Source organism: Nicotiana sylvestris, chromosome 11, assembly GCF_000393655.2.
Source record: "Nicotiana sylvestris chromosome 11, ASM39365v2, whole genome shotgun sequence".
Taxonomy (NCBI): domain Eukaryota; kingdom Viridiplantae; phylum Streptophyta; class Magnoliopsida; order Solanales; family Solanaceae; genus Nicotiana; species Nicotiana sylvestris.
The window spans coordinates 103,041,132-103,113,220 of NC_091067.1; the positions used below are offsets into that span (position 1 = coordinate 103,041,132).

At 38.4% G+C, this 72,089-nt stretch overlaps 2 protein-coding genes and 1 long non-coding RNA gene across 4 annotated transcripts; 1 reads left to right on the forward strand and 2 right to left on the reverse strand.

Moving 5' to 3' along the window:
* Nucleotides 1–22,632: 22,632 nt before the first annotated feature.
* Nucleotides 22,633–30,792, forward strand: LOC104246926 (potassium channel KAT3-like). Its single transcript, XM_009802834.2, has 13 exons — nucleotides 22,633–22,975; nucleotides 25,202–25,417; nucleotides 26,605–26,766; nucleotides 26,857–26,914; nucleotides 27,034–27,351; nucleotides 27,443–27,682; nucleotides 27,942–28,040; nucleotides 28,134–28,166; nucleotides 28,319–28,504; nucleotides 28,749–28,826; nucleotides 29,300–29,360; nucleotides 30,164–30,304; nucleotides 30,493–30,792. The coding sequence occupies exons 1-13, from the start codon at nucleotides 22,764–22,766 to the stop codon at nucleotides 30,594–30,596; spliced, it is 1,908 nt and encodes a 635-aa protein (XP_009801136.1). The 5' UTR covers nucleotides 22,633–22,763; the 3' UTR covers nucleotides 30,597–30,792.
* LOC138882300 (uncharacterized) lies at nucleotides 27,264–32,327 on the reverse strand. 2 transcript variants are annotated; one of them, XR_011403809.1, is made up of 4 exons: nucleotides 32,137–32,314; nucleotides 31,478–31,794; nucleotides 29,253–29,389; nucleotides 27,264–27,368 (listed from the first exon to the last, which is right to left on the reverse strand). It is a non-coding gene; the product is annotated as an uncharacterized lncRNA (long non-coding RNA). The 2 variants fall into 2 exon arrangements; XR_011403808.1 differs by lacking the exons at nucleotides 27,264–27,368; nucleotides 29,253–29,389 and having other exon boundaries at nucleotides 31,342–31,794; nucleotides 32,137–32,327.
* Nucleotides 32,328–36,232: 3,905 nt separating this feature from the next.
* Nucleotides 36,233–40,697, reverse strand: LOC104246931 (S-adenosylmethionine decarboxylase proenzyme-like). Its single transcript, XM_070162278.1, has 4 exons — nucleotides 40,579–40,697; nucleotides 40,415–40,484; nucleotides 37,892–38,032; nucleotides 36,233–37,792 (listed from the first exon to the last, which is right to left on the reverse strand). The coding sequence occupies exon 4, from the start codon at nucleotides 37,562–37,564 to the stop codon at nucleotides 36,476–36,478; it is 1,089 nt and encodes a 362-aa protein (XP_070018379.1). The 5' UTR covers nucleotides 37,565–37,792; nucleotides 37,892–38,032; nucleotides 40,415–40,484; nucleotides 40,579–40,697; the 3' UTR covers nucleotides 36,233–36,475.
* Nucleotides 40,698–72,089: the final 31,392 nt, after the last annotated feature.

Genomic DNA, 72,089 nt, shown 5'->3' on the forward strand with positions numbered 1-72,089 from the left:
CGCTACGTTTCATGCCCACAGGTCCCGATAGACAAGTCGAGAGCCCTCCAAGTAGGCTATCAGCTCAGGGGAAGATGTTGGTGCGCTCCATTTGCTTCGGAGTTGCTTGTTTGGCTAGTATGATTTAGACGTGTATTGTTTGGTATGGCGGGACTCTGTCCCGACCTTTATGACATTTATGTACTCTTAGAGGCTTGTAGACATATGTTGTGTATGTGAAAGATTGTACGGCCTTGTCGGCCTATGTTATGAGTTTATAAATGATCATGTTGGCATATTAGGCCCGTATGTCACGTGTATATGATGATGTAATAAGAAAGATACGTTACGTTGGTACTCGGTTGAGTAAGGTACCGGGTGTCCATCACGGCCCATCGGTTTGGGTCATGACAAAAGTGGTATCAGAGAAGTTCTGTCCTAGGGAGTCTACAAGCCGTGTCTAATAGAGTCTTGTTTATGGGTGTGTCATGCACCACACTTATAAGAAGGAGGCTACAGGACATTTAGGATTGCCGCTCTTTCTTCTTACTCTAGATCGTGTGGTAGAGCTCAGTTGTAAGAATTCAAATTCCAAAACTCTATCTTATTCGTAATACATCGATACCTACATCTGGAAAGACGGTTGGAAAGAGAGATAGCTATGGAAGAGCTGAGTCAGAGAAATTCGATTTTTGTATGATGCCTACGATAAGTAAATGTGAGGTCTTTAGCAGATCATGTGTGTACTAAGACGTGTAAGCCTCTTGATAAGGAGCCTTAAGGAATGAATATCTATCCATCTTTATGGTAAAAGACAATGAGAGATTCAGAAGATAACTACAAGTTTGAACAAGTAAAAGAAGCAATGTGAAAGAGGGTACGAGGTACCCAATTATTGAAGATTATCCCTACTTACCATTCAGGAAGGGAGATATAAGCATTTTGAGTTACCTTCAACAGTGACAGATATACGTACCATCGGCCACACTGATCTCAGTTATGCCTTATGGGTGCTAAAAATGTGGTTTAAGAGAAGGACGAGATATCAGGATCCGGCTAGGGTTAGGTTAACTCAAAATGGTGAATGGATTATTTGTTTTAGTTGATATTTCCGAAGGATATTGTAAATATGCTATAGATCTCCTTGTAAGACACCTAGTTAGTGCACTCTAAAATAGTACAGCTAGGTATGAGTACTACAAATATAGGCACTAGAAGCCTTGAAGGGATAAATATTATCTTAGTATGACTCTCGTCCCTAGTAGAGGAAAAAATGTTAGGCAATTCGAAAAGCCAATGGATGAGCAAGGGGAGGTAAAAGCAAAGGAAGGTCTTGTTTGAATTTTTCGAATATAGTGACAGACATAGATGTTAGCAGGAAATAAGAAAAGAGTTAGTGAAGCATTATAAGTAAGATGTGATACCTAGATGACAACGGTAGAAAAAAAGAAAGATGAAAATGATGACAGTATTATAGAGTCTATAGTCAAGTAAAGGAAAAGACAAAAGGTGACAGGCCATGAGACAACAAAAGAGTATAGGCCATAGAGTCATATCCTTATTTCAAGAAATAATTTTGCGACTCTAACATGATTATCAAAAGGAAAAGTTAGACTCTAAAGTAATAAGAAATTAGTATGGGCTAGTGAACAAGGTAAACTAAACATGAATTGGGGACTGAGTGATTTGATAATAGTCGGCATAATGAGAATTTCAGATTGCGTTCTAGCAATAAAAGAATGAACGATAGAAGAATAACCCTTAAATGTCATTCAGGAAGACACTTTCCTAAAGCAAGCAATGTAAGTAAAGTTAAGCTTAAAGGACTAAGTGTGCCAGTTATACTAAGTGTCACCCTCGTGAGTCAGGAATTTTGTTATCCTTAGTGCAGAAGGATTACCGCAAGGCGGGTATGAGTCATCGATGATGTGAAAAGATGCCAAAGAGATAAAGCATCTATATGTAGATCATCATAGAGCTAAATCTTAAGTACTTCCCTAAAGGGGGGAATATGGAGTGATGTGGCATTAAGTAGGAATTCAGTGGTTGTAGTAACTATGGAATAATAAAGGAAAAATATGATAAGACTGAGAAAGGGATAAGATTACCCCTATCCAAATCCTATAGGTATGCTGTAATTCCAAAACATTATGCAAAGACGACGTCAAGGAAAGGAAGTAAGGGTTCATGCTCGAGATGTTATTGATAAATAAGGAGCCAGTGCGAGACATAAGTTAAGGCAAGGGAAATAACCCCAAGAAAAATAACTTGAAATATTAATATGAGAATGGACGAACGAGTAGTTAGCAGTTGATTTAGGAAGAGCCTAGTTATGGCTAGACAAGAAGGTACAGACAAATAAACAGATTGTGCAAGATAAACATAGTGAACCCCAACATAGTGAATCCAATCTCGCAGATAATGATATCGTGATCCTTGAGAAATATTTAGATAGGAGTTGGGATAGTTAAAGGTATTGTATGAGTGTTATGGAAATAAAAGAGAATGTCACTAGGAAACAGTTAAAATTTAAGTTCAGAAGCAACCCGACGAGCACAAGGGCATGGGGGTAAGTAAGTAAGGATAATTACAAGTGAGCACGAACATCAAAAATTCTATCGGGAATACGATGTAATAAGCTCGCAGCTTTACAAAAGTCAGAGGGTCTTCCCTAAGTTCTACACTGAAAGACTAGCCGAGGAAATAAGGAATAAGGCTTCAACCTAAACACAGTGACCTAAAGAGGAAATGGTCTTGTAACAATAGTCTCACAACAACATTGTAAGTACTCCGAAGGAAAGTGGTACATACCGTGGTTAATGAACGGGAAGTAAAAATTAAAAGTAATATTCGAGATCATATGAGTTTCACGAAAACTCTGGCATGTATGTGCACTAAGATGAGCTAAGTATGGATGCAACAAGGGGGCAGAAGGATAAGGAAAAGTAATAGATTACGTTGAAAGAAAGCTAAAATGGAACGAAAGAAATTATTCGATCAATGATCCAAAGTTGGTTACATTATGAACGCACTTAAGGGTTTAGAGTTTTATACATGCAGCATATACAACTGTAGAAGATGCTGGTATACGTTAAAAGAAAGAATTGAGCCCAGGTCATAAACGAAAGATTAAATTATTAAAAGATTGTATCATGTATGTTCCTCAGTGCCCATGAAAGGCTAAACAGGATAACTAATACCATGAACTACAGATCGGAAGATAGCTTAAGTCTATATAAAGGTTGATCAGAGGAAAAAGGAAACTGAAGAGTTACATCAACCAAGTAATTAGGAGTCTGATTATTGGACCTATAAAATAGAAACATCTTGATCAAGAACATTGCAGGATCTCCCTTAAAATCAGAGTAGAAGAGAGATAGTACAACAACCATAGTCTATAACGGCTTTACGATAAAGCCAGTTAAAAAAGTAACAACCTCATAAAAAGCTCCCACCGGATTGTAGTATTATAATAGAGCTTCAAGTTGTGGTGTGAATCATACCTATGTGGAAGGGAGGTTATGAAAGATAAATAAGATATAATGCGAGATTTTAAGTAAGTAAGGTAAAGGTGAACAACGTACGAGATACTCAAATGCAGAAGGTTGTGAATAGTCCAAACTTCATATAGAAGGCTAGAAGCGTGGGGATTCAATAACCGGGAATAATAGCGGTATCATCAGCGGCACGTCTTCCAGCCTATGGTTTCTAAGTACTGAGAAGTCTAGTAAGAGAGTAGAGAATATTTAGAGATGATGTGATGTCTCACTTGACATTCCAGAATAACATAAGAAAATCTATGGTGCAAGCAAGTTGAAGGAAGGTTGCGAGTAGTATAAATGGATATGTATAGGTCGCAAGCTAAAGTATGGTAGAGAGACAAAGTTTTAAGAAGACATGAGAAGGATAAGTAAAGGCGAGTGAGAAGGTAACGAGAATGGATAAGTCCTCGGGATTAAGCCCACGAAAACAAGAGAGTTAATGGTTTCTCTAAGTTATAGAAAGTTCAGTATAGCCTGAATAAACTCAAAGGAGTCTAATACTAATAGCATTTAGAAGAGATGGAATGTTGCACTGGTAGTAGAATAAGGGTGTAATTGTGAAAGATAAAGGATGGTGTTTGGGCCTTTGTTTGAATAATGATTTGAAAAAGAAAAAAAAGAAGAGAAGGAGAAAAGATTTCACTGATGGTACGAGATTAGGATACCCCATAAGGTGAATCACATTGAGACACTATGAAATACGATTATGAAAATTACTTCAAATATTTCTCGATGCAACATAAGACTTAGTGGCAAGGTATTACGTAAGAAGTTTCAAGTTATCAGTGGTATACTGTAGATCAATATTGAGGGGAATCATAATGGATGGACAAAAGTCACAAAGTACGAGCTGAGATTAGGTCGTCATTCTTAAGATGAACAATAATGAGGAAGCATTAAAGGATTTAGCCTTATGCATATAGTATAAGCAACGAAAGTAACCTGGAGTTTGGTCGCAGACCTCAATAACGATAAATCGAAGTAAGAACTATGGTATAGTATGACCTACGTAGATATAGTAAAGTCATACGAATGGATAACTAGGTCTATGAGATAACATATAGCCATATTCGCAAGTTCGGCAAAGTATCGAGCGAAGAACTTCAGTACACCTATAGATGCCCCGAGAGGCATCCTATTAAGCCTTGTATATGTTTACAAAATAAGGACTAGAGATTGGCTAAAAGCTGGAGGAAAAAGTAGAAAAGAGTTGCATAGGCACACTGACAAGGTCAGTATCGTAGAGGTTGCATGGTAGGAGGTAGCAATAGTTACGAGATTGGAAGGAATTCGATCACAAGTCATAGAGTGTGAAAAAGGGCTAAAAGGTGGAATGCCCTGGACTTTGCATTTATTCACAAAACAGTTGCCTAGATGGCAAAAGGACTACTAAAGTATTCGCAAGAGCTATGGGATATGAGAACGATAAGTGCATCAGTCAACGTTCGAGGACAAATGTTCCAAAGGGGGGAATGATGTTACACCCCATATTTTGGTACATGAAAATACGCCATAAATAAATTAATGAGAGCCCGAAAGTGAGATGTCACGTCCCACAGTACTACATTACGACGATGTTGCACCCTATAATGTTGTACATTGAATTTGTCATAAGGTAACTGACATCAGTCCAAGGAAAAGATTATTTGGAGATTATAAGGACTATGATATTTCAAACAAGTAATAAGTAAATTCGTAAAGGTGAAAGGGGAAGCAAGTCAAAGAAAATGAATTTTCGTCCAAGTTTGGCAATTTGGGATAAAATACGGTCCAAGCTATAATACCCCGTATTTATGGACTAGTGTCACACAACGTACCAAATGACCATGATCGTAAGGTGTATAAGGTATGTTAAAAGTGAGTAGTATTTTAAGTAATTTGAGATAATTTTTAACTATGTGGGTAATTGATAAATTATTGGATTAATGAGGGATTAATAACTTAATTAAGGAAATGGGAGAATTATTGGATAGCCTTGATAAGCTCCACGTGGCAGCACATTATACCCAATATAATGACTCTTAAAATTACATTGCCAGGTGGAAAAAGTTAGTGAAATTCCTTGGCTTAGTCATTCTCAGTGGGGCCCACACCCAAGAGATTAAAAAGACCTATCTAAAGTCATTATGAGTTCTTGCTATTTAAAGGAGTTAGATCATATATAGGAACGTTTTTTCCAATGAAGAGTCTTTCCAGGAGCTTAATAATGAGCAATCCACATTACCATGTCATCTCTTTGTCTATTTTCATTTGTTACTGGAAATTCGGGCATCAAAATTTACACACAATGAAAGTAGGCTTCAGCAAAAATTCATCCAAAGATTATACTACGAGACTTCTTAGAATAATAACAACGAGATTTTGCAATTCTAAGAGAGCCCGAGGGATTGTCAAGAGAATCGGCTCAGGTATGTTAAGGATATCCCTTCTTTATTTTGGTATGATTCGTACGATACGAACGAAACGTGCAAATGCACAAATTCCATAAATGACTCTATTCATAGAAGTATTAGAGATATCTATGTTCTTGAATTTCCATGTGTCATAATTTCCATGTACATTGATCGTGACTAGATGGTGTTATATACGCATATATATGTATGTATGTATATATATATATGGGATATAGGAAAGGCTATGGCGTTATATACGTACCACCACCTGATCAGCTGGTATACGTTGATGATTTTGCCCATAGTGGCCGATATGATACGATGGGATGCCCTCAGAGGCTGATGATATTATGAAACATGTACCTATGCACGACATGACATTCATACGCATATGCATGGCGCTAAAATTATTTCATGATTTACAGAGTTATTCAGACTTACTGGTTGAGTCAAGTACTCTATATTTCTTCCATGTCTGTTATGTTCTTATTTATGTACCTTACATACTCGGTACATTTTTCGTACTGACGTCCCTTTTTGCCTGGGGACACTGCGTTTCATGCCCGTAGGTCCCGATAGACAGTTCGAGAGCCCTCCAAGTAGGCTATCAGCTTAGCGAAAGATGTTGGTGCGCTCCATTTGCTTCATAGTGGCTTGTTTGGCTAGTATAATTTAGACGTGTATTGTTTGGTATGGCGAGACTCTGTCCCGACTTTTATAATATTTATGTACTCTTCTAGGCTTGTACACATATGTCGTGTACGTGAAAGATTGCACGGCCTTGTCGCCCTATGTTTTGAGATTATAAATGATCATGTTGGCCTATTAGGCCCGTATGTCACGTGTATATGATGATGTAATAAGAAAGATACGTTACGTTAGTACTTAGTTGAGTAAGGTACCGGGTGTCCGTCGCAGCCCATCAGTTTGGGTCGTGACAGTATTACATCTCCCTGCTCGTCGTGCCCAACCATTTCTCTTTTTCCTTGGTCTCGAAACTTCACTTGGTCCGGATCTGATGTTTAGCTGTGCCCGATCCTATATGCATTGTTCCCCCCCCCCCCAAAGCTCCATAACGAGAGAGGTTGCACCGGATCATGTTTCCCTCTCGTTCCTCTATTTAGGAATCAGAGAAAACACAATCCCTAATTTTACCCATACACAGATAGTCCCCTCACTTTTCGGAGAGCAAATTTATCGAAGCGACTAGAAGTGATTAATTGACCTCGGTTCCTTCATCCATACGCTACAATTGGGTCAATGGATCATTAAAACGTCCTATCAGTCGCGTCATTCTCACTTCGGACACGTGTCAGCCACCGATTGACCGCCCTCGAATGTGAAACATCACCCATTAATTACTTTTTCTCTATAAAAGCTTCATTCTTTTTTTCACTATTTTACTTGCTTTAACCCTCTTCAAATCTTCATACATTCTTCTTTATATCACCGTACCTTGATCCTCATATCTTCAAATCTTTTTACCTGCCTTTATACATCCATATTTCCTAGAACTCGATGGCAAAGACTTCGAAATCCGTGCCCCAGCAGACCATCCCTTCAACTTTTAACTCGGCCACGGATGCTGAGGTGCCAAACCGAAAGTGGCCCTGGATCCTCCTCTAAAGAATTTCATGCCCGGAGTCTACTCCATAGAAAACAACTTCAAGTTCCAAAAGGCTTCCAGACAAGCGGATCGAGGTGAGGAGGTACATAAGCTCTATTACGAGGACACGCGCCCAATGGTTCAGGAGGACTGCAAGTGGAAGGGCAAAGAAGTAGTCGTCATTGGTCCTAATTAGGACATCACAACACACGTGGAGGGGTATCTAAGTGTTTACACATACCCCTTCACACTTGGCCTGGTGCATACCATAATTGTCGACTTTTACAAAAGGTACGAGGTCTGCCTCAGGCAAATCCACCCATCTTTTAGGAGGATCGTGATAATCCTCCACCATTTTGTCAATAACACTGAGACACCCTGATTTACCATGATCCATCTGCTTCATCTCTACAATCCCCAAATCTTTCGAGGGGGATTAATCAAGCTTGCTCGCCGGGCAAAGAAATCTCCCTTCTCGAGCATTGACGAAGATAGGGATCGGGGCTGGCAAGGGAGATTCGTTCAGGTGAAGACCAAAGATCTCATTCCCCCAGAGTTTTTGTTGTTCCTTGAAAGTGGAACCTAGCCCGTAAGTTCCTCTCCTCTTTTAGTATTTAGAATTTCTTTTGGACTTTAGTTCTTCTTTATTATTGCCCGGTTATACCATTATGCAGCGGATTCCCAAGTCCCCAACATAGTCCTCCACTTCAAAGAGTAGGTCGAAGACATTTGCAAAGAACTGTCATACTTTGAGCGCGAATGGTGAAAACTCTCGAAAGGCAAGTGGGAGGCCCATTCCCATAGTGAGTGCTCTCTCCCCGATTAAATTTCCCTTTATATTCCACTGCCAATTTTGCTAAGTCCCTCTTTTCCATTCATAGTTTTATCCAATATCACTAAGCTTCGGGCAGTGGACAAGGACGGGGCCTCGTCCTCACACGATAAACCCTTCGCTTCAGGAAAGCCTAAGGCCGCTGGGAAGAAGGAGGAGAAAGAGAGGAGAAAGTGGAAGTCTTTGGGTTCTCCGAACGCGGACGCCGAGGACAAAAAGAAAAGGGTAGCAGTCTGAGTTTGAAAGAGTAAAAGAAGAGCATTCGGGTTAGGGTATCAAACCCCAACTCCCTTCACCAGCTTAGGGAATACCCTGAGCATGACGACTTGGAATTCTTCACCCATGGGTCGGCTATTAATAAAGAAGAGTATGCAGCATCAGAGGGAAGTGACCAAGAGGTCGAACCCTCTTTGGCTCGGGAGCCCGAAGGAAGGCCAATGGCCATGGTCTCCCGAGAGAAGCCACCGGAGTCATTGACATCACGGAGTCGCCGTCTCACACAGAGTCTCTATTTGACGAGGCTCAAGTCGTCAAAGAGAAACCAAATGAGACTTATTGAGCTGAAGACAAGGCCCTCAACTGTTTTTTGAGGGCGTGAATATTAGTGCATTGGGGACTACTCCGGGTTTGGTCACCTGGAGATCCCGAAAAAAGATACGACATAGGAGTCAGGTGGGTCGAGCTCGAGCCCGAAGTTGGTGAAGTAGTAGTTCCCTGCACCAAGCGTGGATCTCGACCGCAAATGAACGGTTGTGGTTATGATCCCGATGGATACTGGGGTGTTGTCCGGACCTGTTGGCGTGGCCATCTATCTTCACTGCTTAGTGACCGAAGAGGATCAGGCAAAGATGAACGAGGTGAGTGAATTGAGCCTCTTCAACGAGGCACAACAGGCACTAAACCGGGTATGTTTCTCTTTCTTGGTATCCTACGTGTAGCTCATTTAACCTTATTGCAACTTCATGATCAATTTGTTTTTTAGGCCTTGGTGCTTCATCATGAAAGCTTTCATCAGTCTTGGATGGAAGTCAACCAGCTTAATTTCGACCTCAAGGAGTAGGTCCAGTAGAAGGACATGTACAAGGCTCCCAGCAAGCAAAGATGAGGCTCTCACGGACCTCCCCATTCTTCAAGTTGAGCTAGAAAAAGCTCAAAGAGAGGCCTCGTCAGTGAAATGGGAACATGTCGTACTGGTCGAGAGGGTAATGATATTTGAGATTAAAAATGATAAGTTAAGTGTAGTAGCTAATGCCGCCACCTTGCAGGTCCAAGAGAAAATAGACCTAATCTACCAGCTCCAAGCCGAGATAAATGAGCTCAAAGCTTCGGCCGAGATGTTGAGGAGCAGGATAGAACTTCTTGCCTCGGAAAAGGAGGGTACCAAAGAGTAGTTGGCATCGGTTAAGGACCAACTCAAGGTGATGAAGGATAAGGCCGACAAGTGGTCTCGGCTGAATGATGAGCTCTAAGCACAACTGGGTTCGGCCGTTTTGAAACGGGACGACCTCGGCCGGGAGTATACTTCTTTGAAGTCCAAGTTAGAGGTAGATTCGACCAATTCCTCCGAGGTCCAGGAGATGGTGGCCCAATACAAAAATGACATGGAAATAGTCGAGGCCCACTTAATAACAATGGTCGAGTATATAAAGTGGCTATCCCGGAGGGAGACCCTCGAGGAGATTCACACCCGGGGTTTCGATCTATCGCCCGAGAATGAATAGTCCAAGAGGCTCGAGGCCGAGGCTAAAGATATATACGAGCCCGAGGGTTCCGGCAATAAATTGGGCTCTGGTGAAGATTAGGCGGAGATGCCTTAGTTTATTTTTCGTTTTCCTTCGTACACATTTTTTTGTTTATTTTGAGGCCGTTTTACCGTGCCTTTGTAAATATTTTTTGAATATATATATAAAATTTTCCCTTTGGCTATGCTGTGTCTTTTTGCTTTTCAGTATCCGTTTGCAACTCTTAATTTGAAAAATGTCGGTAATGTCATAGCATAAAAATGGACATAATCTAGGTGCTCGTCCTCCGATACCCAAATGAGGCCTGGTTTCAATAACAACTATGAGTTTCTTAGGCTTCGAAATACCCAATAAAAAACGAAGACTTTAAGATACTTAAATGTTTCAATCGTACACGATAGTGTTTTGCTGATGGTGACCTTTTTAAATAGATTTTAATCATGTGTAAAGACCTTACTTTCTAAGTACAAACTTGGACGTCTCCGAGCTGTTTTGAGTTGGTCGTAGCTTTACATGTTTGGGCCCTGTCTAACAGGCTTTGTGCCTCAGAGATTCGATATCTCGAGCTATCCGGTATTATTATCAGACAATAGTCCCTAACTCGGGGAGGCCCATAGGCTCTAGGATTTAGGATCTGATATTTGTTCTAAATGGCTGAACGAATATATCCATGGTGCAAATGTGAAGTGATAATATATACAGGGCAAATTCCTTCCATTACTTTGTATGTAGAGTACATAATCGGAGGCGCATAAGCTTTCTGCCATGGCAAGAGTGAGCTACACGGGTACGGTTCGCTCCACTTGACCCTTACAATGAATTCTAATACTAGAGCCTTGGCTTTTAATATCAAATAAAAATGCCTTCTAAGGATCCTAACTTAGGGTGTAATGGCTCCCCCAGTATTTGAGACTGAGCGCGTGAGGGCTCAAATACTATTAGTCCAGTACGGGAGGTTAGCAGTTTCAGCCTCGGGCTAGTCTTCAAAACTAAGGTAGCACGTTTTACTATTGCCTAGTTAAAAATCTTGCCGTAAAACCCACTTCGGTAAAAATCGGTCGAAGGGAAAAAGGGTACAACACGTGCTTTCATACCTAATTGTCATCTTTATCCTCGACCGAATACCTGCACAATTTAGTCCAAAGTATAACAAATTTCAAAGGAAATTGTGTTCGTATCTTAGCAGTAGTACCGCTTTAAGTGTGCTACATTCCTGTTGTTTGGTAGTTGTACATTGTTCCCTGACTTGAGCTTATATGAACCTTTCTCGGTTATTCCGGCAACTCTATACAGACCTTTCCAGTTCGGCCTAGTTTCCCGTCATTTGGGCTCTTGGTGTGTAGCGTAACTTTTCTTAATACGAAGTCCCCGACTTGGAAATGTCGAAGGTTAGCCCTTCGGTTTTAGTACCTCCTCATTCGATGTTTTTGGGCAACTAATCGGACCAGGGCGTCTTCTCGCCGTATGATAAGTCCAAACTCGTGGCCATGGCCTTGCTGTTTGACATCTCAGTATCATACTAGAACCTTAGGCTTGGTTCTCCCACCTCGACAGGGGTTAGAGCTGTCGTGTCGTAGACTAAAGAGAATGGGGTTGCACCGGTACTTGACTTCAAAGTCATTCGGTATGCTCACAAGACTTCTTGCAAGATCTCTTTCCACTTTCCCTTCGAATCGGTCAATCTCTTTTTCAAGTTTTGGAATATAGTTTTGCTTGTTGACTCCACTTGTCTATTCCCATAAGGGTGGTAAGGTGTTAACAATATCTTTTAATTATGTGGTCTTCGACAAACTTACCTACCTTACTGTCGACGAACTACTTTTCGTTGTAGCAAGCGATCTCGGCCGGTATCCCGAATCGGCATATTATATGATCCCAGATGAAGTCGATGACCTCTTTATCTGGAACCTTCTCGAATTTCTGAGCTTTGTCCCACATGGAGAAATAATCGGTCATGCGTAGTATATATTAGGCTTTACCGGGCGCCCATGTCAAAGGACCAACGATGTCCATCCCCTATTTCATAAACGGCCATGATGATAGGATCGAGTGAAGAATTTCCCCTGGTTGATAAATCATCGGGGCGTGTCTTTGGCACTTGTTACATTTTTTGTATGAAATCTTTCGCATCCTTCTCCATCTCTTTCAAGTAATATTCAGCTCTGATCAATTTCTGAACCAGGGATTCTTCTCCTGAGTGGTTTCCACAAGTGCCCTCATGTACTTCTCTAATGGCGTAGTCGGTCTCCCCCTGACCCAAGCACCTAGCTAGTGGCCTAAAAAAGGATCTTCTGAACAATTTTCCCTCGACCAAGCTGAACCTGCCAGCTTTAGTACGTAGGGTTCTTGACTTCTTAGGATCCGATGGCAATTTTCCTTTCTCCAGGTAGTCTATGTATTTGTTTCTCCAGTCCCAAGTCAAGCTTGTCGAGTTCACCTCGGCATGAACTTAATTTACCACCGAGTTCATCAACTGTACCACTACTTCGGAGTCGAACGAGGATTCCAAATTGGCCAGTGCATCAGTCTTGTTGTTTTGATCCCGAGGTACGTATTTTAGAGTCCATTCCTTGAATTAGTGTAAGGTCACCTGCAACTTATCCAAGTATCTCCGCATCCGCTCCTCTTTTAATTCAAACGTCCCGTTGACTTGGTCCACAACAATGAGGGAGTCACATTTGGCCTCGATCACTTCGGCCCCTAGGCTCTTAGCGAGTTCTAGACCTGCAATCATAGCCTCATATTCAGCTTCATTGTTAGTCAATTTTACAGTTCTAATAGACTGCCTTATTATGTTACACCTAGGTGGTTTTAATACGATGCCCAGCCCTAACTCCTTCGCATTGGAAGCGTCGTCTTGAATAGGATATAGATCCCCGAGCTAATCCCCGAAATGAGCAGTAATTCCTTCTCAACCTTCGGGATCAAGGCCAGCCGAAAGTTGGCCACAAAGTCCGCTAAAATCTGAGATTTATGGTGGTCTAGGGTTTGTACTCGATATTGTACCCGCTAATTTCTATGGTCCATTTGTCCAACCGGCCCGAGAGCTCGAGTTATGCATGACATTCCTCAGCGGGTACGAGGTCATGACACATATAGGGTGGCATTGAAAGTACGATTTTAATTTCCTAGAAGCGCTTAATAAGGCAAGCGCTAATTTTTCTAAGTGTGAATACCTTGTTTCGCCATCGCCTAGGGTCCTACTAACATAATAAATAGGAAATTGCATACCTTCTTTTTCCTGGACCAGGACACCACTTACCGCCACCTCAAAAATTTCCAAGTAGAGGTATAGCTATTCGTCCGCCTTCGGAGTGTCCAGCAATGGAGGGCTCGATAGGTATCACTCGAGTTCTTCTAAAACTCGCTGGCACTTTGGGGTCCAAGAGAAGTCGTTCTTCTTTCTCAATAATGAGAAAAATCGGTGGCTCTTATCTAATGATCTCGAAATAAACCCACCCAACACGGCTATTCGCCCGGTCAGTCTTTACACTACCTTAACGTTGTTAACGACGATAATATCTTCTATAGCTTTTATTTTATTCGGGTTTATCTCTATTCCCCCGTTAGATACCATAAACCCGAGGAACTTGCCCAAGCTGACCCCGAATGCACACTTCTCCTGGTTTAGCTTTATGTTGTACTTCCTCAATATGTCAACGGTTTCCTGCAAATGTTTCAAATGGTCCTCTACTCGCAGGGACTTAACCAACATATCGCCAATCTAGACCTCCATTGATTTCTCTATTTGTTCTTCGAACATCTGATTAACTAGGTGTTAGTACGTGGCACCAGCGTTCTTTAGCCCAAACGGCATCACGTAATAACAGTAGGTGTCAAATTTGGTTATAAAGAAATCTTTTCTTGATCGCCCGGATCCATCTGAATTTGGTGTACCCAAAATAAGTGTCGAGAAAACTCAGTTTCTCGTGTTTGGCTGTCGCGTTGATCATTGTATCGATGTTAGGAAAAGGAAATGAATCTTTCAGACACGTCTTGTTTAGATCCTTATAATCTACACACATTCTAAGTTTGTTTCCTATTTTAGGTACGACTACTACGTTAGCTAAAAAATCGGGGTACTTAAATTCCCGGATGGGACCTATTTTCAAAAGTTTAGATACCTCGTCTTTGATGAACGTCTTTTTGATCTCGAACTAGGGCCTTCTCTTTTGTTTGACTAGATAGAACTTTGGGTCCATGCTCAATTTGTGAGTTGTTACCTCCGGAAGGATCTCTGACATATCTAAATGGGACCAGGCAAAACAATCGGCATTAGCTTTAAGAAAATAAGTTTTTTCTTGAGCTCTTGAGTTAGTCTCGTGCCCGAGTATACCCTTCGATCCAGTATATGCTCTATCAATATAACTTGCTCCAATTCCTCGATTTTGATTTAGTGTCATCAATGTCATCGAGTGCTATGAAAAATCTCGGGACACTATAATCATCCTCTTCGCCCGCTACGTGCTCCTCCTATTTTTTCGACCCGGTTGAGGTCAGGATTGTTGATTGCTATTTGGTTTCCTTTTCTTCGATCTGTTTCCTCCTTTTTCGTCCCAAAACCACGGGCACTGGTATTACTTCATCGACAACGAACATTTCCTTTGTGGCCGGTTGTTCCCCGTAGACTGTTTTGACTCATCCGCAGTAAGAAATTTCAACGCCTAATATAACATTGAAGGCATCACTCTCATGTTGTGAACCCATGGCCTTCCGAACAATGCATTGTACCTCAAACCCTCCTCGATCATGTAGAACTTTGTTTCATGGGTGGTCCCGGTAGTGTTTACCGGTAAAGTTATCTCACCCTTCGTTGTCTCGCAAGCCATGTTGAATCTGTTCAACACCCGAACTATAGGTATGATTTGGTACAGCAATCTTAGTTGTTCTACGACCATCCATTAGATGATGTTGGCCGAGATACCCGGATCAATCAATATATGTTTAACTTGAGATTTATTGATAAGTACGGATATTACTAGTGCATCGTTGTGACGCTGGATGATTCCCTTGTCGTCTTCGTCGCTGAATGAGATGGCCCCTTTTGGGACATAGTACCAGGTGAATTTTTCCCTTGTAAAAGAAACTTTGGTGCGTTTTATCATTTGCCCTTGGGGGAAATCCACTCCCCCAATGATCATGTTGATTACGTGTTGGGGCTTCTCTTGTTCGACCTGTTTGTTCGCTGAATTCTCGAAGGTGCCCATTATTGAATAATGAGCTACTTTTTCTTACCTGTCGACAATCTTTGGCCATGTGACTGTGAGTACCATGGTACTGACACACCAAGATCTAATCCCTCTGGGCGGTATCGGACTTCAGTGGACTAGGCCACTTGGTCTCTTTGATACACCCTATAGCCGACACTACACTTGTAGCATCCACATTGAAATCGTATTCTGATAATGTCAGTGCTTCCCTACCTCCTAGCAACCTGTCAAAATCGTTTTTGCTCTTCAGGCCTCGGTTTCTCGGTCCTTGATCATTTCTCTTATTGTTCCTAGTATGGTGGTGCCCGGATCTGTTTCCCATCCATCCGAGTCGTACGGCTGGTATCGATCTCAGACCAGCCTTGTTTCCTGGTCGATGATTCCTCTTAGACCTGTCATTCATTCTCTTAGGGTAAACAAAACCCGAGGGGCCCCTAGTTAGTCGTCCTCAACTCTGATCTTCAATGGATACATGTTATGGACGTCGGCCCAGGTGACCACCCGGTACTTTTTATTCAATTCTTGAGAAGCCACGGAACTTCGAGGGTTGAGCCCTTGAGTAAATGCCTGAACAACCCAATCATCCGCGACCGGGAGAGGTCTATTCGTTCCATCTGGAACCTCGATACGAAGTCCCTAAGCATCTCGTTATCCCTTTGCTTGACTTTGAAAAGCTCCGGCTTCCTCGTCTCGACCTTGATGGCACCGGCATGGGCCTTTATGAAAGAATTTGCGAGCATAGCAAACGAATCAATGGAATTTAGAGGCAAGTTGTGATACCATATCATCGCTCCTTTAGACAAGGTTTCCCCAAATTTCTTCAACAACACCGACTCGATCTCGTCGTCTTCCAGGTCATTCCCCTTGATTGCGCATGTATAAGAGGTTACATGCTCGTTTGTAACTATGGTCCCATTACACTTGGGAATGTCGGGCATTCGAAACCTCTTCGGGATCGGCTTCGGTTTCGCGCTTGGGGGGAAAGGCTTCTGAATGAATTTTTGGAATCCGGCCCCTTCAATATTGGAGGTGCTCCCGATATATGATCGACCCTGGAATTATAAGTTTACACCTTCTTGTCGTTAGCCTCTATCTTTTTCTCGCCAGACTCCACCCGCTTTGTCAATGCTTCGAGCATCTTCATCATCTCGTAAGTTTTCCGAGACCGAATTCATCCGGTTCCACGGCAACTTGGTCATCCCTTCGAGTATTTTCCCTGATCCACTCGGGATCAATCCTGTTAGGGGCGTGGCTTTGGGTCTGCAACTGCGCTATTGCCACTTGCTGAGCTTGCAACATTTCGAAAATCAACCGCAAGCTAACCCCATCATCTTCACTTTCGGGCGCTTCTCGAGCCGATGGCCGAGGTGTCCCGAGAATGCTGTTTTCGGCATCAGTTGGCAGATTGATGTTTATGGCAAACTGTGATTTAGCATCGAAGGGGTCGGCGACTGGGACACTATTGGGATCAGCAGGGGGCACGTCATTGCTAAGTACTACGTTATTGTTTTCACCGTGGTGGCCTAACTCAGCGTCAACGTTCAAGTGAGCATCCTTAGGTTAACCTGAAATCGAACTTCAAAGAACAAATGTAAAATAGGGTGTGTTATGGAGATTCGTATCAAATTACCACTATTATCCTTGGACCTACGATGGACGCCAAACTGTCTACTCTTAAAAATGAGTAACAATTAAATTTGTACGCGGTATAAAGGATACGTGATCTAATTTAATACGAATGATCTAAGAACATCAAATAATTAAATTAAATATAGAATGAACTATCACACCAAACGTGATGGAATAATCAAGCCTGGTTTTAAGTTGAACACTAAAAAATGGCCTCGATCAAGCCCTCAATGTGAGCTCTGCAGCAATTAAAGAACAGAATAACTGAAGAACACTTCTAATAATATCTAGAATACAAAAATAAACTTTTATTGCTTTGATATGTGTGTCAATAGTGGTCTCTAATGAATAAATTCTCTCATTTATATAATAGAGGAATTTCAATCCTGGTACAAGTCTAAATAAGGTAAAAATCTTCTTTTTTCAATAATTGCCGATCCACAGTTGATATTGGACGGAATTGCACCGTAGTATCCTGTTAAGGGCGGGTATTATGGCTCCCCGCTCGTCGTTCCCAACAGTTTCTCTTTTTTTTTGTCTCGAAACTTCACTTGGTCTGAATCTATTGTTTAGCCGTGCCCTATCCCAGATGCACCGTTCATCCCCCGAGCTCAGGAACGAGGGACCCTTCGACTTCGCTCGAGGTTGCGCCAGATCATGCTTCCTGCTTGTTCCTCTATTGGGGAATCAGGGGTAACATGATCCTGTTTTACCCGTATACAAAGTTAAATGTGCTTCCTCCAAGGATTAAATTAAACATAGTTCCTTCAAGGATAGAGTAGACGACTAACCTTGTACAGAACGAGATGAATCATTAAGTTCAGGACTATGCGGTGGTGCTAGTTGTAATATCTGTATAGAGTAGTAAGTGGTAAGCCATAAGGACTCAAGCAAGTATTATCGGCCCATCGCCCGCGACTGTATGCTACAAAATGCAAATGCATGTAAATATCACATACATTAAACATGAATATATACACGTCTCATATCAGTACCAAATATATGAAAACTTTTATTTTGTGTCTAATACAACTGACACTAGTTATATGAGGTATCTTTTTTGTCTCATAGTTTTGTAGACCTAGATTTTGTGAACCCAAAAATATAAGATTGGAATTCACAAATCTGTGAGAGAAAAAGGAGCCTCACACGCAATAAAACTTCTCCCGATGTATATATAAGCACATGTAGTGCCCAATTAATCTCATTGCAAGTGTAATGAACACTCATAACCACGATGTCTAACAAGCATTATGTAAAGACTCGAACCACATGTCTTACTATCGCAAGGTGTTAGATACTCTCTCACGTCATCATCATATCAATCATAATGCGATGCATATGAAATCCGGTTATCATACATCATCAAACACATTGCACAGGGCACAATCTTGGACCCTTGTCATCGCCACGTGATGCATCATGTAATGCAGCTAATATGCTCATGCTATGTGCATAAAATACACGTATGTCCAAGATTATGAACATAACATCATAAATTCATAATCATGCGATCATAGTTGTTAAGCAACTGAAACTACCATCCCGTCTTAGATTCATAACATTTTCCTAAAAATATAAAGTAAACTTATGTGGTTGTAAGCTGAACTATCTTACAGTTATCAGGCCAGATATATCTTTCCTTGTGAGTGTTATAAGTCAGTTTCTAGATTCACCAATTGAGACTGAATGGAACGCAGTGATTCGAATTGTAAAATATCGTAAACGAGCTCCTGGGAGGGGGTTACTATATCAAGATAGAGGCCATACAGAAGTAGTTGGATATACTGATGCTGATTGGGCTGGTTCGATATCAGATAGAAAATCCACTACACGGTACTGTGTGTTGTTAGGGGGAAATGTGATTTCTTGAAAAAATAAGAAACAAAATGTTGTTGCTCGATCAAGTGCGGAAGCGGAGTATAGGGCCATGGCCTTGGCTACTTGTGAATTGTTGTGGTTGAAACAATTACTTGAGGAGTTAGGAGTATCACAATCTCTAACAATGAAGCTATATTGTGATAATCAGGCAGCTCTACGTAATGCGTCAAATTCAGTTTTTCATGAAAGAACTAAGCATATTAAGGTAGGTTGTCACTTTGTTCGAAAAAAGGTGTAGACTCAAGATATTGTGACTGCATTTGTTAGCTCAAACGATCAACTAGCAGATATTTTCACTAAAGCTCTTCGAAGTCCTCAGGTAGATTATATTTGTAGCAAGTTGAGTATACACGACATATATTCTTCAGCTTGATGGGGAGTGTTAAATATAGAGAATATAAATATATATTAGGGGTCTAATTGTACATAATATTTTCTTTTATTACCTTGTGTAAATACTCTCTTATATATATACACAGAGATCTGAAGACGAGATTACACACTTGTTCCCCAATGTCTCTTGTTTCGCATAATCTTTAGAAGGTTGTAATTCATTTCATCTTTGAAAAATGTTTGGCTTTGTGTAGGAGGCGATAAATATCCTCAAGATAATATCTTATAGCCCGTTTGGCCAAGTTGCAAAAATCAGCTTATTTTGAGAAGTGTTTTTTTCAAAAATGCTTTTCTCAAAAGTACTTTTAGTGAGAAGCAGTTTGTGTTTGGCTAGTTAGTTTGAAAAGCATTTCTGAGCAGCAATTAGTATTTGGCAAAGCTTTAAAAAATTGCTTCTAAGTGTATTTTTCTCAAAAGTGTTTTTCCAAAAAGTACTTTTGGAGAGAAGCTACTTTTTTCTGCTTCTCCAAAACTGCTTATGTTTCTCCTCAAAAGCACTTTTTTTCCTTCCAAAAGCTTGGCCAAACACCTCAATAATTTTTGGCCAAAAATGTTTTTGGCCCAAAAAAAACACTTTTGACCAAAAAGAAGCTTGGCCAAACAGGCTATTAGTCGCCAAATGATGCTCATGTTACGCTAGATTCTTTATATAATCAAGTATTTAACTCAAGATGCATCTAGGAGCCTTCTCATCCAAATTGCCCCAAATCCCGTGAGTTCTTTCCATTAAGGATTGAAATTCTAAGACACTGCTCATTATATAAATGGTTATTACCATGGCTCGAGACTTTCCCCACACTGATGTGAAATTCACTTAAAGTGTCACATAATTAAACCCTCTTTAGAAGCTAATCAACTTAAAATCTTGTCAACTCATGACGCCTGCAATAACAACAACAACAACAACGACCCAGTATAATCCCACAAGTGGGGTCTGGGGAGGGTAATATGTATGCAAACCTTACCCCTACCCCGAAGGGTAGAGAGGCTGTTTCCAGGAGAACCTCGGCTCAAAAAAGCAACAGGAGACGATATATTAGTACCATAAAAATGCATAATAAAATAACAACAATATAAGAGATATGAAATACAGAATACGAAATACGAAATACGAAATAGATGGCTGGTATATTAAAAACTAGCAGGTAAAGCCCTGCATCAATAGACGACCAATGGCATTCTTAGTCTAACTCCTAACTGGCTAGTCTCACTCTATTGTGCTGTAGAAATATTCACAATTTTTTCCTAACCTACAACTTTAATGCTCGACCTCCATAATTCCCTATCAAGGGTCATGTCTTCAGTAATCCTAAGTCGCGCCATGTCCTGTCTGATCACCTCTCCCCAATACTTCTTAGGTTGTCCTCTACCTCTCCGCATGCCCACTACAGCCAGTCGCTCACACCTCCTCACCGGTGCATCAGTGCTCCTCCTCTGAATGTGCCCGAACCATCTGAGTCTTACTTCCCGCATCTTGTCCTCCATGGGGGCCACACCCACCTTCTCTCGAATATCTTCATTCCTAATCTTATCCATCCTTGTATGCCCGCACATCCACCTCAACATCCTCATCTCTGCTACTTTCATCTTCTGGATGTGTGAGTTCTTTACCGGCCAACATTTAGTTCCATATAACATGGCAGGCCTAACCACTGCTCTATAAAACTTACCTTTTAGTAACGGTGACACTTTCTTGTCACACAAGACTCCCGACGCTAACCTCCACTTCATCCACCCTACCCCTATACGGTGTGTGACATCCTCGTCAATCTCCTCGATCCCCTGAATAACCGATCCAAGGTACTTGAACTACCCCTCTTAGGAATGACTTGAGAGTCAAGCCTTACTTTAACTCCCGCTTCCGTCGGCTCAACCCCAAATTTGCACTAGAGGTATTCCGTCTTCGTCCTGCTCAACTTGAAACCTTTAGACTCAAGAGCATGTCTCCAAATCTCTAGCCTCTCATTGACGCCGCCTCGTGTCTCATCAATTAGAATAATGTCATCAGCAAATAGCATGCACCATGGCACCTCCCCTTAAATATGATGAGTCAGTGCATCCATCACCAGGGCAAATAGGAATGGGCTGAGCGCAGACCCTTAGTGCAACCCCGTAATAACTGGAAATTATTCAAAGTCGCCTCCTACTGTCCTAACCCGAGTCTTAGCTCCAGAATACATGTCTTTAATCACCCTAATATAGTCAACCGGGACCCCTTTATCCTCTAAGTAGCTCCATAAGACCTTATTAACTCATGACACCTGCGTCCTTATTAATTATTCGCCCGCCCTTTGTTAATTATCTGCAAGATCAAGTGGACATCATTTGACATGGGCAGCGGTCAAATAGTCTGAAGTCCATATGACAAAATGGTTGAAAGAAAACAGCTATCCATCCATATTATTTATTAAAAAACTGGTTGGATAATGAATTTTTTAAAACGAGTCAAATATCGATAAGAATCATATTATCCACATAGAAAATGGATAACCAATGAATAATTAATGATTTTAACCTTTACATTTGTAAAGCCTCAAATTAGGGGTTCCTCAAGTTTGAAATACTAAGAATTCTCCTGATCATATTCAAGAAGTCATGGATAATATGGGTATTCATATTATCCACTGATTAATCTATTTTTTATCTGTATTAAGTATGAGCCGGATAATTTATTTGTTCTGTATATTATCGATTTTCTACCGTCCATATCCGACCGGATCCATGTGTTTGATACCCCTAGTCTAAAGGGAAGCTTAGGGGACATCCAGTTAAAAATATAAGTCTTAAAGGGTGCATTAATTTCTCACCACATGATTCCACGTGAATTCATCGACTCTGCCCTAATCTTTGATTAAAGAATTCGGAGGCATAGCGAACTACTCTTCGATACATGAATTCATGTGTTTTTAAAGTTACGCCTTAGTACGAGGATTTCACTTTCTAATTTTTTTATGTAGAATTCTACGTTTTCCTTACTACGTGCTCATCTTTTCAAAGTTTAATTGTATAAAGTACTTAACAAGTTTCGCTTTGGTACGAGGACTTCGCTATTCTATTTTCCTAATATATAATTGTACTACTTTTTTTTGTTGGATTTCTCAAATTTCCAAAGTTTTTAATAATATAATATAATATAAGTCTATATGGCTTTTCGACTTTTCAAAGTTTAATTGGTACTCTTTAATTCAATATCATTGTAATATACTTTCTTTTATTTGTTCATAAAAGAATGATATATTTTTCAGTCTTTTCGATCATTTAATCTTAATCTTAGCATCTTCATTTGATCCTTAATCGCATGGCTTGTTATGACCAACTTGATATTAAAGTTCAACCATTGTATATCTCTCTTTGTCTCCTCGACCTTATACTATAAATAAAACTGAATTATTTCCATCTAAAATAATACTCCCTAGAGTTTGACTTATTGATATGATAATGCTTAAGATGACTATACCCTCCCTTAGAAAAGAAAAGGAATAAAAAGAACTAAGTCTCCAGCAACGCTTCACCCAATCCACCTCTCAAATTTTCCTGTCTAACCTCAGCCAACAAAATGCCGTTGCCAGAGACACCGACGAGGTCGCCGGCGCCATTAACGGAGACTAGATCTCCGACGCCGTTGTTGTTCCGGCGGCATTCAAGCAGGGAAATACGTAACATAGCCTCAGTTTCGAGCAGCATATTGCCAGCTTTTGGAACTGTGATGGGTGAAGGCTCTGTTAAGCTTAAAAGATTTGTTATTGCTCCTTATGACCGTAGATACAGGTATGTCCTTCCTTCAACACCTTTTGTCATGAAAGGCTGAGTACTTTGACTTTATTACACATGTTGATTAAAGACCGTTTTCAATGGATCTTATAGTCTTTTACCACTTCTTGCTTGAAGAGACAAAACTTACTTCTCTTGTTGAAGTTTCCATTTTCACAACGAGTAGCGACGCCAGAATTTTTATTTAAGGGATGTCAAAATATATAAAAGTAAACATATGAAAAAATCTAGGAGAGTCAACATATAATATATATATATATATATATATATATATATGCATATAAAAAAAATCTTGCTACAAGGTGGCTCCGCCACGGTTCACAAGTAGAGATCATCAAAAGAAGGATGAGAAAAGTGATGTACGCATACTCTTAATCGTGTGCGGTATTTTCAGAAAATTGTGCAAACTTGATCCAAAGCAGACACTATCAATCGTGTTAAAGAATATTTTTGGGCTAGGTTAGCTTAACAAACTCGTACCATAGTTGTGGTTTGACAAGCAAGTATGAGGAGAGTAACTTTCTAGTTGCAGTGATGGTTTAGAACGAGTTGATTATTGTCTTTCCCTGCAGTATAGATAAAACATTATTATTTTGATGGCATGGGTGGCATACAATTTTCTCCAAATAAGCCCATGAATTTGGTGATATGCGTCATGTGTTACTTGGTTTGAAGGAAAAAATGTTGGGTGGCGAACAAAGTATCATATTGGAAAGGGAGAATTATATCTCGTATCACTTGGCCCAACAACCATTAGAAAATGGCCCCTATTTGAAGTCCTTACCCAGTGTAACTCAGGTTGTACATAACCTGAAATTTACTTTTCACCCGTTAGCCCACCCTTTTTTTCTTCGTTCTTCTTCTTCTTCCCGTGTCAGTCTTTGCACCCAAAATTTCTCTACTATTGGTATTCTCCTTCAATTACTTTCCGGGTTCTAATGATTAACAAAGGATTTGAAAAATAAAAGTCACCATTAAAGGTGGTTCAAAGATTCAATTTCAGAAATTGAGTTTTCCGATTTGTTAGTTGTTTGGAATGAGTATTGTTCTCACAAAATCATAATCGAAATTTAACAAGATTAGCATTTAAGAAGATGAGATTTTAGGTTTCTCGCGTCTGTTTTTGCGTTTTGTAGTTGTGATAGGTATGTATAAACCTGAAGATATACAAAATAAAAAAAAACACAATTCGGAGAAGTATTGGTTATGGAAGAAGGCACGAATGAGTGTTGATTGAGTGTCTCGATCAATGGTTATACTAAAAAGGGGAACTCATGATTTTTGTTTTCATTTTTGTTTCTTTTTTATTAATTAAATTAAATATTTATGGGTGAAAAATGAGAAGAGAACTACAATAGGGGTAAGTAGGTGCCGAAAAAATAAATGTGGTTGTTATAATTAGAGGGAATGGGGAAAGGAAAGATCTTATTGATATTTGGCTACATATTTACAAACTTATAACTGAGCTAAAATAGTGCAAGGTCAACTTATGGAGTGCATTATTGTGTAATTTTGTCTATTGGTGGAAATTATCAAGAAAAAATATTACTATAAAGTGTAGGATATTCTATACTTCTTGATACATATTTGGAAGTTTTGAATTCCATGGACTGCATTAAAAAATTATTGTGCCAAATTTGGTATAAAAGTGTTTATTGTCAGCCCCTTAGACGTAGCAAAGTATGGAAAACGAAAATAAATTAAAGGGATTCTTTTTATCATGTCCAGGCCCCTGAAAAATGAAGATGTCGGAACTACCTCATTTTACTTGATATATCACAATTGGAAAAGACGATGTTGGTTTCACAAAGGAAAGAATTGCTAAATTCTATCACTAATACATAGGGGGAAAGACTTGACATGCAAGGACTCAATGAGAATAGAGACTTGAACAGGGGAATAGAAAACCAACAAAAGAAAATAGAGGACCATTATATATACTCTTAAGACATATATCAAGATTGCGAGTTTAAAGTTAAAATGCTTTTAAATATAAATTATTTTTTTTTAGAACGAACTGATAAAACGAGTATGTCACATAAATTAAAGCGGAGGGAATATATAAATTGTGACAGAAAGAATATTCCACAACACTCTACAAAACTCAGGAAATTAAAAAGAAGCAAACCTATACATGCATCTTATCATAACTATTCAGCCTGAAATATAAAGGAGAATTTTTCACTCTTCTTTTTAATAAAAATAACCTAACGGCAAATGCAGATTGTGGCAAACATTTCTGGTGGTACTGGTGGTGTACTCAGCTTGGGCATCTCCCTTTGAGCTGGCATTCAAAAAGGCAGCAACTGGAGGACTTTTGCCAGTTGATTTAGTGGTGGACGCCTTCTTTGCTATTGACATTATTCTCACTTTCTTCGTTGCATATTTGGACAAATCCACTTACTTGCTCGTTGAAGAACATAAGAAAATAGCTTTCAGGTACCCCCTTATATACGTTCATTTTGTTTCAGGCTGGGGCATTTCTGAGTGGTTACTTGCTGTCAAGGGGTTAAATGGAAATATTTTTTTGTACATGCATTTTAATTAATAACTTCATGTTGACGAGATTGTATCGCGATAAGCCTTGATAAATGGTACTCTTGTGATGTCACGTGAAATAAAAACTAGTAGGTAACAATGCAGAGAAAGCTTTAAGAGAAGGCACTTATTGTTAGTGCAGCAAAAGTTTGAAGGGACTTGAGTAGAGAAGTGTAGTTGTATTGGAAGAAACTTCTATTGATGCAAAAAAGAAAACTAAAAAGAAAAGAAAGAGAGAATTCTTATATTTGTATTTCTTGATATAAGAGAAGGTGCGTACATGACACCTCAAGGGAATCTCACGTCGAAATGAGATAGCTAGATAGGAAAGCGAGAGACCTTTATAAGGCATAATATAGGTTCACATAGTATTACACGTTTTTGGGCTCGATAATGGTGTAGCCATTATAAATCCATGAGGCTGAAAATACATGTCATCAGTGGCCGACCCAGGAATTTGTGCAAGTGGGTTCAATCTTAGAAGTAAATAACTTAAGTCGTAAAATAGTAGCTGTCAAGTGGGTTCAAATAAAATATTTGTACAAAATTTATACAGCTTTAATCTTAATTTATACATATACACATTATTATTTTTTAATGAAGCGCGTCCAATTGAACCCCGCTTGCCACCACATGTGTCCGCATATGGCAGTAGAGTTGTAAACTTATTCCTCAAGTACGGTGGGGGCAAACCTCAACGATGAACCGAGTCCCTTCGGAGGGGTATATGTGTTCCATGACAGAGGGCAGGTCGACAAGGACATGTAAAATAAAAGGACCGGAAAACTTAGGTTGACAAAGAAGGGTGCACATAATACTTCAGGCAAATTCCACATAAGAATGGGTGAGAAAAGTGAAAGAGCTTTATATATAAGACATAGCACAAGTTCCCATTGTATGCGCACTTTTGGACTCGATAATAGTGTAGCACAAGAGACAAATTTGTGAGGCATGTTAGCCTAAAGGGGACAATACGTGCCATGGACCTAGGCCCTGGACAAATCTTTTAGGTTTCTTTTAATTAATTTTTTTTCTCTCAGTTTTGCCTATGAAGATTACAATTTCAGTATTTTCTTCTGTTTGAAAAGGTACGTCACACATCTATGGTTTCCAATGGATGTAGCTTCAACTCTACCATTTCAAACCATAAATCGGATCGTCACTGGAAAAATGAACCGAGGACCAGTCTTTGGCTTCCTCAACTTGCTAAGACTCTGGCGTTTGCGCCGTGTTAGTGAATTCTTCTCAAGGTATACTTACAATGCTTAAACATGGAGTCAATTCTGAAATGTACCATGAAATTCTATTATGTATGATCTCTTCCCCTTAATTCCTTCCAGGCTGGAGAAGGACACTCGATTCAGCTACTTCTGGACAAGATACTGTAAACTTATTTGTGTAAATACTTGTCATCTTAGCTATACATTACATCTGTTTTACCTGATCATATATTATAGGCATGAATATATATCTACTTGAAATGGCTTTGATTTTCTTAGTACTGTATTACATGACAGGTGACATTATTTTCAGTACATTCAGCAGGGTGTTTCTATTTCTGGCTGGCAACACGTTATCATAATTCAGAGGATACCTGGATTGGGAAAAATATTCCTGATTTCAAAACAAAAAGCATCTGGCAAGGATACACGTACTCCATGTATTGGTCTATTACAACCCTCACAACAGTCGGATATGGTGATCTCTATGCTGTGAATACTGAAGAGAAGATTTTCACCATCTTTTACATGCTTCTCAACATTGGCCTTACTGCCTACTTCATTGGCAACATGACTAACCTTATTGTTCATCATGCTGTTCGAACATTTGCCATGGTGGACCGATCATTTTCCTGCATTAATTTTCTCGATTTTTTTCAAGATCATTCATAGTTCCATAAACCAAATTACTTGTGAATGTATGCAGAGGGATGCCATCAATCAGATTTTGAGATATGCGAGCAAGAATAGACTTCCAGAAGGACTAAAAGAGCAAATGCTAGCACATTTGACACTGAAATTCAAGACAACAGAACTACAGCAAGAACAAGTTTTAGAAGACTTGCCAAAGGCTATAAGATCTAGCATTTCACAGCAGCTCTTTCGTACAACCTTACAAAATACCTACCTTTTCAAAGGAGTCCCCGAAGATTTTATAGTCCAGTTGGTAATTTTTTCATCCCTAGTGCAGCTAATTTATTTAATCTGTTATTAACAGGGAAGAGGGCTTGTTTTGTAATCATCAAAACTACAACAAGCCACCCCCTTTTGTTTTTCTTTAATAAGCAATCTACCTTCAAGCTCAAATCAATATTCTTCAATAAGCTAGCTACCTTCCAGAGATCATGTTGTTCTTGTTTTAAACTGTGCGCTTTAGCAATCCACAGATCTAAGCTATATATGTCGTTTCACTTTTAATACTACAGGTCTCAGAGATAAAGGCAGAGTATTTTCCACCAAACGTGGATATCATTATTCAAAATGAGATACCAACAGATTTCTACATTATTGTATCTGGTGCCATGGTATGTGCCATTTCACTCAACTACTCAAGTTTTAATTAGCTCTCTTGGTATTCCCAGACAGTTACCAATTTACTGATTAACTGACCGCTGCAGGATGTTGTAACATACAAGAACGGAACGGAACAGGTCCGAACGTATTTCACTTTTCTCTTATGAAGATATTAACAGTATAGAGCTACAATGATTCGACATAAAATTCTCTATGCAAACAACTTTTAATTGGGATATATATGACTATTAATTCTTCTGATAAAAAGTTCAAATGTTGCTGCTGACAGTTTCTTTCGAAGTTGGGGTCTCAAGAAATGTTTGGGGAAATAGGTGTGATGTTTAATATCCCTCAACCTTTCACAGTGAGAAGTAAGAGGCTTTCTCAAGTTGTCCGTATTAGTCATCATCATTTCAAGCAACTGGTCCAGCCCCTTAAAGAAGACGGACAGATAATTCTCTCCAATTTTCTTCAGGTGCATGCTCTGGTACCTTCTATTTAGTTGCTACTAATATTCTTGAATATCATAATATTCCCAGTAAAAAGTGAGTTATCCATTTTCCCTGTACCTCACTCTATCCTTGTTAGACTATCAGACATCAGAAAATACTACATTCCCATTAGATCAACATTCAGCTCTTCCCTGGGTTATATCTCTGTTTTATACTTAATTATGTCACCCTTATTGCTGATCTTAATTTGTGGCACTATATTATCAGCATCTGAAGGGATTGAAAAAGGAGGAGCTAGCAGAGATGCCGGTCATATCAGAATTTCTAGATGACTTAAACAGTGAGGTAATTTTTTGTCATTAACTTGCAAAACCTAATGCATTAAATTGAATACGAACTTAAGTCTGACTTGTTTTTCATTACTGTTGAACATTACCGACAAATTTAATACACCTGCTTTCTTTTGCAAACTTACCGGAGTTATGGACCTAATAATGATGAGCATGGAAAAATATTTACAAGAAACTATCTCATGCTAAGTAGCAAACTCAAACAATATCCCCAACTTCCCCAAGAAATTGGAAAGAACAAAAAAAAAGGTGCAATTGGTAAGTTTCTAAGCACTCTTAGACATTTTCCATTGACAGAAACAAAACGTACTCCAAATGACAACTGCAATGATCTCTTAGTTGACATGCAGAATGAGCAAAATTTAAAAGTGCAACAAATGCAGAAGTAAGAAGCAGAGTCCGACAAATGGAAACTTCCAACCTTTTCACTAAGAATAAATTTTATGTTGTTTCATTGATCTCTTGCAGGAAGCCACAGTGATTGAGGCTGGAACAGAAGATCATGCCGGACAAGTTCAACAAGAAAACAGTAAGCTTTCCCTTCACTTTGAATCAACGCTGATGATAGAAAAGTATGCAGTTCATATCAAAATTTACCAAAGATAAAATATATATCATATAACCTATTTCTTTGATAAGGAAACTCAGCCCAATAAGAGACCGTACGAATGTAGCTCATTCTCAGAGAGTTTAGTCGAACCCATTTTGTCTCAGGCCTTCTATACTCATGTGAAAATAATAAAATGTGGAAACAGAAGGAGTTATTTTATGCTAGCTGCATCTTTATCATGAAACAGCAGCTAGGTTTGGAGCTCAAGTGCTCTTATACTATCCTTTGTACTTCTGGAGATACAAGACATAGAGAGGTGGAATGTGCATACCAGTTCTATCTGGTTAAGATACTATTATCAGTTCTGCAGAACTTGATGTAATCTTGATACTTATAACCATTTAACTGAAAGCCAAGTTATGTTCTTTTATCTTGTTGTTGACTTAAGGTTAATGTGAACATTAGGAGAACTCTGAACCCACTGACTCAAAATTCTGGATCATAGAGAATAATCAGAAGTGATGGACATAAATGAGAAAAGGGCTGGTTCTGAACAGGCTAAATCATCAATAGATAAATTATATGTTGATTAGTATCTGCTATACCCTTTCTCAATGTTCCTTTCTTTCTGTTCCATTTCAACCATGAATGGGTGTGACTACTACTTTTAACTTTATTTTTCTGTATCCATGCATATGACAAAAATTTGCTTCAGATGTTCCTATGGTATTCTCATTGATTCAATTAACTTGACGGATTCTAAGCCCTCATTTTGGATGCAGTAATACCCACAGCTCCTGCCCTGTCAAAGACGCTTCCTACAAGGGTGATAATTCATGGATATCATCCGGATGGTACATCAAATGAAAGAGGAAAACTAATCCATCTACCTGATTCAGTTGAACATCTTCTAAGTATAGCAGGTGAGCAAATTTTGAAAGATCGTAAATCTTCTCGTACTTTTTGAATTCAGCAATTCCCTTCAACAATTTTATTTCTACTCATCCGCTCATATGAGATTTACGATCCTTTTGAATCAACAAAAGATTACCAGAAAGGAATTATGACGATATTCAGAATCCTGTCTAACTATATTATTTGGTGGATGCAGAAAGAAAGTTTGGGAAAAGAGGAACCACTATTGTCATGGCAGATGGTTCACAAATGGAGGATTTGGCTGCTCTGCGAGAGAGTGATCGCTTGTATATCTTTTGAGAATGAACTCTTATACTATATAGAGGAAACAATGAAACAAATGTACAGAAGATAATGTGTTGATAAGCCAAATCACTAGATGCATAAAAGTTGAAGCTGGCAGAAAATATCTTAAGCAACTCTCTGGAAATATCTTAAGCAACTTCTGTATCTCAACAGCATATATTGTATTTGCACTTTTCTGTTTCTTATTTAATTCAGCAGAGCTCTTGTCAATTTTGATCTGTGTGTGAGAGAGAGATTCCTCATGACATCATAAATTCAAAAAGTATAGCCATACTTCCCATCTAATCATGGGACGCTCACATATATCAACACCGCAGAATACAAACTGTTAGTTTTCAGATAAAACAAGAATGAATGTGAATATGCAGAAAAGTAAAGAGATAGAAACCTTTATTCTGGTTTGGATCATGTGCCTAGTTCAGTCCCCTTCGTTTACATATATTGTGAGCACTTTGATGATATTTTTTCTAGTACAACTGGGATGATTTTTCCGTGTTCATCACAAACATAACTAGGTTGGTTTTCACTTTATCACCAATAATGAATGTCACAAGTTGGTTTTCGCTCTGATCACCAACAATGAACATTCCTTTTGGTTTTTGATTCGATCATCAAAGGTACGTACCCATATAACTCTCTCTTTTCTCACTAATTTACTTCACTACACTGAGATACTGTTATAATGCTTTCTGGAAGTACGGGAAAGCAATTTAGAGTACGATGGCTTTCTTCTTATACCTTTTGTCTGAATCTTTCCCAAGTAAAATTATGACCATTGGTTAGTCTCATTAAAGCTGCAGTTTTTTAGCAAGACATACAAAATAAAAATTTCTGCATCTCATTAAAAAGTGAACACAAATTAAAACTCAACCTACATGTAAGATTGAAAAGGTGAGGATTTCTCAATTTCATATCATCGTCAGCTTCAAACGTTGCTTCTTCACTGGAGTGATTATGCCGTAGTACTAATTTAACCGAAGCTATCTCCTTGGAATGATGTTTCCTTACTTGTTGGTGTACTATAGTCATTACTGTCTACCTTCCGCACAGGATTTCGAACTGCATTGGCTTGCTTTTAATCTTGAATAAGTAAATTGGACCTTGTTCACTGTGTCCCATACTAGGTTTGATCCCAAAAGCTTGTCATTACCGGGCTCGACCACCCTGACGAATATAATATTCATGTATTTTCCTAATTCAAAAAATAAGATTTTAATAAACTTTCAAGAATATTACTTTCAATTCTCACATATTTTTAACATTTCTTGCAAGAAAGGAAAATTCAATGGAGTTCGAACTTTTTAACAAAGAGAAAAAAGTATGTGCATAAGATGTCATTTTATCGTAATCACCAAATAGCAATACATGCTGCACTTGAGCAGATTTTAAAGGCTGTAACACTACAAAATCATGTAAAAGTACCTAAAATTCAATGACCTAAAAAGATAAGACGATTCCAAAGTTTTCATTGCAATTGGAGAAAAGACTGAATAAGTTTCAAGCATAAGCTAATGGAGAGAGATAGAGAGAGTACCATTGACGGAGATATTAGGGTTACTGTTCTCATCGTCAATTTCAATGGCGGAAGTTTCCTTCTGCTTTGCCATTGTTGAGAAATTAGCTTACAACGGAGCAACCTTAAAGTTTTGACGAGACCCTGTCGGAGTAATGTCAGCGTTTTTTCAATTTGGTTTAATTTTTAGATCAAATTAATCCAATTTTCACTTTTTGGACATGATATGTACGATATTAGGAAGGGAAAGTTTTACCAGAATTAATACTCACTCCGTTTTAATTTAGGTAAATTAATTTAACTCGGCATGGAATTTAAGAAAAAAAATATTTTTAAAATTTATGGTATTAAAAACTTAGGGGTAAAAAATTTATGGGAGCATTAATATTTATGTGATTATAAAAATTTCTCATTAAGAATAAAATGGATAAAATGAAGAGTTTAAAGTTGAATTATTTTTAATTATAAAACTGCGTCGTTTTTTTTTAACGAACTAATAAGAAAAGTGTGTCATACAAGCAAAGCGGAGTATGTTTTTTTTACTTCATTTCTTATTTGAGAGAAGAGAATGATTTAAATAAATTTATTCATTTAGCCAATGCTAATTGAAAGAGGTTTTTGCTCATTTGGTGGATTCGGCCTTTTTCTTATCTCCAAATTGTACCAAACTCATTTGAACCCTTCGAGTTTATTCCAGACCTCACAAACAACTGTATCAACATAATATTCAAACTGAAATGGAAATACACTAAATGAGAAGTTGTGGTGTTGTAACAAATTTAATTTTTTCATGAGATTTAGAGCGTAAAAACTAGTTTTTACAAAAGAAAAAAAAAATGTTTTTAATTTTGTTCAATTAACAACACTCCTTATCAAAATGTCACAAATGTTGCACAAAAATCGACATAAACTAGTTGTTTTATATGCGACTTCTAAGCGCAAAACTATAAAATAAATATCTCATGTCTACCTGTAAAACTATAAATTCAGAATGCGTAAATTTCAAATGTTGTATTTCTTACGTCCCAATTTATTTGTAATTTTTTTCTTCTTTAGACATTTTATAATATAAGACACTATTTTATTTCAGTATAACTTTTACAGTTTGAACAATTCAAGTTCATCATGTTCTTCAATTTTAAAGTTTAACGTGATATTTAATTCTACGTCAAATAAACGTGTTAACAATTATTTTAATATTTTCCTACTATCAAATACTTGTTTTTCAACTACTATAAGAAAATATTGTCCCAACCCCCAAGCGCAAAATTTTAACTAAAACTTAAACATTTTGTGAAGTCAATTACTACGTCATATAATAAAGGGGTTTATGGATAGAACTATCACCAAGGGTTGATGGATGGACTCCATTTTTAATCAGAGATCATAGTTCAAGCCTTGAGAAATGAGAAGAGAAAAAAAAGTTGGTATGGACCGCTATTCCCATTGATAGACTGGGAATTGAAATAATTGGTGGGGATAGTGAATTCTGGATACCAAAATAATTATAGGAAGACAAACAATAATAGAACTATGTACTACTTCTTTTGACTTAGGGTTGGGCATATATCGGGTAAAACCAATAACCCGAACCGTTAATTTTTTATTGGGTTATCGATATTGGGTTAACGGTTCGATAACGATTTAGAATTTTTTTACTATTGGGTTATCGGTTCGGACTTCAGTTTGCCAATTTTGTTAATGGGTTAACCGATAACCCAATAAAAATTAATAAAATTACGACTTTATCCTTAAGTATATACAAATGCTAGGGCTTCAGTGCATTCTCTCATATTCTTTCTCAACCCCACTCTTCAGTTGCTTCATCTTCATTCTTGATAGACTTTACTAGTTACTCCTAGCATAAGTTTTTAGTATGCTTTATGTGAATTCTTCTCTTTTTTGCTTAACTCCGGTGAATTGTCTTTTCTTTTTTGCTTAACTCTAAATTGAGTTATCTTATCGGGTAAACCGATAACCGAACCGATAATGATCAATAACAGATTAACCAATACCTGATAACCGATATCTTATCGGTGTATCAAATTTATAAACCGATAACCAATATGTTAAACCAATAATATTCATAACCGAACCGAACAGACCGATGCTCACCCCTATTTTGATGGAAAATTTCCCTGAAATTTCCAAGCGTTGAATTAAGTTATCACTTTTAAGATGTGACAGAGAAATTACCGAGAAACACCCCATTCTTTTCTCGGGGCCTCCCTGGCCTATTTACGCGTTTTTCACTTTTCGTTCTTGATTTCCCAATATATAAGATCAATGCAGTTTTCCCCTCAATGAAAGTGCAACAGGCAGCATAAGTCATAATACACCAATTCCTAACAAAACTTGTTCACAGTAAGTTGTTATGAACGTAACAAGTGATCATGATTCAAGAAAGCGACCATTTAGTGGCAAAGATGAATTTTCCACAGCCACAAAAGATGCCATATTCAGAATTGCTTATCTGACTCTTATTGCACTTCTACAACTTCCATCGGAGAGAATAGATGGAAACCTAGTACCAACTATAATATTCACCAGAAAGCCTGCTATCTTTCATGCATTTATGTTGTCACTGATATTTGCATTCACAGGGTCTATGATGTCGGAATCTATGCGAGAAAAACAGCCCAAAGCAGCCTTGTATTGTCGAAAGCTGGCTGTATTTTCAATAGCAGTGGCTATGGGAGTATTTGCATTCTCGAGTTTGCTGTCCTTTTACAATATTGAGATGGTGGCTGCACCAAATACCCAACTCTCTGGTGCCTGATTTACTCAATGGATTAGGCGAATCTAAAGTGCAAATTGCTCTCACTGGTTGCTAGCTTGTGCTTATTTTCCTATATTTTGATCTGAAATTATGGAAGTAAACAAGGGGGAATTTTTGTGATGGACTATTTAATAAGCATTATTATACATGCTAAAATCCGCGGTGAATGAACAAATAAATGATTCCTATACACTAATATAAATATTGAATTGGACTGCTTGAAGGGATGTTTAGGGTCAATTGTGGGATGTTGAAATCGGTTTTATATTTGCCTTTAAAGCGTTAAGCTTAGTGCTACTGATGAATAAAAAGAATATAGTAAATGGTTAAACGTGCGTAAAAGAGGAATTATATATTTAGCATCTAAGATATGTTAAATTTACTGAGTTTAGAGTAAAACCACATTCATGAAGGTAACAACAACAAACCCATTGTAAGTGTAATCCCACAAAGTAGGGTATCAGATAGCATTTACGCAGACCTTACCCCTACCTTTGAAGGTAGAGAGGCTATTTTTGATAGATCCCCGGCTCATGAAGGTAAATGTCATATAATACAAGTCACATTATTAAAGAAAATGTTTGCGTTGTGTCTATTTATACGAAACTAATCAAGGGGTGGAATTTATACATCGAGGCAGTTAGAAATAGCTTAGACCCACGACTGCTATAGAAATACACAGTTTCTTGGGTTTAGCCAGGTATCCAAAGATGTTTCATGGAGGGGTCCATTCTTTGTCATCAAGGCAAAGCCAAAGTGGCGGCAGATGTGTTCAGCTGAAAAATTAAGCAGTCTAGCTCATCTTTCTCTTACGTCTTACCAGGAGGGCATTTGCTATATAAGTTCTAAGTCTAGGAGGTAGTGGGGTGCGACTTACACGTTGAGGAAATAGGAAAGCTGTTAGCTTGGGTGATCTTAGTCTTACTTGTAGGAGTGTATCAAGGCTAGCCATGCAAAGACAGATTTTATGCGAGCTTTACAAAGAGGTTATAGAGGGAAATAACAGACTTTCACAATAATGGTATGTTGCAGCTTTAACCATCACCTTTGTGTGCTAGACATAGATGACCTGAAGAAAACCATTCAAGGAGTGCACTGTTCTTGGTGTACAGTACATCCAAGTTCCATGAAAATGTATCGGGGTCTTAAGCAGTTGTATTGGTGTTGGGATGAAGCTAGATGTTGTACAACTTAATACATCTTTTCTTTGCGTGTAGTTGCTTTAGGCACTACTTGACATCTCTTTTATACAGCAAATCTGTGGTAGCTAATGGCCAGCACTAGAAAAAAAAGGTAAAACAAGGTAGGTTGCAAATCCAGGAAGAAAAAATGACAACGTAAGAGAAAAAATCAAATTTTAAAGTTGGTGGACTGAGAACAATCAAATGCTGTATTAATCCAAAATACAAGCAATGGGGCTTCTAGTAGAGAACCAAAGAGCCAAACTTAGCACAATTTTCATCACGGATTCAAAAAAAAACAGAAAACCAGGACATGAAGTCCATTATTCGGAGAAACAAGGAGCAACACCACAACTAGACACCAGAAACATCCAGAAACAACACTTGAACTAAACGACCCTCAACACCACTCCTTTTCTTCTTTCTCTTCCTCTTTCCAGCAGTCCTGCAGAACAGATTTTGGAGACCCACAGAAGGAACTCCTAGCAAACTTCTGGTAGACAATAGAATCACCCTTACCAAGTTCTTCTGGGCTCCACTCAGCAAGAGAGTAGCCCTTAACATCGAGAGAGCATGTATTCTCGAGTAGCTCAAGATCAACATCAGCATGCAAAGCAATAGAAAATTCATCAGGCTGGAAACATGCCAGTACCCTCTTAACCAGTGCCCCCAGACTCAAGAATTTAAAATCATATCCAACTGCTTCAAAGCTAGCATAACTAAAACCATCTTCAGGTGTAACATGAATAGTAGAAAGTGCAGCTCCTTCAATAGAATTCATGGAGTAACCACAAGGATCAAACTCGAAATCGCATATATCAGAGTTGGGAAGGATCTTCCTAATGCCGGATCTAATAGTCATTTGAGCTGCCAAGCTAGATTCAGTCTTGTAAAATATAGAAGCTTTCTCTCTATCCAAACTAGTCATGCACATCTCAAGAGTGTACACAGGGTTCATAGACTGAGTAGGTCCAGCCGAGGCAGAGTAAACATGCCATTTTTGAAGTTTGTCAGGACTGCCCAAAATCACAGCTTTGCTGCCTGAAGTAAGCTTTCCAAAGTAGCTATCAAGAACAGCAACTTCTTCAGAGAAGTGACGATGAGGAAACGACTGAGCACCAGGGAAAATGAAACTCCCACGGGTATACTTCACAGCTTGTACTTCGAGTGAAAGGGTATCAGCCAACTTCAGGATGGCAGGAATTGAGAGAAGCAACTTTGTGGTACCACAGGTCTTGATGATTATCTTGTAAGAATAAATGAAAAGGCTCGACTCAGAGAGGACATAGGAGTCAACACACTCATTAGAAAGAGAATCAACTATGGTGCACTCAGCAGGTCCTAGAATCTCATCCAATTGTGCTTTTGACAGAGATCGAAGTCCTTTTCCTTCAGGATCAGCGAAAAGGCCAGGTTCAAAAAAAGAAATTTCAAGCCTCTTCTCATAACCTTCAAAGCCTATGGCAGAAACTGGTAATGCCACTTCCATGATGAAAATATGTTCACAGCAACAAATGATCTTTTAAAGAAAATTGTTCACAGCCAAGGAGAGCAAGAGCAGAAAGCAGCAGAAGGAAGAAATTGAGGAAAAGGAGTGAGGGTTTAACAACAAAAACAATTGACAGAAGGAACTTTTTTTGGGGATTTTTTCTTTTTTGTGTCAGGAGACACGTGCAGGAGAGAAGCTTAAGGAATGTCAGGATGGTTTGCGAGCGCACTGCACATATACAAAAATAAGAAAGTTGCAAGTGATCAGAATTCTTAAAGCTCATTTTCTAAGGTTCATATCCAAAACAAATGAAATCCAGATACTTACGTTGGAGTAAGCAGCTGATCTGAACTTCTTGATTCCACCGTTTGGCCGAACGTCTTCAATACTGTAGCCGAGGGGTGCTTCGTAGGGTAAGGATTTACTACTAGAGTTTTTACCACCTTTCGACTCCATTAGATCATTCACCTGGATTTGCCAATAAGATAACTAAAACTTAAGATAGCATTGAAACAAAGTAACATAATAAGAGCAACTTAAACAATCACAATGGCAAAGTGCAAACAACAACAGAAGTAACAAAAGGAGTCCAAAATGACAGAAAGGGTCAGATGACCTAAAATCAAATGCATTCCAAACATCACAAATGCAAATGGCATATCTGTAAGTAGGATTTTCATCTGTAGTTTATGACATCATACAGTCAGATGCCAAATGGAACTAGAGATAAAGTGGATTCTAGACTGGTGATATCCAAGAGCTTAAACGAAAAGAAGAGTAAATATTATCAGAAACCAAAACGAAATACTAACCAAGATTAAAAAGTAAAAACGTAGATAATAACTTAAAGGCTCAAAATGTACTTATAAATGGACAGTTTAACTAGCATTTGTGATCAACTATCCTAAAAGGAATTCTAAGATAACGTTAATGATATTACTGGAGCAATACGTATTAAGCGGACATATACTTAATGTCAACAACAATACAACCAATATTAAATGGACAGTTTAACCAGCATTTGTGATTAACTATCCTAAAAGGAATTCTAAGACCTGATAACGTTAATGATATTACTGGAGCAATACGTATTAAGTGGACAGATACTTCATGTCAACAACAATACAACCATAGATCCCCATGAACAATGAACTGCAGAGTAGTATGACAAATGGTTCACTAGTTAATAACAGTAATAACAATAATAATAGATGAAGAAACAGGAAAAAGAAGCAATAATTTGGAGCTTAGCAGCACTTAAAGCTGAACAAAATTGCTGAGCGAGATAGTTGGCCAAGATAGGATTTACAGAAATTGCATCAGCTTACAACTACTTACTAGAGGGGATCAAAAGAGAGCAAGTATGCACATATTTCTATGACACCCTACATACATTTTTCTTTCAAGTCCTAAGACATGCAAACTTATAAATGAGAAAAATTGCCAATTAAGCTCAAGGTTAAGCAAAACTCCTATCACTGTGTACCATGTACTTCAACCAGAAACCACGCATTGAGATTAGGACACTGATCAGCAAAGGCTGCAAATAGTACTCGTAGCAACCACTGATACTTCAGTAAAAATTTAACAAACTTGGTAATCTATAAACATCCTTATACATGGCACACGTCTTATTTTCATTATGACATAGACACAATAATTCCAATAATGCAAGTAGAAAGAATTTTACTTATAGTTTTCCATGCATCGGCCAAAAGAAACAACACAGCTTGTTCAAAAAAACTATTTGAATAGAAAATCTTACTCAAAATCTATTTAACTGAAGAGGAAAACTTATTTTTTCAATAAGTAATTATTGATTCCTTCTGTATTTCTACAATGTAACGGCTTCTATTTCATTTTACTTTCCCTATATTTCCTGAATAAATCAATCTTGGTTTGAGAATTTTTAATCAAAAAAATACAAAACAGAATTTTGATTTTTGGGAAATACGAGGAAAGTTATATTGAGAACTGATACAAGCACAACAAGACACTTAGGGTAGAGGGAATGAAAACTACAGTAAAATCCTAATATGTTAGATCAATAACTTGATATCTACACTCCATTCCTTATTATGTAGCCCATTATCATTTCTTATTCCAACTCTATATTATTTTTTCAGCAAAAGCTTTTAGAAAGTCTACTTGGAAATATTGAAGTTATTTAAGCAATATGTACATCGTGATCTCTAGTTTTTTACAGCCTCTATCAAAAGCACTACTCCTTCCATTTCAATTTATGTGGCATAGTTTGACTAGCCATGGAGTTTAAAAAAGAAAAGAAGACTTTAAAACATGCCATAACATTTAAAATTACTTCCCTAAACTGTCTTCAGTTTAAAAAAGAAATGCAACATAAACTGGAATGGAGAGAGTACATAATAGCGTCACTTGGAATTTCAAAACATTAGAAATGAAGGAAATTCAAGCCATAAAGGGAACCAGTTGTTGATCCTTAAAAACCAAAAACTGTTGTATCAATCAAAAATATAGTCATTCATTATGTAGAAGTGAAAAAATAATCCAGTTAAGAGTATATACTCAAACCATATATACACACCCCCACCCAACAATTTCTTTTAATCAATTATATGCATATTCTCTACATGAATATTAAAATCTATAACAGCAAAAGGATCAAATAAATGTTGCAGATCTCAAATTATTTAAATCATCCATTCTATCTAAAAATACACACGCAGGGCCTAACAAATACAACATTATAGCCTATCGTTCCAGAAAAATCGCTATGGTAAATAAAAGACAAAGAAAAAGAATGAAAATAACAGATTGCTTACAATTGAGAAACAAGAGGAATGATTAAATAAGAATAAATAGAATACTTACGATATCAAACTTTTTGAATTGGTTTAAATCTGTCTATCACCGAATAAATTAATATCAACCTCCAATAATCCTACATCAACGAAACAAACGAATCAGAAAACAAACTCAACAAAAAATAATTACACAACAGATATTAGAGAAGATAATCTTTTGAGAATACTTACAGAGAATATATGATTGTTAAATCAGAAAAAGAGAGAAACCCTAGAAAACTGTGGCGCAAGAACCAAATTCGCGTGAGACGAGAAGATTTCACAGGATTCTCGTGAGAGGGAGTAGGAAGAAAGAGGAAACGATGGGGGTATTTATACAAGATGCACTGACATATTTGCCCCCGTAATCTTACGATATTACAGTCGAGCCATCCAGGAAATTTCATCCAACTGATAAAATAGTTGACTATATTGCCCTGTAAAGTGGGTACCAATGGGAGGTGGGTATTAGATTCTTTAAAGATTGTAAGATAGTCCTTATCTTACATGTATATATTCATATTATTACATTCGTTATATAGAAACAGGAGTGGCCCTTCCTTAAAGCAAGTAAAGCAACCGTTTTAAGCTTCATATTTGTGAAGGATCGATTTTTTGTTATACCTAATAGATTATGTATATGTTTAAAAAAGAGTTCTGTAAAGTGAAAAGGTTTGATTTCTTTCTTTAACAAACATAGAGAAGAAGGATTTGCAGTTGTTATGATTCTACCAAGAAAATTGCACTTGAAATGAATATTGAACCCGAATTTCGTAAGAAACGTGTGATATATAGGAAGTAACAATTTGATGCGAATGTTGATAATGAAATCTCAAAATCTTTCGAAGAGTCCTTTAGAGTTGGTTACTTTTATACATAATAGACAAGACTATTTTTTTAGTTCAAAATAGATTTGAACAATTCGAAGCATATAAAAATATTTTTGGTTTTCTATTTGGCTGTAAAAACTAAGATCACTAGATGTTGAAAATTTGAAAAAATATTACCTTAATCTTGAATGTTCCTTAAAGCATAATAATCAATTCGATATTGATGGTTCAGATTTACTTTCTGAATTAAAAGTATTAAGAAAAATAGTACAATTAAGATAACATTTTAATGATACACCTAATCAAATAAAAATATATAATTCTTTCCCAAATGCCTAAATTGCTTATGGAATAATGTTAATAACTCATGTTACTGTTGCTTCAAAGGAAAGAAGTTTTCAAAATTAAAATTGATAAAATTTTACCTTTAGAACAAAAATGTCACAAGAAAGGTTAAATGGATTAATTATATTGTCAATTGAGAAATACATATTAGGAGTTATTGATTATAAGAAAATTATTAATAATTCTGTATCTAAGAAAAACTAAAAAAAAAAGACTTCAAATAAATAATTAAAAAAAATTAAAAAGTTAAGGCCCCTCATAAAGTTTGGCTTTAGGCCACAAAATTTGTCGGGTCGTCACGGTATAGAAAGCACTGTGTTGGCTTGTATTTTTTTTTTTCAAAAGAAATGCAACTTCTACTTTCGATCTTCGATAATGTAGCCAAAATCCTCTAAAAGAATATTGAATATACTCGTATAAGAAACCCACTCGATTATGTACCGCATAAGGTCCATTAAAGAAGAAAATACTTCCTATTAGAATTTTGGTTTACATAGCTCGAACTTAAGACTGGAAAATTATTTATATTCATTACAAGGTCCACAACCCTCGGTGATGTTCTCCCACATGATATATTTTTTAATTTCAGTTCCAACTGATTGGCTGATAATTGATATGTTGTATGAGAAGGCGATGATGGAAATGGATGGGATGGAGACAAAAAATCAGATTTTCTTTTATAGATAAGTGGCTTTCAGGATTCTTTAATTAAGGGCTAAAAATTAAAATGATAAGGTTCTTTAAATTGGGTCAAATGGAAGGAAATGTAAGATCCAATTTGTCTTTTTACATGAATGACCTTGTGGCCTTTTGTTTTCTCATGACTCCAAAGGTTGGCTACTTGTCTTTCATATTCTTGTTCTCCTTCAACATCATTGATTCACGCCATCACGAGTGTGTTTGGGCACCATCTATACATATATATATACAACAACAACATACCCAATATTATTCCACAATGTGGGGTCTAGGGAAGATAGTGTGTATGCAGACCTTACCCTTATCTTGTGAAGATAGAGATGTTGTTTCCAATAGACCTTCGGCTCAGGAAAGTATAACAACCACATTAATGAAAAATATAAACACGAAGGGGCAGCCCTATTTGGACAGCTTTCATATTTATCTTTTTTTCCTGGTTTTTTTTATTTTTTTCCCTCTATTTTATTAGTTTAGTTTATATTAAAAAGCCTTTTACATTAAATTCTCTAAACGTTATAGTTCTTCTCCCATTCCCTTTACTTAATTTTTATTAATGTGTTTTATTAATGCACCAAAGATGGGAAATAAAAAGATAATAACCTAAGCCTCGTGTGCTATCAAAATATGATCCATCTGTTTGTAACGACCCGACCGGTTATTTGAGCAATTGCACTTCGCTCGGTTGTTTGAGAGCATGAGTATCTCCGTAGGAAGTATTATGACTTATGTGAATCGTCAGTTTTGGATTTCAGGTTATTCGGAATTGATCTGGAAGAATAATTCTCAGCTAGAAGCTTAAAATTTGAAAGTTTTGACCAAGTTTTGACTATTTAGAATTTGACCTCGGATTGGATTTCTGATGGTTCTGTTAGCTCCGTTGGGTGATTTTAGACTTAGGAGCTAGTTCGGATTGTGATTTGGAGGTCCGTAGTAGAATTTGGCTTGAAATAGCGGAAGTTGGAATTTTGGAAAGTTTGACCGGAAGTGGACTTTTTGATATCAGGATCGGATTTCGATTCCGGAAGTTGGAGCAGGTCCATAATGTCAAATGTGACTTGCGTGCAAAATTTGAGGTCAATCGGACAAGATTTGATAGGTTTCAGCATCGGTTGTGGAAGTTTGAAATTTCAAGTTCATTGATTTTGAATTGAGGTGTAATTCGTCGTTTCGATGTTGTTATGTGTGTTTTGAGATATTAAGTATGTCTGTGTCATGATATGAGACTTGTTGGTATGTTCGAACAGGGTCCCGAAGGGCTCGGGTGAGTTTCGGACAGGTTTGGATTGTGTTGCGCTCGTTTTTGATGTTTCGACGTCGTTTTTCAAGCATAAATGGTACTACACTAAGAAAATGAGCTCCGATTTCTGTTATTATTGAAGCATTAGATCCGTATCATAATTAAGGAGATATAGCAAAAAGAATCATCGAATTTGTACATCGTATGAGGATTTTATGATCATTTTACTAAGAATTGGGTTACCAAATTTTTCAGATTAATTACGAAATTGCCACTGAATTCGTATTTAAAAATTTGCACTATTTTCAAATATTGAAACCAATATATCTCCTTTAATGTAAGGTCAAATGGAGTGATTTTAGAGACTAACTTGACTAAAATTTCACAAAGAATCCATTGGAGGCATTAAAATCGAGTTTCGAGATCATTTGGCACAAGAATTGAGACAGAATAGCTGGCAGAAAAATATATAAAATAAGAGTTTGTTCATTTGGTCATATTTTTGAGTTGGGAAGCTCGGATTTGGGTGATTTTGGAGGCAGTTTTCACCATATTTATTGGGGTAAGTGTTCTCTACTCGGTTTTGGTTAGATTTCATGAATCCATCTTCATTTTTGGCATTTGATTAATAATTTCAAAGTGAAATTTGGGGGGTTTTGCCTAAAGTTTCATAAAGTGAATTTTTAAGCTTTGAACATCGATTCAGAGTTGGAATTGGACGAAACTAGTATGGTTGGACTCATAATTTAATGGGTTGTTGGATTTTATAAGTTTTATCGGGTTCCGAGATGCGGGCCTGAGTTGGGCTTTTTGGTCGATTTTGGGCTTTTGATTAAAGATTCGGCCTTTTTCAATTGGGATTGGTTGTTTTGGCATTGTTTGATGTATTTGAGTTATTTTTGGTTAGTTTCAAGCCATTCAGAGGTCTGAACGCGCGAGATGGCATTTTTGGAGCATCGTTTGGCTTGCTCGGTATTGGAATTGGCTTGTTTGAGGTAAGTAATAATTGTAAATCTAGTCCTGAGGGTATGAAACCCCGAATTTCACATTGCTTTACTATTTTGACATGACGCACATGCTAGGTGACGGGCGTGTGGGCGTGCACCGTTGGGGATTGTGACTTGGTCCATCTCGTAGCAACTATAAAGTTGCGTATTTGACTTAAATTATATGATACTTATGTGTTTTAGAAAAAAATTCCTATAAATTGGGTTGAATGCCATATTTGGGCCTTGTGCCAGAGCTGTTTGGACCCTTAGGGCCTTTTTCTTATTCTCCTCTCACTGTTTTGATTTAAGATCTATGTTCAGTCATGGTGTGTTTACTGATTTCATAACTTAGTCTTTATTACTCCGATTTGATGCATAAAATGATATTTTGGGCTGAACACCCTGTTTTACTGATAGCCCGAGTGGCTTGAGAGATTTCTGACTGAGTGAGGCCGATGGGCTGTGTTGTGAGGATATTATGGGATTGGGTTACACGCCGCAGAATGTTGCTATTGATTTATGATTTTTGTGAGGTTGCGGGCCTGATTGATTTATGCCACGAGATGGCTTGTTATGAGGCCGAGGACCTGATTGATTTATGTCATGAGGTGGCTTGTTATAGCGCTTGGACCTTATTGGTTTTGGTAGTGTGTTGGCTTGCCTAGTACCACGTTTGGTGACATCATGACAGAGTTAGTTTTAGGTCATAACAAGTTGGTATCAAAGCCTAGGTTACATAGGTCTCACGAGTCATGAGCAGATTTAGTAGAGTTTCACGGATCGGTACGGAGACATCTGTACTTATCTTCGAGAGGCTGCAGAACCTTTAGAAAATCCCACATTCTTGAATTCTTATCGTGCGACATTGATTCAGCTTGAAATGTAACTCTTAAAATTCCTTCCATGCGTTCGTATGCGCGCATGAGCGCTCGGTATCAGTTGTGCATCGACAGCTTGTTATTCCCTGAACGAGAGGCGAGATGTGATTTCTGTGTGTTGATGTTGGGTCAGTCTGGAGGACTTAGGGCCGGACTTTGCATGTAGCTTGAGCATTAAGGTGTTGATTGTGTGAGCGCGTGCTTTTGGATTTATATGTTCGGCAGTGTCCTTATTAGTGGAAGTGGTGGCTGGATGGCTACGTGATGAGTATGATGTGTCAGTTTAATGCTATGCCACTTGTCATCATAATATTTCTTTACCTCTCCTATTATATATAAATAGATGGGTACATTTAAATTAAGCACCCACCAAATCAAATATGACAAGGAGGTGCAATAAAACTATCAATGGAATAGACTATCTCAATTGATGATGGAAGTTCACTCTGTAAGGAAAATGAGTAGATAATATTGACTAAGAACAAGAAGGAAAGAAGAACAACTTATCAAAAATAATGTGTCATGGCAAGCCACTACCTTGAAAGCGATTTTCACCTGACTGGGTACAAATCGTTAAGATCGATCGCTCCCCAAGATTCCATAGCACCTCCAAACACGTGCACTCGTGGCTGGAAGTTTAGAATTTGCACAAAATAGTTGCCCAGAAAGAAGAGAAGATGAAGGTTTTTCTGTAGTTGTTACAGAAATTAAAATGTTGTAGGAAGAAAGTGATGATTAGCAAGATGAATTATTGGTTAAGGATCGAGTGAATATGATGGCTAATAGTCATCTTATTTATAAGCAATTAGGGAAGTTGCATGTATGACAAGTGTGGAGAGTCTTTTAACACTTGTCCAAATATATTAGTCCATTTGACAAGTGTACCTAGTCTTCTATGGATGAAGCCACATGGTAGATTTGTATAGCCATTTGTCAAAGTCATTCAACACTTGGCTTTAAGGCTTCATGCAAGAAGTCACCTGGAAATAGATTGAAAAATAAAAAGACTCATGGCTATTGGTTGTAAATGGATGTTCAAAAAGAATTTTTGACTTTGCATTATAAATAATACCAACACACTCAAAGCGAAAAAAATTGATTAGTGAGAAAAATCTTATGTACATAATATTAGTATCATATCAATAAATATATCGAATGTGTTTTGCACATTTAACTCTTACTATTAGTTAGTAGCCACTGTTATTGTGCAAGTTTTTTCAATCATCCAATTGGCCACCAAGGCACCAAGTTGAAGCTGGCTTTTGTATTAGTAACGTTCATCGTCCCTCCCACCGACAAAGGCATACGAAGGACATACTACGGTCAAGGACAAAAGAAAAGAGAAACATAAATAAATGATAAAAATGAAAAGAAAAAAGGAAGTGGGTATGGAAGAAGTCGGGAACGCTTATGTGGGTCTTGTATTCCTCAAATTCCACAAAACTGTAAATACCTTATTCTTCTACTTCACCTCTACTGCCCATTCTCAGTTAATAGTACAGAAATCTTTCCAATAAAACTGGCAAAAGAGACAATTCAAGGATCCATAAAAAAATTTGTTAGTCAGTTCTCTTCTTACATCTTGTTTTGTAAGAGAAAACCTGTACTAATTGGGTTGAGTTGAGAGTCTAAATGGATATTGCTCATTGAATTAGCTCTATTGAGTTGGTTAAGCAATGAAGAGTACAATGAATTGGAAAAGCAAAAGAGCAGAATCAGCTTTAAAAGGCGTTGCTTCTCGAAATTTGGCCATCTTTCTCTGTATTGGCTGCTTCGGTGCTGGAATGCTCTTCACCCACAGGTTCTTTCTTTCATCTTTATATGCATTTCATTTCTATTTTTTTCAGAAAAATTTCTTCTTTTGATTGGATTATGATGGTCTTCCTATCTCAATCTTGCAGTTTATTACTCCATGTCTCATTTGTGTGGCTATGATTCAATAGGATAAATAAGTTGTATGATATTGTAGTTGTATATAACTAGATAGAAATAATGTATGAAAGTTGCAGATAAGTTGTATAATATATAATTAGTTGTATGAAATTTATTTTTACTATTTATAAATCAGATACAAATTAAAATATACAAAAGACATATTGTATAAAAATTGTATAAAAATTTGGCATCCATTTGAGTATTGGATGTTTGTTGTTGGATCAGCTTGACAATGTAGCGGATGAGTGTTCTTTATTGCATGGACCAACAAACTGGGATGATGACAAATTGAATGAGGAAATGTCGCTAGAGGACTATCGAATTTGTCTAACTTGATGTTGCCTTCAATTTCACTTTCTTTACCTTTTTTTCTCGTTTCGGATGTTGTTCAGATTGATGTACATATGAATAAAGCATACCCAGTTGTTTCACAGCAAAAACCAATACCCTATAATCACGCAATCAAATCGTCAGTCGCAGACTCCCCCACTTGGCTCAAGGCCATAGATCAAAACACTCTGTAACACACAATGCCCATATTTTATTATAGCCATAATACTGCAGTGAGATTCAACCAACTCCTTCATAAAATCATGTCACATAAACCACATAATACTTCAAATCATTCACTTAAGCTCACATTACTCCTCGTGACAGTCAGGTCAACTATTACAATCGATCCAAACTCAAATCGCATAGATATAACCCACTGCTAGAAAATAAAGCCTCCATACAACATCAGAAAAATCACATATCTGCAGATTGCCTCGTAAGTTATAGCCCACCTACTTAGCTCCAAACTAAAATCTCTTTATACCTTTTCACAGCCACAACTACTATGCACCTACTTAATCTTCCTGAGTCTGAACTCACCAACAAGGCATGAAAACCTAATTCGTTCAACAGTTAAATAACATGAAAGATCCTCCAATACACTCATAAATCGAGACTATACGTCACATCAAGACAGAAATCAAGCACCCAATAGTCCTTTTTACATCTCAAGCAAACCTTTCTCGTCACATTCAATCCATCTGACACATCCCCTAGTCAATTCATACTCATCATATAGCCATTCGACTACTCATCGAGCCATAAATTCTGCTAATAAGGATACTACCGCACTTATAGTCCAAAGCACATGCTCACACAACTGAAATCCCCGTACTCAAGCTACAGTAAAAACCCAGCCTCAAGTCCTCTAGACTGGCCCATCATCAGCACACAGAAATCACATCTCGCACATCATCCATGGAATCACAAACCGTCGATACACAGCTGATACCGAGCACTCACATGCGCATATGAATGCGTGGAAGGAATTCAAAAAGTTACACTTCAAGCTGAATCAATATCGCACGATAAGGAAAAAAAGATGGGAAGTTTATCCTAAATGTCCTATAGCCTCTCGAAGATAGGTATGGACGTCATCTTACCAATCCGCAAGACTCTACTAGACACTTGCTCATGACTTGTAGAACCTATGAACCTAGAGCTCTAATACCAACTTGTCAGAACACAAAATTCAACTAGTCATGATAGAACCTAACCCAACCCGCTAGGTAAGCCAATTAACAACTATAACATAATATAATAGTACTGATGTGAGTCAAGAGAGATGGCTGGATTTTTATACAACTCCCCAAAAACTGGTAATACAAATCATGAGCTTCTAAGATATAGAGTTTACAAAGCTGGTTCGAAATAAAATACACCATATGTTTGAAATATACATGAACAGATCTGAGATACTAAAGCTACCAAGATCAAGTGGCAGTTATGAATAGAACGCAGGTACATCTTCAGGTCCAGCTCCCCCCGTACGCAGCTACATCAGCATCCAGCATTTGCGCTCAAGGTGTAGAAGTGTACTATGAGTACAACCGACCCCATATACTCAATAAGTAACAAACTTAGCCTTAGGTTGAAAGTAGTAATCAAATGCAACTTCGAATCGATGTTCAAAACTCAAGAATTCGCTCTATGAAGTTTTAGTCAAAAAAAACCCAATTTTCTCTTTTGGAATCATCAACCAATTGCCAAAGAATATGGATAGATTCATGAAATATAATCAAAATCGAGTAGAGAAAACTTACCCCAATCCGCGTGGTTAAAATCACCTCAAAACTCGCTTCAATTCGAGTTCCATAGCTCCAAATATGATAAAAGAACCAATAGCCTCGATTTTATAGCTTCTGCCCAGCAAATTCCGCATATGCGATCACATTGTCGCATCTGCGACCTCCGCTTCTGCGAAAAAAATTTCGCTTTTGTGAAGCCTCTCTGAAGACCAGCCTTCCGCACCTGCGGGACTTCACCTGCTTCTACGCACTCGTAGGTGTGCTTCAAAATCCTGCTTCTGCGTGACTGCAGATGCGCCTCAAACTCCGTATCTGCGATGACTCCAAACTCAGACCCTTACCACAAGTGAGATCACATCTCTGCTTCTGTGGCCGTCTCACCTGCACAAAATCCATCGCATGTGTGCAACATGAGAACTAGCAGCTGCCAGCCACAACATATGAATGGAAAATGGTCCGAGACATGTCCGTAACTCACCCAGGCCACTCGAGACCCCATCTAAATATACCAACAAGTCTCATAATATAACACAGACCTAATCAAGGCCTCAAATAACACATAACAGCATCGAAACGACGAATCACGCCTCAATTTGAACTTAAATGAACTTTGAACTTTTAACTTCCACAACTCACGCCGAAACATATCAAATCAACAAGGAATGAACTCAAATTTTGCACACAAGTCTCAAATGACATAACGAAGTTGTCCCAATTTTTGGAATCACAATCCGAACCCAATATTCTTAAAGTCAACTCTCGGTCAAACTTATGAACTTTCCAAACCTTCAAATTTTTAATTTTCGCCAATTTGAGCAGAAACCTTCTAGAAACATCCAAATGCAAATCTGGGCATACGCCTGAGTCCAAAATCACCATCTGGACCTAACGGAACCATCAAAATTCTAATCCGAGGTCAAATACTAAAAAGTCAAACTTGGTCAACTCTTCCAACTTAAAGCTTCAATCATGAAGTTCATTCTTCCAAATCCATTTCGAATAACCTGAAAACCAAAACCGATGATTCACACAAGTAATAATGCATCATACGGAGCTACTCGTATCCTCAAACTACCGAGTGAAGTGCAAATGCTCAAAACGACTGGTCAGGTCATTATAGATTTTCACCTACAAATTTTGGGTAAGTGATACTAGTCTATTTCTAATCAAATTCCATCAACATATCTTAAATTGTAACATCAAAATCATGTGAATCAAAGTGAAAATTTGTGAAACTTTGTCAAGTTTTTGAAAAATAAGAAATTGAGTTTTGAGAGTCGATTAGGACTCGGATTTTGAAACTAATCACATATATGAACGCGTGGGGTCATGGGTAGACGGAATCTACTATTGGACCCGGGTATTGATCGGGCGAGCCTCAGGTTAACTTCTGTTGACTTTTGGTAAAAATATAAAGTTTTTAGCTTTATCCATTGCAATTGATTTTTCTAGAATTATTTGATGATATTAAGTCGATTTTGGCTATATTTGAGCCATGTGGAGATGAATTTTAAGGAAAAAGCTATTTTCGAGTGTTGAATTGGCCTAGTTTGAGGTAAGTGTCTTGCATAACTTTGTGGTGGGGGGGGGGGGAATAGGAACTACCAACCCTTAGGATTGGTATTATTTGATTCAATTGTGCTAAGTAAAATCTATGTACTCAAGGTGACGAGTGGGTACACGGGTTGTACGTGGCATTTGATCGATTTAGGCTACTTAGACTATTTTCATGCTTTAATTAAAATGCCATATCATGTTCTAAGTTCTCCTAGTCAATCTATTCTTACTTGTGTTAGTCTATCCTTACATGCCTTAGATGATTCGTTAATACTTGTTCTACCTCCTAATTGATAAATTGCTCTCATCCTTCAGTTGAACTTGTTGCTTCTTTTATTGTTACATGATATCTCTTCATTGTTGATTATCATTATTTGAAGTCATTATACATTTTATCTCTTTTATTGTTGATTATCATTAAATAAATTTATTATTAATGTTACCTCTTTCATTGTTGATTACCATTATTTGAAGTTGTTGTTCATGTTATCTCTTTTATTATTGATTTTTATTATTTGAAGTCATTGCTACACATTATCTCTTCCATTGTGAGTTATTCTTATTTAACATCGTGGTTATACATTTTCTCTCACTGTTGGTTATTGGTGTAGAAGTTGTGAAAGTCATTATCATGTTGAGGCGGAATTGTTATTGTTGAAACATCTTCCTTTTTGCGAATTTTACATTTATTGTTGTTGTTGATATTCTTGTACCCGTTGTGGTGGAGCCGTGGGCTATTGTCGTGGAACATTGATATTGTGGATTGTTGGCAAATTGTGATATATGGGCACTTGTGGTGCGAGTTATTATTGTAATGTGATATTGATGCGCATGCAGCGGTTTAAGGTTTGGTATTGATGTCCATGCGACGGTATAAGGTGGAACTTATATGTGTGTTGCTTGTAAGAGAACTACGTGAAGCCATGCAGTGTCATAAGGTGGGCTAAAGTGTATGTATCTATTTCGGAAAAAAACTATATTCAAAATCTATTTCAAAATATAAGGCTCGCGTGGCGGTATATGGAAAAATTGTGATTGAGATTGTGTAATGTGAATACAAAGCGGTAACTCGCTTGTAATTCTTGATTATACGGGGCGGTACCTCGGTTGTGATTTTGCTATACACAAGGCGGTACCTCGTTATGATTCTTGCTATTTATTTCATGTTGCAAAGAGTTTTGATGGGAACATTTCTTGTTGTTTCATTCTTTATGTTCTAGCAGTTGTTGTCCGTATACGATCATTGTAGTTCTATTTAGTTGCTTCTTTTATGCTATTTCTATGTTTAAATTCTGGTATTAGTTCATGCTATTATCTTGGTTCATATCGTTATTACTCCGCTTTCCATTATTTATCTTTATAACATTTTTATACTATTTATTTATATCATAGTAAGTGTCTTGACCTGGTCTCGCCAATACTCTACTGAGGTTAGACTTGATATTTACTGGATACCGTTGTGGCATACTCATACTATGTTTCTGCATATTTTTGTGCAAATCCAAGTACGTCTGCTCGTGCTAGTCGTTAGAGATCATTTGTAGTTGCCTTACGGAGACTACAAGGTATGCCTGCTCGGCGCCCACAGGCCTCGGAGTCCCCTTCTCTTATTCTAATTTACTGTTGTATTTTCTTTCAAACAGTGATGTAGTAGTCACTCTAGTTGTACTCTGTAGAGCTTATGACTAAGTTCCACGGGTTTTGGGGGAGTGTATTGATGAGATTCTATTTTCGGAAGGTTATATCAGTTATTCAGCTTTGCCTTAGTATTTTGATAATTATTGCTACCAATTATTATTATCTATTAGGCTTACCTAGTCGTAGAGACTACGTGTCATCACGACATCCTACGGAGTTAAATTGGGGTCCTAACATTCCTCTTCTTCTTCTTTTTTCCAACCATCACCTTTAAGGTAACTTTCTTGTTCTAACCCCCCTCCCCCCACTTAGGCATAAAGACAAATCTTAAGCTTGAACCTGACACTCGAAGACTTCATTAAATTCTTACCTCGTAGGTAAACTTTTACCTGACCATATACATGCTCATTGCTACTACAAGTTGTTTATTCCTAAACTCGAAATATTATTTTGCCATTTTAAATTTTCATTAAGCTTTGACTTCTATTTTTTCGGTTAATTGTATACTTATATATATATATATATATACACACACACACATCATTATGGGGGACGAGCTCTCTTGATTGCTTTCATCAATGTCTAGTATTGCATTAATATTACATACAATAGTTTTTCTTTCAAATACAGTTCATAGGATGTCTGCTGTCGTGCCCCCCTTTTTCCCTCCGCAGAGAAAAGTTCCGGTTTCGACAATAATGGGGGTAATAACTCATTTCCTTTTGGGAATTTGGGTTTTGAAGAGTCGCCACCTAACGGATTATGGTGCGTTAGGGCACCCAGAGCGATTAACTCTTGGATTGGTTTGCATTACTAGAGATTTAGGGTAAGGGCTCGAAATAACCTTGAGGGGAAGGTGTTAGGCACCCCTCTTGGTCCACAAAGGTGGGTCCCGGCGGATCTTATACTTATGAACTAGTCCATTAACAAATAAATAGTTTAAAACACATAATTACAAATAAGAGCAGGTTTGGACATTACATGACTCAAATAATGAGACAAAGGAAAAGCTTAAACAAATTGTATACACATAGGAAAATTTTAAGCAAAGGAATTTTTTGGGAAGGAGGGGTCCTAGGTTGGTTAGCCTACAGGATTACCCCACGCAATTTACGGTAAACACTCTTCAATGAGGGGATACACGTGACATTAGCGCATAGTCATCATATCCATAGCTACCTTTCCCACCTCTTAGTGATTATTAAAGCGAGTGTTGGTTAGTGATCTCTATTGCGTGCTGTTATCCGTCCTTTCTTAATGGTCCCGGGGGAGATTAGGACCTCTACCTATGGCAGTTCTAGACAGACCCCTAAGGTTTAAAGGAGAAAATATTAAGGCGACAAGCAAGAACACATAGGACTTCAACAAATAAAAACATGAAATAGCATATAAAAGGCTCAGGGTCACCTCCACAGATAATGCATGTAAACAACACGACTCAAACACAAACAAGGGCAACATTATTAGACAGGATCCTAAAATATGATGTCTAGGTGAGTATCAGAACATAAGATATATGCAGATTGGTTTATAACTCAGAACCAGGGGCCCCATCAGTTTGCCTACTAATTTTAAGCCTATTGAACACCAAGAGGCAGTTTTTAGACTTATAAGAATTGGTTACCTAAGACTTGCCTAGGCGTGGGACAGTGCACAGTTGTTACCAGAATTATTAAAGAAAACTGTTATAAATTGTTTTACCTAATCATGACGTTCTAGGTGTCACAAAATACAGGATCACTACCAATTTGTTTAAAAATAGGGTGAGACTGTTTATATCCCTTTTCATGCATCAGTAGTTTAACTGGGTATAGTCTGAGCAGGTGTGAACGATATCCTAAAACAGGGTATCTAATATGCACACAAAGTGATTTATCTGTAGGATTCCTAAAGCAAGATTTCTAAATGCATAGCATGATTGCAAACTTTCCTAAAACAGGATTTCTAAATGCATAGAAGGTTACAACATCGTAGAGCATGATTTCAAGTGTGCAGGAGCAACAGTTTATTTAGTGTCGTTTATCCTAGAAACAGGATTTCTAAGTGATAACAAGAATGTCAAAGTGAGATGCTGAAAACAGTATACATGAAACCTAGTAGCACGGTATCTAATGCATGATATGCTTTGCATGTATTGGTTCTAAACATGAATTCTAATGCACATACAGAAAATATAAACCTAAAGCATGTTTTCTACCCTTCGATAACATGTATAGCTACCCTCCCCTTTTCACTAGCCAACCCCTATATTCGTTTACAATAATTATTACAAACCAGCTGAATAAATTACATAAATAGATAAGGAAAAATAAGAAGTTACACTATAGGAAGCCTGAAGCAGGCCAAGATTTCATAACCTCACATGCCCAAGTGTTTCATAGCCTTTTCATGTCCTGGTGCGTCAGAGTTCTCTAAGGACCTCAAGGATCCGGGGTAGTGCTCCCACCCAGATTTCATAACCAGAACTGAGTAAGTACAGTGTGGAAGAGCCAACTCCAGTGCATCAGAGTTCAAGGGGATCTCACAGGAATCCCAAAGCAGTCACATACTGGAGAGGCAGAACTTAAGGACCTAGGAGTAGAGTGAGAGTGCTTGACATAGTTTTGAAAAGGTTTTAATAGGAAAGCAGTATTTGAAAAAGACTCAGTTGAAATAGTTTTATAAAACAGGAGATTTTTTCAGTAAAAATAGTTTTGACAAGAGTTGTGTAATCAAACATATAGCCAAGACAGATTCAACAACACTCAAATAACAGTCATTCACACAGGGGTGATGGGTATTGGGGACACATAGAGCACATAGTATACAGGATCATAGCAGTTCTTGTGGGGGTTTATGGGATAGGGGATAGCTAGTGGTACCGACACAGTATGAATTTCAGAACCAATCATAGAATCAAACATTTAAAGTAACAGATTAGTTTGCAAAGTAAATGCATATCAAAACTGGATAGCAAGTAGACAAGCATTCAAAACAGGGTAGAGTCACATTGAGACAAACTACCAGGGGAGTAGAACATGTTCTGAAATGCCATAAGAGGGTTAGACTAGCACTCTAGATGAAGCAGTAATGTAAACATGTCAATTACATGTTGAACATCAGAACCATAGATAGAAACAAATTAAAAACATGATAAACTGAAGCAGTAAAAGAAACATATTGGTTTTGGGACTTGAATTGAAATCAGAACATACCAGTAAAGAGATAGCAAACACAAAGTGAAGAATAGGATAGCACAATAATTATCCTGCTAACTCAGAATAATAGCAAGTAACCAAAGAAAGAGAGCAGAAAAGTTTTGAGTGTGAGAGAGTTTGAACTAATGTGTTCGTCTGTGTTAACTGTTAATGAGAGAGCATATATATAGTAGTTTGAAACTAGGTAAAATAAGGTAAGAATCACAATTGTATAGTAATTATGGAACTCAGAACCAATTAGAGCAAAATCAGTACAAGTACTCCCTTAATTAAGGGAAACAATTCAAATGGTAAAAACATGTAGCAAATAAGGAAAGAAATCAATATGTAACTGGAGCATAATAGACAAGGAAATAATTCAAACATAGTAGGCACAGAGTAAACAATTAGGGCTAGGTTCATAAGGTTCTAATTAAGGAAATAATATAAGGATCAATTAACAGTATAGTCAGCCATGTAATAAGGCAAAAAGTAAACTAAAGATCAGAAATTAATAAAGAATATTACCATAGGAAATCAGTAAAGGGTATCAATCACAGAAAATTAGGGATTCAACTAGAAATAGTACTAATTAGGGGAAATTATCACAAATTTCTGTCAATAAACAAAGTAAACATAATATAGGCGGGAGAAGCAAAATCAGAAACCTTAATAAGCATAAAGGGGGTAGAAAATCACAGAGACTCAGAACATATGCATGAGAAACAGACATATGCACAAATCAGACGAGCAAATAAGCAAAGACAGTCTTAGAACCCAGGATTAAAACCAAAAAATTAGGGTTCTTAACATAGTTAGTCATGTAAAAGGTAAAACTTAAATAAATTGTTTAAACACAGTAAAAATGTAGAATAACACTTAAAATCAGAGAAAAAATCATTTTGAAGAGGGTTAAGAAAACCTAGCTATGAAGATGAAGAGACGTTTTGAAAAAAAATCGAAAAGATTCTCATGGAAAACAGTAAAATAATTCAAAATACTCTGCGATCTGTTACAGATCTAAAGAGTCAAGATATGAAATTAGGGATTCAGAGAGAGATAACCTAGATATAGAGATATTCCGGCTTAGAAGCCATAGATCCAGCCGGAAAATAGAAAGATCTTACTTAGACGGGCCAAGGTAGCCTGAGAAACGGTGAGCACAGGCCCGGGGGGGGGGACAGAACAACCACTGGTCCCTTGAGGACCTCAGAGATAGCAAGAATCCGGGCATGGAGGAGCCATAGTGGCTAGGGGGTGGTAGAGAACCACCATTAATACCGGCAAGCCAACGGTCGGCGAGTAGGAGCCATGGTTTAGCAGAGAGAGTTTGAGAGAGAATGAGAGGGTGTGACGGGGAGAGTGAGGAGAGAATGAGGGTTTGGGGGGGGGTATGGTCTTAGGTTAATTTAGGAAAGAGTGAATCTGGGCCGTTGATAAAAATTGATCAACGACCAAGATTAAATCAAGTCTAGGCCGAGTAGATTTAGGAATTGGGCTTTGGGGTATTGGACTGATTTAATTGAGGTTTGGGGCTGGTTTAATTAGGCTAAAATTAAAATAGGATGGGTTATTTGTTAAATACCCAATTTAAATTAATTAAAATAGTTTGTAAAATAACTAATAATTATAAAAATGAATTTCGTGCATAGAAAATAGTTTAAAATATTTATTTAGTATTTTAAAATATAAATGACTAATTTCTGGTAAAAAATAGTACAAAATTATATGCTTGAACTATAATTGTAAAGTTATTGCAATTATAGCCAAAAGATGCCAATTTGGCTAATTATGGAATAATTTGGTCTTAATAGGACCATAAGTAATAAATTAAATCAAGAAACACTTTTGAAATCATTTGTGATGCAATTTTGTAATTATTTATTGGAAAATAAAATGATGGATAAATTAATAAAAATATAGGAAAATTATGGAAAAATATCAATTAATACTAATGCATGATTTTGAAGCTATATATGCAAATTTAAAATATTTTTAGGAAAAATTAGGTATCAACAGTTTCCCCTCTTTACCCGGAAAGGATGAAAGAGTTTGTCGGGTAAAGATATAATGGCCAATTTTGATCGAGCGAAACGGTTAGAGAGATTCAGGCCGTATCCTGGTTTCTGAGCTGCTTACATATCCCTAGTTTTACAGGAATCAGGCCATATGTAGTTCCGGAGTCATCGACAAAGTATACCGGTGAAGTCATTACAATAACGGATGCAATGTCTAGGACTGGATGAGTGAACGGTTTACAGAAGAGGTTAGGTTTGATATGACTGGGAGAACCAGAGCGGGATCTCTCCTGCTGGGATAGCCATCGCTCGCCGGGCTACCTGCAAATAAAAGTAATGCAAGTGTATAGTGTGCGTAAATTTAAACATGATGCAAGTTCTCGTTGGACTATGAATATTGTCTTCGGATGGTTAGGGATGACGTCCTCTGACCATGATGTCCTGGGCCATGAATTTCTTGATGAGAGATTCGCAGGCCATGAAATGACGTTCTCGGGCCATGACAAATGGTGTCCGAACCATGACGCCTTTGAATAATGATATGCAAATCTGAGGGATCCTCAGGCCATGGCATAGTGTCTTCTGGCTATGAGGATGATGCATTTTAGACTATGACGCCTTTGGATAGATTAGCGATATTTCAGCCTATGATATGCAATAGTCATGATGTTAACAAGACAAGGCTTAGTCTTGTGAAATGGAGGGCAGAGCTTAGCCCGATTAAAAAGCAAATAAATAGTACTAAAATAGAGCAATATTTGTGCAAAGAGGGAAATTGCTTAGTCCCATGCATATGGGGAGGCAAGGATTAGCCTCATGCAAATATGGAGGCAATGATTAGCCTCATGCAAGTAGGGAGGTAGGGATTATCCTCATGCAAGTAGGGAGGCAAGGATTAGCCTCATGTAAGTATGGAGGCAGGGATTAGCCTCATCTAAATAGGGAGGCAAGAATTAGCCTCATGCAGGTAGGGAGGCAAGGATTAGCCTCATGCAAGTATGGAGGCAAGGATTAGCCTCATACAAGTATGGAGGAAAGGATTAGCCTCATGCAAGTGTGGAGGCAGGGATTAGCCTCATGCAAATATAGAGGCAAGGATTAGCCTCGTGCAGATGTGGAAGCAAGGATTAGCCTAATGCAAATATGGTGGCATGGATTATCCTCATGCAGGTAGGGAGGCAAGGATTAGCCGCATGCAGGTAGGGAGGCAAGGATTAGCCTCATGCAGGTATGGAGGCAAGGATTAGCCTCATGCAAGTGTGGAGGCAGGGATTAGCCTCATGCAAGTATGGAGGCAGAGATTAGCCTCATGCAGGTAGGGGGCAAGGATTAGCCTCATGCAAGTGTGGAGGCAGGGATTAGCCTCATGCAAATATGGAAGCAAGGATTAGCCTCATGCAGATATGGAGGCAAGGGTTAGGCTCATGCAAATATGGAGGCAGAGATTAGCCTCATGCAAGTAGGGAGGCAAGGATTAGCCTCATGCAAGTATGGAGGCAAGGATTAGCCTCATGCAAGGAGCGAGTAGCAAATAAGAGTAGTGTATGTCTTAGCTAGAGATACATTCAGTGTCTGATGGCCGATGGATAGTGAATTTGCTTTGTGTATATATGTTTATGAGTGCTATCGTTACGTTAAATGTGCCTGCTTTCAAAGAAAAATTGTAAGTTTTGTGGGAGGAGGTTGGTTCGTGCTTTTGTTCGCTGGCCTTGCTTTGCTCCATCCTGGAAACCCTTTCGAGTTCCCCTGGGTAACACCTGACTGTTATGGAAATAGAGTTTTCAAAAAATATGCAATTGTTGATAAAATAGAGTTATTTCAGAAATTTATTGATACATTTAGATGAACTGGTGACTGTAACACGTCTCAAAGGCATTGCAACTCTCTTGTGTTGGAATTTTGAGGGCCATCCTCAAACTTCTGCCCCAGTTTAGTAGATGATCCTTCGGTTGTTTGCGGATAATGGATCTTGCTGAAACTTCTTCAGAATTTTGAGAATCCCCCGATTTCTTAACTGATTACTGACCGTCTGACACATGTTGGCGTAGGCTGGACTTGCTTCGGAATTTTGAGGACCCTCCTCAAAATTCTACCCCAGTTTCTGATCTTGGGGAAAATAAAATTTTTATTATGATATGACCGAACTCATAAGGCTGCCTACGTATCCCTTCTTAAATGGGAATTAGGTCAAGTGTAATTCAATTACATCATATGAGGAAATGTAAATAATTTAAGCATAGTATCTCTTGACTGCGTCTGAATTAATTGGTTTTGGCCAGATTTCTCCATCCATTTCTGCAAGTATGAGTGCTCCCCTTGTCAGCACCCTGTGAACCATGTACGGACCTTGCCAGTTGGGAGAAAATTTTCCTTTAGCTTAATTTTGATGTGGGAAGATCTTCTTCAGCACCAACTGACTCGGTGTAAATTGCCTTGATTTGACCCTTTTGTTGAAAGCTCTAGACATTCTGTTCTGATAAAATTGGCTGTGACACACTGCGTTCATCCTCTTTCCATCTATAAGGGCCAATTGCTCATAGCGGCTCCTTATCCGCTCTGCATCGCTGAGTTCGGCTTCCCGCATGACTCTTAAAGAAGGAATCTCTACCTCGGCTGGGATGACGGCCTCGGTACCATAAACCAGCATGTAGGGAGTTACCTCGGTTGATGTGCAAACTGTAGTGTGGTATCCCAATAAAGCAAAAGGTAGCTTCTCATGCCATTGTTTGTGGTTCTCTACCATTTTTCTTAGTATCTTCTTGATGTTTTTGTTGGCAGCTTCTACGGCTCTATTCATCTGAGGTCTATAGGCTATAGAATTCTTGTGCTTGATTTTGAAAGTTTCACACATAGCTTTCATCAGATCACTGTTGAGATTGGCGACATTATCAATGACAATGGATTCGGGAACACCGAATCGGTAGACAATTCGATCCTTGACAAAATCTGCGACAACTTTCTTGGTTATAGCTTTGTAGGACGCAGCCTCTACCAATTTTGTGAAGTAATCAATGGCTACCAGAATAAACCTGTGTCCGTTTGAAGCAGTGGGCTCAATCGAACCAATAACATCCATTCCCCAAGCGGCGAATGGCCAAGGTGAGCTTGTTGCATTGAGCTTGTTTGGCGGCACTTTTATCATGTCGGCATGCACTTGGCATTGAAAGCATTTGCAGACATACTAGATGCAATTTGTCTCTATTATCATCCAAAAGTAACCGGCCCTAAGTATCTTCTTAGCCAAGACAAAACCATTCATGTGCGGGCCACAGGTCCCGACATATACATCCTCAAGTAGCTTAGAAGCTTCCTTTGCGTCGACACATCTTAGCAAACCCAAATCAGAAGTTCTCCTGTACAAGTTTCCTCCGCTGTGGAAGAACTGATTGGACAATCTCCGGAGTGTGCGCTTCTGAGTGTGGTTTGCATGCTCCGGATATTCTCCCTTTGACAAATATTCCCTGATGTCATGGAACCAAGGCTTTCCATCTGTTTCTTCTTCGACATGAGCACAATATGCCGGTTGATTATGGATCCTCACCGGAATGTGATCAATATAATTCTTATCTGGATGTTGTATCATAGATGACAAGGTGGCCAATGCATCAGTAAACTCATTCTGAATTCTGGGCACATGTCGGAATTCTATCTTCGTGAACCTCTTTCTCAATTCCTACACATGGTGCAGATATGGCAATATCTTGGAATTCTTGGTGTCCCACTCTCCTTTTACCTAGTGCACGAGCAAATTTGAATCACCGATCACCAACAACTCCTGAATGTTCATGTCGATTGCCATGTTGAGCCGTAGTATACAAGCTTCATACTCCACCATGTTATTGGTGCAGGAAAATCTGAGTTTAGCATATACCGAATAATGTTGACCCGTTTTTGATACCAAGAATGCTCCAATACCCACTCTTTTGAAATTTGCTGCTCCATCAAAGAACATCCTCCAACTGTCGTATGCTTCGGTAATGTCTTCTCCTACAAATGATACTTCTTCATCAGGAAAATACATTTTCAAGGGTTCGTATTCTCCTCCCACCGGATTTTCGGCAAGGTGATATGCCAATGCTTGTCCCTTGACCGCCTTTTGAGTTATGTAGACGATGTCGAACTCACTCAACATATCTTCCATTTGGCCAACTTTCCAGTTGGCATGGGTTTTTGGAATATGTACTTCAGAGGGTCCATCCTGGATATGAGATATGTAGTGTAGGCACAGAAGTAATGCCTCAATTCTGAGCTATCCAGGTCAAAGCACATCAAGTGTATTCAAGTAGAGAGTACCGTGCTTCATAAGGTGTGAACTTCTTACTCAAGTAATATATGGCTTGCTCCTTTCTTCTTGTCTCATCATGTTGTCCCAAAACACATCTGAAGGCTCCATCCAATATAGATAGATAGAGTAGCAAAGGTCGTCTTGGTTCTGGTGGGAACAGAACTGTGGCATGGACAGGTACTCCTTAATCTTGCCAAAAGCTTTCTGACAATCCTCTGTCTAGCTTGTTTCGGCATCTTTCCTCAACATCTTGAAGATGGGTTCACATATGACTGTAGACTGTGCTATGAAGCGACTAATATAGTTGAGACGTCCTAGGAAGCTCATCACGTCCTTTTTGCTCTTAGGCGGTGGTAACTCCTAAATAGCCTTGACTTTAGATGGATCCAGCTCGATCCCTCGACGACTGACGATGAATCCCAATAATTTTCCTATGGGAACCCCGAATGCACACTTTGCGGGATTCAGTTTCAAATTGTACCTCCTTAGCATGTCAAAGAACTTTCTCAGGTCCGCTATGTGATCTGCGGCCCTTTTGGATTTGATAATGACATCATCCACATACACCTCTATTTCTTTGTGGATCATGTCATGGAAGATAGTTGTTATGTCTCTCATGTAAGTAGCCCCAGCGTTCTTCAGTTCGAATGGCATCAGCTTGTAACAGTATACACCCCAAGGTATAATAAAAGCTATCTTCTCCGCATCTTCTTCATCCGTCCAAATCTGGTGATAGCCCGCGAAGCAATCCGCAAAGGATTGGAGTTCATGCTTGGCATAGTTGTCGATCAAAATGTGTATGTTCGGTAGTGGGAAGTCTTCCTTGGGACTCGCTCTATTTAAATCCCGATAGTCAACACATACTCTGACCTTCCCATCCTTCTTCGAAACTGGCACGATGTTAGCTAACCAGGTTGGGTACTCAACCACCCTGAGAAATTTGGCTTTGATCTGCTTGGTAACTTCCTCTTTGATTTTCAGGCTCATGTCTGGTTTGAACTTTCGGAGTTTCTGCTTGACTGGCGGACACATGGGACTAGTAGGCAACTTGTGAGCCACTATAGACGTGCTCAAGCCGGTCATGTCATTATATGACCATGCGAAAATATCCTCATACTCTTTTAGGAAGCGGATGTACTCTTCCTTCTCTATTGGTAATAAGTAAATACTGATGCGAGTCTTCTTGACGGTCTAGGCGTCTCCCAAATTTACTGCTTCGGTCTCGTCCAGGTTGGACTTAGGCTTATTCTTAAAGTTTTCAACCTCCCTGGCAATTTCCTCGGGTAGTTCATCTTCTTCGTCTGAATCACTATTCTCATGTTGTGTTGCCTCATTACATGTCATAGTCACAGGTTCATCAAGAAAAGTAATAATAACGCTGTAGAAAGAAAAGTGTAAAAATAGTAATGAATAATAAAGAGCAAATGCATTTGATTAAAACTGAAAAATCATCCAGACAAGTACGGCTCGATGAATCGAGCATTTATTTTGAAACAAAATTACGGGAAATCTTAAATGCCTAGAATGGCTATAAAAGTAAAATCTGCCAAGCTATCTAGGGACTCGGCGGGCTCGAGATGGTGTAGCGGTCCAATCCTGAGAATGGCTCCTTTTTTAACGGTTTGAATGGTGAGGCCTTCTTCCTCCTCCTCCTCAATTATGGCACTACAGTCCATGTTCTCATCCTCCAAGAACAAATTCTTCAACCCAACTAGTGCTTCCTCTTCTGTAGTACCCCATATCGTATCAACTAGGTGAAAAGCTTGTTCCAAGTGTGGCACTAGTTGCTCGAGAGGGTAGTACGGTCCACGCCATGGAGGCGACCAATTTCTATACTCTTGCCATGTGTACTGGTATTCTACCCCAAAGCTTTCTACCATGATTTTTCATTGTATTGGTTTGGTGATACCTTGGAGGTTTTTTCCCAATCCTTTACCGGGTTCATATCCTGACCAAGCTAGTATACTTTTTATTTTACTACTCCGCCATTTATATTTCTCGACGACATTGAAGGTTTCCCCTCCTAGCCTTTTTCTATGTCCAATAGCCGAGATGGATTGACTAGTGTAAATGGGGTTACTCCCATCGCCGTGAATGATCACCTCCTGACGATTCCATTCAAATTTCACAGCTTGATATAGTGTGGAAGGCACAGCTCCAGTGACATGGATCTATGGCCGGCCCAACAGAAGATTATATAAGGCTAGTATGTCAAGCACCTGAAACTCGACGTCGAACCAAGTTGGCCCCATTTGCAAGCAAAGATTGATTTTCCCGATCGTGGCCCTTTGGGACCCATCGAAAGCTTTCACGTTCATGCTTCCTGCCCGTATTTCATGGAAACCTTTCTCTAATCTTTTTAGAGTGTCCAATGGACAAATATTTAGGCTTGAACCTCCATCAACCAAGACCCTGGCAATGAATTTGTCTTCAAATTGTACTGTAATGTGCAATGCCCGATTGTGATTCAACGCCTCAGGCGGTAGCTCATCTTCGTGGAATATAATCTTATGAATTTCTAGTACTTGCCCCACCATATTGTCCATTTCTCCACTAGTGATGTTATTGGGTACATAAGCTTCGATCAGTACTTTCATTAAAGTTGCCTCTAAATTTTGCAACAATGACAGGATAAATATCTGAGCTGGGGTTTTGTTCAGATGGTCAACGACGGAATGCTCCTTTGCTTGTACTTTCATCCCCAGGTCATTCAGCCTTATCTCAATGATAGGCTGCCTGGTAGTGGCATCTTTACTTGAACCTCCCAAATATTCGATTGTATAGACCCTTCCAGTTCTAGTCATTCCTTGTGCAGTGTCAGATTCCTCTACCTTGGCCTTCCCTTTTCGCCGAGCCTCGACAACATATTTGAGTTGAATGGAGGTGTGATGATACTGTCACAGTGAAAGGTGTGACCACTTCTACTTCAAATGGAGCAAGGGTGGTTGCAGGCGGAGCCACCTCCATTTCTAATGGAGCTAATGCAGTTACCTCAACCTCGATTGGTGACTGAGTATGTACCACAATAGGAGTAAGTGTGACTACAACTTTAAAGTCATCACCTTCTCGAATAAGCCCAATCGATCCCTCAGGGTCCCATTCTTCATTCGTCTCTATCACATATACACCATCACCTCTATGATCAGGGAGGGGGTTATCGCGGACATTAGGTGCGGTTTCCTTTGCCTGTATGACCTTGTTGTCAATTAATGTCTGGATCTTATCCTTCAATCTTCGACACTCAGCAATGGTGTTCCCCTTTATATCAGAATGGTACACACAAGTTTTGTTCGGATTGACCCATTGGGATGGGTTTTCTAATGCCACAACGGGAACATGAGTGACGTAACCCACGACTTTTAACCTTTCATACAATTGGTTGATGGGCTCAGCAATGGCGATGTATTGTTTGGGTGGCTTGCGGTTGAAATTGGGTCTTGGTCTTGGAAAGTTTTGGCGAGTTGGAGGTGACTGGAAATGGGATGGTTGGAAGCTATAGGTGTGGTAGATAGTGGCTGGTTAGGAATATCTGGGAGATGAGGGTTTATATGTGGGTGGTGGTGCTTGGTACGTGGGTGGAGGTGTTTGATATGTGGGTGAAGGTGTTTGATATGTGAGTAGAGGTGTTTGGTATATGGGTGGAGGTGTTTAATATGTAAGTGGAGATTTCGGGCCTTGGGCCACCATTACTGCCCTAACGTCTCTCTTCTTTGATATGCCGCCTGATTGTAATGCCTTATTTATGGCCTGTAATGCCTCAAAATTCGTTACCCTACCGCTCTTGATTCCTTCCTCAGTCTTTTTTCCTAGTTTGATGATATCAGAGAATTTATAATTTTCGATAACCATCAACCTTTCATAATATTGCGGATCATGTGCTCTGATGAAGAATTTGTTCATCTGTTCTTCGTCCAAAGATGGCCTGACCTTGGCCGCTTCCGACCTCCAACGAGTAGCATACTCACGGAAAGTCTCAGTAGGTTTCTTCTTAAGATTCTGAATGTAGAAAACATCTGGTGCGTTCTCTGTATTGAACCTGAACCGGTCCATGAAATCTGACGCCATACTTACCCTATTAGACCATTTCTTGGGATCTTGGCTAATGTACTAGGACAAAGCATCCCTAGTAAGACTCCTCATAAAGAGTTTCATTCGGATCTTTTCGTCTTTCCCAACCTCGACAAGTTTATCGCAATAAGTCCTCAGATGAAACCTGGGATCTCCCGTGCCGTCGAACATCTCAAACTTAGAGGTTTGTACCCCTTTGGTTGTTCCACATCTGGCTATATGCATAGGTCTTCATAATTCAAACCTTCTATTCCTTTGCCACCTTCGACACCTTGAACTTGGCTTGTCAACTTCTTGAGTTCTTCAGCCATGTTTTTAATGAGCAGGTCCTTTTTGGAGGATTCTGGTGTATAAGAGATGGGTTGGATGGAATGAGGTACGGTTTCTACGTATATATGGTTGCTTTGATGGGTGCCAGGGACTTGGGTGTAGTGATGGTCATTGGTGAAGTTTTCAGGATCGAGAATGTGTTGTGGTGTGTTTTGGGGAGTGTGGTAAGTGGTGGTTGGTGGGTACTGAATTGGTTGATGGTGATGTTGTGGCGGAGTCGGTATTGGCAATAGATTGAGATTTTGGGGTGGAGTTGCATATTGATTTGGTGCGGGAGGATTTTATGGATGTTGGTTTTGTGTGTTTTGGGGAGGTGCTGGGTTTTTTGTGTTCTGTTGGTTGATGTTGGGGACATTCAGGGTGAGTGACAAGTTTGCCAAGTTGCGAACCTGCTCAAGTTATCCTTGCAATTCCAATATCTTTTGTTCCAATCTCAAGACTAGATCATTTTGGGCCGGAGTACTACGGCCATATGAGGTTTCTGCATTCTCAACATTCTCCTTTCGGATACCACTTAAGTCGTCCATTTTTGCTTTTCCTCTGCCTTTTGTGTTGCTTGGAGGAGGAGGAGGTGGAGGGCCTCTAGATCTGGTGTGGTATGCTGACGAGGCCAGTATGAGTGAACCAACCTAAGGGGATGGGAATAATCAAAATAAGCAAAGACAAAAGGTAACAAGTCAGTGAGGATTCTAAAGTGTTTGCAGTATTTAAACACATATTGCGGAAATGTAAATTCATGTCCTACTTTGGGAACCTCGTTGTGCCTGAGGTAGGCCTAGCGACAAATAAATTTGGAGAACTTTAAATGCCAATAAATGCTTCATTTCATAATATAAAAATAGACGAATCCCAAAACGACACTAAGATAATAAAAAATAAGTCACTACTGGCAGTTGGCCTTATTGCATTTTAGGAAAGCAAATAAATCTAGCCTATTTGGTCCCAGAAGGACCTTCCTTGGGCTGAATGCTCTCGTTGATCAAATCCTCCAGTTCGCGTAGGTTCATTAGTAAGAATGCCTTTGCCAAATGTCCTCCTTTGTTTCCCTCAGCATTCTGGCAGTCGATGACTCTCTTCCTCACTTTTCCTTCCAATTCCAACAGGCTGTATTCCAGATATTCTAGTTTTTCGATAGATTTGGCGGCCCTCTCTTTCCATTCATTGATTTGGTCATCTGATGGAAGATTCCTCCACCTGTCTAGCAAGAGTGAGGGTGTGTTAACCATACCTAAGCTGGGGACCTCGTTCTTCATTTTCTACAAAATAAAGGGGTTAGGCCTTTCTCCCCCACCAGACTCGACTATTTATACATTCATGATTAACATATTGGCATTTAGTTCTCCAAATTAATGCACAAAACGTGGTTGTATCCTTTGGGATTATGGAAACCCTGGTGGATTTTGGATAAGGCTTATCTTAAAAGATCATTATGTGGACAACATAACTAATCCGACTAGGTTTGACCATGATGCATGCACAATTTCGATTAGAGTAAGGCTACTATGGGATTTTAGACTGGTACCCTCAAGCGTACAACTTGAGAGGGAAAGGCACGGAACTGTCGACTGCACCGCTAATCGACTGGTTTTACCGCAAATAAGCCTTTTCGAATTTAAGGGTAATAAATAGAAAGAGCGCAACCACTCATTAAGCGTTGCTAAAGGATTTGATATACACGAGTGGAATGTGATGTGGAACATGATATATGCAACAATAAATAATATGTAGTCAAGTATTTGCACGTAGGAAAAATAAATACAATATTTAAATGATTGGAATACAGTTATGGAAAAAGAAAATAAAGAGACAAGTCAGTTTCAGGAATAAAGAATTATGAAGGCTTAAAAGAAAATAGGCAGTTAAATTCAAATAAGGGGAAAGGGTACGAGATAAAGCATGCTTGGAATAATTCACAAAAGATAAGTTTGTTATGGTAAGAGCCTAAAGGTATCCCCAGCAGAGTCGTCATGCTGTCGCGCCCCCTTTTCCCTATGCGGAGAGAAGTCCGAGTTTCGACATTCATGGGGGTAATAACTCATTTTCTTTTGGGAATTTAGGTTTTGAAGAGTCGCCACCTAACGCATCATGGTGCATTAGGGCACCAGAGTGATTAACTCTTGGATTGATTTTCATTACCCAAGATTTAGGGTAAGGGCTCAAAATAACCTTGAGGGGAAGGTATTAGGCACCCCTTTCGGTCCACAACAGTGGGTCCCGACCGAACTTATACTTATGAACTAGTCCATTAACAAATAAATAGTTTTAAACACATACTTACAAATAAGAGTAGGTTTGGACATTACATGACTCAAATAATGAGACAAAGGAAAAGCTTAAACAAATTGTATATATATAGGAAAAGTTTAAGCAAAGGAACTTTTTGGGAAGGAGGGGTCCTAGGTTGGTTAGCCTACAGGATCATCCCATGCAATGTCCGGTAAACACTCCTCAATGAGGGGATACACGTGGTATTAGCGCATAGTCATCATATCCATATCTACCTTTCCCACCCCTTAACGGTTATTAAAGCGAGTGTTGGTTAGCGATCTCTATTGCGTGTTGTTACCCGTCCCTTCTTAATAGTCCTGAGGGAGGTTAGGACCTCTACCTATGGCAGTTCTAGACAGACCCCTAAGGTTTAAAGGATAAATACTAAGGTGAAAAGCAAGAACACATAGGACTTCAACCAATAAAAGCATGAAATAGCAGATTAGAGGCTCAGGTTCACCTCCACAGATAATGCATGTAAACAGCACAACTCAAACACAAACAAGGGCAGTTTTATTAGACAGGATCATAAGACATGTTGTCTAGGTGAGTATCAGAACATAAAAGATATGCAGATTGGTTAATAACTCATAAGAAGGGGCCCATCAATTTGCCTACTGATTTTAAGCCTGTTAAACATTAAGCAGCAAACACAAAGAGGAAGATTTTAGACTTATAAGATTTGGTTACCTAAGGTTTGCCTAGGCGTGGGACAGTGCATAGTTGTTACCAAAATTATTAAAGAAAACTGTTATAAATTGTTTTACCTAATCATGACGTTCTAGGTGTCACAAAATACAAGATCACTACCAATTTGTTTAAAAACAGGGTGAGACTATTTATATCCCTTTTCATGCATTAGTAGTTTAATTGGGTGTAGTCTGAGTGGGTGTGAACGATATCCTAAAACAGGGTATCTAATATGCACACAAAGTGATTTATCTATAGGATTCCTAAAGCAGGATTTCTAAATGCATAACATGATTGCAGAGTTTTCTAAAGCAGGATTTCTAGATGCTGAAAACAGTATACATGAAACCTAGGAGCATGGTATCTAATGCATGATATGCTTTGCATATATTGGTCCTAAACATGAATTCTAATGCACATACAAAAAATATAAACCTAAAGCATGTTTTCTACCCTTCGATAACATGTGTAGCTACTCTTCCCTTTTCACTAGCTAGCCCCAATATTCGTTTACAATAATTATTAAAAACCAGTTGAATAAATTACATAAATAGATAAGGAAAAATAAGAAGTTACACTATAGGGAGCCTGAAGCAGGCCCAGATTTCATAACCTCAAATGTCCAAGTGTTTCATAGCCTTTTCATGTCTGGGTGCGTCAGAGTTCCCTAAGGACCTCAAGGATCCCGGACAGTGCTCGTACCCAGATTTCATAACCAGAACTGAGTAAGTGCAGTGTGGAAGAGCCAGCTCCAGTGCATCAGAGTTCAGAGGGATCTCACAGGAATCCTAAAGCAGTTACACACTGGAGGGGCAGAACTTATGGACCTAAGAGTAGAGTGAGAGTGCTTGACATAGTTTTGAAAAGGTTTTAATAGGAAAGCAGTATTTGAAAAAGACTCAGTTGAAATAGTTTTATAAAATAAGAGAGTTTGTTCAGTAAAAATAGTTTTGACAAGAGTTGTGTAATCAAACAAACATCATATCAAACATATAGCCAAGACAGATTCAGCAACACTCAAATAATAGTCCTTCACACAAGGGTGATGGGAGTTGGGGAAACATAGAGCACATAGTATACAAGATCATAACAGTTCTTGTGGGGGTTTATGGTATTAGGGTATAGCTAGTGGTACCGACACAGTATGAATTTCAGAATCAGACATTTAAAGTGACAGATCAGTTTGCAAAGTAAATGCATATCAAAATTGGATAACAAGTAGACAAGCATTCAAAACAGGGTAGAGTCACATTGAGACAGACTACCAGGGGAGTAGAACATGTTCTGAAATGCCATAAGAGCGTTAGACTAGCACGCTAGATGAAGCAGTAATGTAAACATGTCAATTACATATTGAACAACAGAACCATAAATAGAAACAAATTAGAAACATGATAAACTGAAGCAGTAAAAGAAACATATTGGTTTTGGGACTTGAATTGAAATCAGAACATACCAGTAAAAAGATAGCAAACACAAAGTGAAGAATAGGAGAGCACAATAATAAGCCTTGGCTTGCAGCCGGCTAACTCAGAATAATAGCAAGTAACCAAAGAAAGAGAGCAGAAAAGTTTTGAGTGTGAGAGAGTTTGAACTAATGTGTTTGTCTGTGTTGACTGTTAATGAGAGAGCATATATATAGTAGTTTGAAACTAGGTAAAATAAGGTAAGAATCACAACTGTATAGTAATTATGGACTCAGAACCAATTAGAGCAAAATCAGTACAAGTACTCCCTTAATTAAGGGAATCAATTCAAACGGTAAGAAAATGTAGCAAATAAGGAAAGAAATCAATGTGTAAATGGAGCATAACAAACAAGGTAATAATTCAAACATAGTAGGCACAGAGTAAACAATTAGGGCTAGGTTCATAAGGTTCTAATTAAGGAAATAATATAAGAATCAATTAACAGTATAGTCGGCCATGTAATAAGACAAGAAGTAAATTAAAGGTTGGAAATCAGTAAAGAATATTACCATAGGAAATCAGTAAAGGGTATCAATCACATAAAATTAGGGATTCAATTAGAAATAGTACTATTTAGAGGAAATTACCACAAATTTCTGTCAATAAACAAAGTAAACATAATATAGGCGGGAGAAGCAAAATCAGAAATCCTAATGAGCATAAAGAGGGGTAGAAAATCACAAAAACTCAGAACATATGCATAAGAAACACACCTGCGCACAAATTAGACGAGCAAATAAGCAAAAACAGTCTTAGAACCCAGGATTAAAACCAAAAAATTAGGGTTCTTAACATAGTTAGTCATGTAAAAGTGAAAACTTAACTAAATCGTTTTGTAAAAATTGTAGAATAACACTTAAAATCAGAGAAAAGTCATTTTGAAGAGGATTAAGAAACCCTAGCTATGAAGATGAAGAGACGTTTTGAAAAACAATCGGAAAGATTCTCATGGAAAACAGTAAAATAACTCAAAATACTCTGTGATCTGTTACAGATCTTAGAGTCAAGATATGAAATTAGGGTTTCAGAGAGAGATAACCTAGATATAGAGATATTCCGGCTTAGAAGCCATAGATCCAGACGGAAAATAGAAAGATCTTACTCAGACGGGCCAAGATGGCCTGAGAACGGTGAGCACATGCCCAGGGGGGAAGAGAACAACCACTGGTCCCTTGAGGACCTCAAAGATGGCAAGAATCCGGGCATGGGG

Bases quoted from the DNA above. Each gene is read 5' to 3' on its own strand.
- LOC104246926 (XM_009802834.2), top strand. From the start codon at position 22,764: ATGCCGTTGCCAGAGACACCGACGAGGTCGCCGGCGCCATTAACGGAG. The intron at 22,976-25,201 runs GTATGTCCTTCC...CGGCAAATGCAG, and splicing joins CCTTATGACCGTAGATACAG to ATTGTGGCAAACATTTCTGG. The intron at 26,767-26,856 runs GTATACTTACAA...AATTCCTTCCAG, and splicing joins GTTAGTGAATTCTTCTCAAG to GCTGGAGAAGGACACTCGAT.
- LOC104246931 (XM_070162278.1), bottom strand. From the start codon at position 37,564: ATGGAAGTGGCATTACCAGTTTCTGCCATAGGCTTTGAAGGTTATGAG.